General features: G+C 40.3%; 1 protein-coding gene across 2 annotated transcripts; it reads right to left on the bottom strand.

Annotated features, from left to right (window-relative positions):
• Positions 1-17,565: 17,565 nt before the first annotated feature.
• SH3RF1 (SH3 domain containing ring finger 1) lies at positions 17,566-59,812 on the bottom strand. Of its 2 annotated transcripts, none has more exons than XM_033160967.1 (12): positions 59,757-59,812; positions 57,018-57,499; positions 33,759-34,034; positions 32,397-32,492; positions 30,873-31,175; positions 29,951-30,061; positions 25,712-25,863; positions 24,984-25,154; positions 24,565-24,824; positions 23,819-24,165; positions 22,259-22,593; positions 17,566-17,902 (listed from the first exon to the last, which is right to left on the bottom strand). In XM_033160967.1, exons 2-12 carry the CDS (start codon positions 57,396-57,398, stop codon positions 17,734-17,736), a joined length of 2,601 nt encoding a protein of 866 aa, XP_033016858.1. In that variant the 5' UTR covers positions 57,399-57,499; positions 59,757-59,812; the 3' UTR covers positions 17,566-17,733. The 2 variants fall into 2 exon arrangements, with proteins under 2 accessions (XP_033016858.1, XP_033016859.1); XM_033160968.1 differs by having other exon boundaries at positions 57,141-57,499.
• Positions 59,813-63,596: the final 3,784 nt, after the last annotated feature.

Genomic DNA, 63,596 nt, shown 5'->3' with positions numbered 1-63,596 from the left:
TGGATACTTGAAGGACCACCTAGTGTACTATGCTGTCCACTCAATATCTGAGGTCCTAGTTCAGGTACTCTCACCAACAGACGTTCAGCAGAGCTGATTCTTTATCGTGGCACCAACTCTGTGGATACGTTGGAAGGTGAGAGGAGAGAGGTTAGTGAAGACAGGAAGGCAATGGATGGTGGTATATGTAAGGATGAGTTAAGCAGGAGTAAGCATCAGCACCAACATTAGCAGAACAAACAGCAGGTAAGGCCAACCAGGGTCCCATTGCAACTAGGATTTTAAATCAGATTTTGAAACTGTTTAGCTAAGAGAGGTTCCTAAGGAACAGTTAGCATCAGTGTCAGTGTAATGCTTAACCTCAGGTATAGTAAGAGACAAAAAGAGTGGGAATGCCTGCACTTGAAGTCTGCTCCTGTTGTCTTGGCTGTTGCTAAAGGCTCTACTGATGATGTACCTACATTGGCCCAATAACTGACTCTCCAGCTCATCTTTATCTATATCTAACCAGTCTCCCATCTAGGCACTGACCCTTTAGGTCAGCGGTCAGGTTACTAAGACGTAGCCTTTTGTCGATGAAACTTTGACTGCCATTGTTTTATTCTATTTTAAATTTCACAAATTCCATTGTGTCTTTACTGAGCTACTGTAATACCAAAATCCAAGTCCTTCTCCAGTGTTTCTCCTAAGCCCACACTGCTGCCACCATTCAGTGTCACTTATTCCCTCTGAACACTAAACTTACCAGCTGTGGGGTACAGGTATGGGACAAAACCAGTCAGATACAGATATTACATTAGCCAAATTGCCCTTCTATTCACTTTTGTTAAGTCTCGCCAACATTATGAGAACTCTACTGGAAACCTCCTTAGAACTGGAAAAGTTTCAGAAAAGGGCAACTAAAATCTTCAAGGGACTAGAGCAACTTCCCTATGCAAAAAAATTACAAAATTTGGTGCTATTCAGCTTAGAAAATAAGTTGAGTAAGGAAGGACATGATAGAGGTGAATCAGGTAATGCAAAGAGTGAAGAAAGTACCGTAGATAGAGGTAAGTATTTATCCTTCTCATGATACTAAAACCAAGGTCTCCAGAGTCACTTACGGACAACACTGTTGAGACCGTATTCATGGAAGACAATCTTACTTGGCTACGAGTGATTGCAAAAGAAGTAGTAGTGAAGTTGAATGTTGGAAGATCCAGGACAGAGAAAAAGTACTTCTTCACTCCCATAAGATGTAGTGGAGGTGGTATGTTCCTAAATACTGGAAACTACAGGAGGAGAGAGTGCTGTTGCGTGATGGTCGTTCTTGCAGACTTCCTCTAAGCATCTGGTTGGCCATTGTGAGAACAGGATGTTGAACTAAATAGGCCAGTGATGGCCAAACGTGGCCCTCCAGCTGTTTTGGGACTACAATTCCCATCATCCCTGACCACTTGACCTGTTAGCTAGGGAGTTGTAGTCCCAAAACAGCTGGAGGGCCAAGTTTGGCCATCATTGAAATAGGCCTTTGACCTGATTCTACAGGACTGCTCTTATCTGACTGAGGTATAATTAATATGTCACCTAGTCAACTATTGACCACCCAGTTCACAGAGATTAGTCAAAGAATTGAAATTCTGCTCTATTGTTCAGTAGACATCACAATCCTGTTTTAATCCCCTTAATCCTCGCCCAGTCATAGGAGAAGCCACAGTCCAAGTTGCACTTTCAGAATCAGCAGTTTGGAATGTGCCCCAAACACAAACACCCCCAACCTTTTCTTGGGTGGCAGGTGTTAGCAAGGGTGTGAGTATGATACTGCCTTTTGTTAAAATATCCAAATTATTTGATGTCTATATGCTTTAGGAGAATGGTGACTGCACAGACTGGTTCTCCAAGCAGCCCCAAGCAATCTTTAGTTATATTGTTTGCTGGAAAACACACACACTTACTCCAACCATGTTTGTCAGAAAACGACTGCCCATTGCCTACATGAGTCATGGATTAATTATGCTGGGGTTTGAAACAGAAAGCAATGGTTCATGGTGACATTGCTTAGTAAAGTGCATTCCACATAAATTAAATATGCTTTAAACAAAATACCAGATTAAATAGCAGATAATCCCTTTCCAATTATTTATCTCTTCCATTGCCCAGAAAGCTGAGGTGCGTAAGGCAAAGGAATATGGAATTTGCATATTTCTAGGCAGAGCTCAAACATTCAGTGCATGATCTAGAGTGCAGTCCTGGGTGTATCGTTCATGTACATGCACACACACACACACACGCACACTACAGGAAGCATAGTTAAAATAAACAACACCCTGACTATGTAAAGAGTATGTTTCCATTTCTTTTGAGTAATCTATATGCACCCCAATAAATTTAGGATTAAGACTGCAATCTATAGTATACACTCTTACTTGGGAATCCTGTTTAACTTAATAGGATTTACTTATTTCAAGATAGAGGATTGCACAGTAAATTACAGAGTGTTGCATGGGGCAGGAGTTGGGAGAAGAAAATCAGTTCTAAATAGGCTTGAGCCTCTTTTGGTTAACTTCTAGAACTGGCACAGAATGGCATAAAACCATACGCATTATCTAGTAGTCCATTAAAAAACGGTCACTAGATATTCCAAATCAACTCTACTCACAGGATAGTGCTTTTGAAAAACAGGTAAGAAAAAGTGCCAACCAATAATTTTCTTGTATTGAAATTATAAGAATGGAGCCGAGATTGCTTAGTATCAAGAGGGAAACTACATTTTAAACATCCTCCCCACTTTTGTTTAAGTAAACCTCTTGGTCTAAGGTCCTTCAGTTGCATCAACAATCCCAGCCAGCTGAAATAAACATTCTGACCCAGGGCACATCCCTTTTGGTACGGTTGATCACCACTTTAAAGTGATTCAGCTGCTGACTCATCTCCTGTCCCATGTGTGCACTGATAGGCCGTGAGAAAACCATGCAGCAGCTAACCACAAGAGAGCCTCTTCAAAAGGCTAAGTTGCACTCTGCAATTTGGAACCCATCAAATATATGGTTGGTATTCAAAAAGTGACCGAGTCTCTCATGAGCTCTTGGGCATTGCTGAATACAGTTATTTTAGGACAGACATCTTCCTCAGAGAACTGAATTTAAGTATTTCACCCACCCACCCCCAATTCTAGTGGCCTGGTTTGTTTGTTCCGATGCATTAATGTGCTCGTTCACACAGGATCAATTATGATGTGACCCAAAGCAGCCTGACTTTGACGTACATGTTGTGTGGATGGATTTGCTGCCAAGTAAGGCTGCCTATTAATATACAAATCACTCTCAAAGTGAACTCTGGAGATTAAGAGCCTATCATAAGGCGCATTCGCACTGTGCAATACTGTACATTCAGTGCTGGGTGTAGGAGCCTTTTTGGGGTGCTGTACACACAACATCATCCCCATGTCACCCCTGTTCAACATCAATTGTCAATCTAAAACACAATTCTGCTGGAATGGTTATAATCTAAAAATGCATTTCTCATATACCAGCTGCATATATGCATACACAGACAGTAGTACACTGCTCTGTCCCCTTTGCACACCAATATGTATCTTCTGTATATTGGTATATCAACATATCAGTTTCTAGCCTGTCCTGCAAAAGACTGCAAGATTATTCTCCCCCCCCCCTTTATAAAGGTCTGTGGAAACACTGATTGAAGGGAGGGGAAGAGAGAACGCTGCTGCACACCAGTTTGAAAACATGCCCACTTGTGTGTACAGACAACTGCATTCCTAATATTTGCCACAGAGCCTAGTTGTACAGAGCACTGATTGGCTAGCGCCAGTGACTCACAAATGCACCTCCTTGTTTCCTCTAAGAAGTTTTTAATAATAACTGGTTTGTCTTATTTTAAAAGGCATCAGGTAAATGTTAAGTCCTCAAATGTTCAAGCAGTGCTTTTAGCAAAAAAAAAAAAGGGGGGGGGGTCAACAGCTTATCCAAAGCACAGAAAAGAAGGGAAAAACTAAACATTCCACTGAACATTAAATCAGCATTTTACCGGGTGACAACTACATCTGTTTGAAGTATGAAGGTAAGGGCAAGCCAGTTTAACCAGGCAGAGACAAATGCTTCAACTCTTATTTAGATATACCTGTATGTAAGGTATATGCACATGTGTTTAGTACTAAAGGTGCATTCACCAAACAGTTTGGGGGCACAGTCTTAGCTCAGGTATGTCAGAGCTGCTTAAAAGTAAAAGAGTAAGTCAATGCTAAGAAAATGCCTGAGGGCAACATATTATTATTATCCCCCTCAACCTGAAGCAACATGTTCCTGATGAAAGCAAAATGGAACCCAAACCATATAAATATAAGTAATCCAAGTGTAAAGATGAATGATCCGCTCAAGTGTGCCTCCTTGGGAGCTAAGCAATGCTAGTCTTCATTCATAATCTGCACCACCTGTGGTTTTGAGAGCATTTTACTGATGGGGGCTGTGGAGCTGAATGGCAATTATCTTGCTACAGTGATCCAAGGAGTGCACAGCTAAACAGGGAAGAAACACCATGTCCCAACATCCTGGGCTTCATTGGTTTTCATGAGGATTCTTTCAAATGGGACTTGGGCATCATTTCCAGTGAGCCACATTCCATATCCAACCCTGGGGCAGCAAACCCACAGCAAAAAAAAACAAAAACATTTCAATATTATTCTAGAGTTCTCCAAATTGGTTGGGGCAGGCATTCCCTCAGGGTGCAGGGAAAGAGCCCCAAGACAATTGACTCTCATGCTCTTGCTCTCTCCTTCCACAAATCTACCGTAATCTGTGAGCATTACAACCAATGGTGTCACCAGGAAAGAAGCAGCAAGACTGACCTGGCATGAGATGTGGGGAGGTCAGAGAGGGGGGGAAAGTCAAGAGAGAGAGGGATAGCACCAGCTCCTCCAGATGGTCTGTCTCTTCAGAAATGATCTACATTTGCTTGCATAAAGCTGACACAGTGGTTAAGCTACATCTGGTCTTCAGTCATTCATTCAGATTTGCTTGTGAGGTGTCTACATATTGCCTCCTTAACTATTTGCTCATGCCACACCTTTCAGTGCATTTCCCTATCATTTCTACAGACTGTGGTTTTTTAAAAAATGTCTTTTAGTTTTAGTGGATTTGTTATGCTAGGGTGACAGAGTGCTTTAGTACACTTTGATTTACGAACCTAAAGCTCGCATGCCCCCTTTCCCTGCAAAATAGTGGCAGTCTCTGGAGGCACTCATGCAGAGCCCTTTTGGCTTTCTCTCCCCCCCCCGCACCTCTGGCCCCTGAAGCTTTGAACTACAGCAGCTGCCACTAATGTGCTTGGAATAAATGCATTGCTCTACATGGATGAGTTATCATCCTTGCCTGCAGCAGCAGGCTGTACCTATGCAGAGATGTGCAAGGATCACCTGCAGAACAGATGGTTGATCCTGGAAGAAGAAAGCAGAGCAGCTTTAAAAAAGAGAGAGCCCAGAGTTCAAGGCATTTGAGTAACACTGGCTATGATGAACGCATTATACATTGAAAGCATGTGCCTTTCACCCCAAAATCATGGGAACTGTAGTTTGTTAAGGGCAGTGCATAAACTACAGTTTCCAGGATGATTTGGGGGGAAGATGTGTGTTTCAATTGTATAGGCAGTTCACAAGTTTATGATTAGATTTATTTCTGTTTTAGTTATAGTAATTATTTCTAAATGTGCATCCATACATATAAATTAGAACATGCACAACTTATGCAAACCTATATCCTCTTTTTTTGGCAATGTGTAGCCATCCTAATTAGTTGGCTGCCTCAGGCAGCATCTGCTACCAGAGTATATGTGGGGTAAGAGGAAGCAAGTTGGCGCTGTGGTCTAAACCACTGAGCCTCTTGGGTGTGCTGATCAAAAGGTTGGCGGTTCGAATCCACATGACGGGATGAGCTCCTGTTGCTCTGTCCCAGCTTCTGCCAACCTAGCAGTTTGAAAGAATACCAGTGCAAGTAGATAAATAGGTACAGTGGTGGTGGTGGTGGGGAGTTAAACAGCATTTCCATGCACCCTGGCAATTGTCAGTCCTCTGTGCACCAGTAGCACAGCCACATGACCTGGAAAGCTGTCTGTGGACAAACACTGGCTTCCTCGGCCTGAAAAGCGAGAGGAGTGCTGCACCCCATAGTCAACTTTGACTGGACTTAACTGTCCAAGGGTCCTTTACATTACTTTACCTTTATATGTGAGGCAGCAGCAGCACCTCCGTCAGCCACTCCCCCGTTTGATGACAGATCTGCAGGTGCCATAAGGCCTACCCCCTTGCTCTCCCTATCTCAGTGGTGGGGAATCAATGGCCCTGCAGATATTGTTTGATTCCCATTGTCCCCAATTCCTTACCACTGCACTAAGCTAGTCTTCTGTCCCTCAGGTGAAGTAGTCCATCCCACTGCTAGTGCTAAATGCCAGCACGCTTTTGAAAACGAACTCTGATTTTTGTAGTTTTAACTTGTTTTTTGTCTTATCGTATTGGGTCTCCTGTAAGCCACTTAAGAGACGACTGTGATTAGGCGGTATACAAATCGTTTAAATAAAGATTTGGCCATTGGGTTGGCTTTTGGATGTAGAATGCTGCCCAGTGCCCACCCTGTTAGCTTTGCCACCGGTGGTGAAGTGGCACCAACATCGGTGCCGATTTCAGCAAGATCTCACCTGAAATTGGTGCCAATGCTGGTGCCACTTCTCTGCCGGTTGTGCAAGGCGTTGGGGTGCTTCCACCACCTGAGGCAATGGCCTCACTCCATCTAACGGCTGGGCCAGCCCTAGCAGGGGTGCCATTTTTTCTTTTGCCCCAGGCAGCAAAACGTCTCTAGCCCAACTCGAACTGTGGCACACAGAAGCCGTGCCACTTCTCTAGCACGGTCCCAGTTGGCTTCCCCACGGGGACAAAGGCAAACTTAGGAATTCACCCCTAAAGCTACTGCTTTCACCTGAAGGAACATCATGGACCACCAGATGCCACCCACCAGTTCCTGCCATGCGGCATGTGGTCGGAGTTCATACAGCGGTTCAAAAACCATCTTATTTCTGCCCCATTCTCAGTCAGAAACAGACTCTCTTTCTCTCATTCAGCCTGGAGTGGAGACAAGCCAGTATCATTGCAGCTTGCAGCTGCATCAAGGGCAGAAGTGGTGAGGCAGGTCCCCTGATGCCCCGGCGTAGGGCAGGTTAGAGAGGGGCAAAAGGACATAGAAGAAATAAGGATGGAAAGAAACAAATGCCAGTAAGCTGGAAGAAAAGCAAACCGCTTCAGCCTCTCAAAACTGCTCATTTCCTTAAGTGAGTCGTGCGCAGGCCGCTCTTATTGAGAGAACTAAGCACACCCCCATAATCTGCTGGTTACAGGGAGTACAAACCTCTTCCCTCCAGGTTGCACTGTTATTGCTAGAAACCTGTAATTCACACCTCAGTGGGAGGTCGCTGGTTAATTGCTAAGCTCCCTCCAGCAAGAGCCTCCATTTGCTGCATGTAAGGTGGGTTGTACAGAAGCTATCATTCAAAAGTGTGTCTCTGTGTGTGTGTGTGTGTCTCGTGCATGTGTGCACGCTATTTGTGTAAGAAAATGGCAGTCTCCCACAAAGCCTGTTTTCTGCAGACCATTTCAGAACATTTTTCTTTCATATATGCAATTTCCTTTTTCTTTTGAAGGATGTATGCTTCACCTTTAAATAGTTTACTCCCCCCCCCCCCCGCCCAGTCTCAAGACTCTGCCTGCCCCTAAAACTGGACCTGCTAACCATAATAGGGTTGCAGAACTGGGGCTAAGACACACTAGTGCGCGCGCACACACACACACACCACACACACACAGAGCCTGAGAAAACCTCCCATATACACTTCTCCTTAAAAGCCTTCCAATTAGTTGTGCCATGCAGGAGAAATTATACTCTAAAAGCAAACATTTGCTGGAGAAGATGGTGGCAAACGATCCACAACAGTGAATATTTTTTTTAAAAATAATAATTATGTTCTATACAAATTGATATGCCACCTTCCTTCTCACAGTGCATTAAGTAAGGTAACTAGATCTTCACACATGAATACATTTCCCTCTCCTTTTACTGAACCATATATGATAAAAACTCAAGCTGGTTTCAACACATTATTATCCATCTCTCCCCCATCATCTCCCATTTATACATTTCTCCAAATTAACATTTTATTTTGCATTGCCAGCAACTGCTCCTACTGTTTATCAGGGACAGTCCCTATTTACCAGTATCTGTCCCAGATAAATATCTGTCTCCGATACCCTCCTATTTTGCTTTTGGAGATTTTCCAGGGTACATTAGAAATGCTATTAGCATGCTCAATGGTGCACTGAGATTTATTGTATATATATTAAAAACACTACTGGTCAGGCTATTACCTGTTAATATTTAAGTTAATACCACAAATAACAAACAGGCAAGAGTGTCCAGTAGTGTGTAATAATAAGTAGGTGTTTAAAAAAAATATCCTTGATGTAAAAAAAAGAAATGAAAAAGCAATATTCCAGCTATGCAAATGCCCCTACTTCTGCCTGTGAAATGTTGAATGATCTGCACATTGAGACAGAGAATATCTGCATGTCAGAATATTTATTTAAAGCAAGAATTTATATAGCCCTTAACATTGTAGTCTGTAAGTGGTGTACAGTAGTTACAAAATATACAGAAAAGATAAGATCAGTTAAAATTGACCAACATTCCCCCCCCCCCCCGAAGAAACTTACTTCAAATGCCTGCTGAAATAAACAGGTCTTCATCAAGCATCTGAAGTTCAACAGTCTGTCTAACCTCCACCAGGAGTACCACAGCATTTGGCTGACAGTACTGAATGCATAGCTGCAGTCAGGCATCTGAGCCATGGGGGACTACGAATAGTGACTTCTGAGTTGTTAACAAAAGATGCTGAGCTGGTCTTCTAGTAGTTGATAAGGGCATGGGTGGGTATCCCAACAATTTAATCAGGTGCAATACAGGTGAATCAGTACAGCTGTATTTGCCATTTCTAGGGGAACTGTGTCAATCCCTGTGCGGACTGTTGATGTTCAGAAAAAGGTAGTGCATTAGTTGGTAGGTATCTATTCTGTAAGGTACTGCCCATCCTGTTTAAGGCTACCCACAGGCAGGGGGCAGCTTCCAGACATGCAACCATGCAAACAACAACAACAACAACATGATATTGTTATCACATTATGAAGTAGCCAACATAATTGTGAACAACAACAAGATTCATTGTGTAGCTCTTTTGAATTTGTCGATTTGGATTGGGACATTGATAACAAGGAGCTGATTTCACATCTTTTGACAATGGCCCAGGCCACAACTGCCAAGTTATGGAAGACTTTTGATCTAAGTAATGTAGATTCTTGGTTAAAAGCTATGCAAGTGTCTCAGTTTAGTAAAGTCGAAGCGCATCTTTTATCATTTTTTAAAACTAAAAATTAGTAATGGTTTTCATTTAGACCATTGGAACTCTTTGTAATGATAGATGACATATCCCTTTTTTAATCTTGGTATGTCCTGTTATTGACTCTGTAAATCACAAAGCTGCATCCTATACTTCTGTATTGGTGATTTTGAGCACTTTAATTTTTTTTACTTCCCCTGCCCCAAAAAATTGACAAAAAAGACAACCTAAGGGTGAGGCATTCTTGTTTTTTTTAATATAGTCTGCTAAGCATGTTGTGCAACTTTCAGGGTAGATAAGTGGTGAAGCTATCATGGCTGCAAGATACAACTGCCAACTACTAAGAAGGAAAGGAAGAAAACCACATCAGCTATGCTACCTGGGAGGAGTTAAGCCCATAACTACTTACAGTAGTCCTTACTTTCATAATTACCTTACAATATAGAATTGATCCTTCCCACCACAGAACTATTCCAAGTTCCCCCATCCCCTTATATAATAATTAGGCACATTATAAAAGGAAACAAGTTTGTTTCAACCTGGCATTTTGGTTTTATTTGGGGTGGGGAGAGAGATCAGAGTTTGAATTTTTAAGAAGCAATGAACCAGATGTGCTCCCTGCACAACATTACACAGTAGGGCTTTGTGTTTTGTTTTTAATGTATTATAAGGAACAAAAAACACCAATTTATATGCTTAATTTCATGTTTCATTTGGTAGAACAAGATAAGAACCCCCCCATTTATTTCCCTCCCTCTCTCTCAAAATCAGCAGTTGATTACAGCATACATGCCAAGTGAACCTTATTCTGTGCCTGCCTACTGCATGCCCCAATTAGTTTGGCTTATTCATCATTTGAACTAATGTAGTGTAGCATGCCGCTCGTGCTCAACGATTTGTCAAATACTCAGGGGGTGGGCAGGGGAAAAAGGAGGTGGGGATGATGAACAAAACAAGGATTTCTAAGAATGAGCAATTAGGAAAGGGGAGGGGGAAGCACAACCCTTTAATTAGTTTTGTTCCAATGCAAAGAAAACCGTATAATAAACATCTGACTTCTGTGCCTCTAACAGCTGTCATGCAGGTATGCTAGGTTTTTGTTATTCAAGAGGCCATTGCCACAAATTTTGGACTAGTATGCACATCTCTAAAGATCGGAAGAAGCATATTCAACCTAGTATCAGAGGGAGCGGCCAAACATTGGTCAGGAATACTGCCTGTCACCTTGAGACAGCCATGAATGGAAGAGAACTTGTAAGTCTTTGTATGAATACTTTGTATGAATAACACCTTAGAGACCAACTGAGTTTGTTCTTGGTATGAGCTTTCGTGTGCATGCACACTTCTTCAGATACGAAAGCTCATACCAAGAACAAACTCAGTTGGTCTCTAAGGTGCTACTGGAAAGAATTTCCTATTTTGTTTCGACTATGGCAGACCAACACGGCTACCCACCTGTAATTGTATGAATAAAACTGGAGTTATTTCTGCAGCGAGAAGTTGTGCAGGAAGTGTTAGAGGCATTCTGGGTGACTGAAAAGAGGGGTGGTGGTGGTGGTTTACATGTGGCTCTGCGATTTTCAATCAATGTGCAGGCCACTGTATATTTGCCTAGCTGTCCTGAATCCCCACACACTCTGAGCTAAGTCCCAATAGCACACAGAGTAAGCAGCATAGTCTAAGAAGAAAGTGCTACTGGCAACAGTCCCAAGGGCAATGCTAGAGAAGAGTCAGACAGTACAATGCAATGCAATGCAATGAGAAAGATTCAAATTCAAACCGTAAGGCCAGGTTCCAGTCTCTGAAGAAGATCCAGGGCTGGAGTCCAAGGTCAGTCCTGAAATCGCGGTCTGGTGGCGCTCCCAAAACAGTCAAGCCGTGATCCATCAATGTTGGAGGTTGAGCAGACACAGTCTCTGCCTTGCTGGTCTTTTTTATTCCTCCCAGTCTTGTTTGATGTACCTAAACTAGCTCCAGCTGAGTCGCTGTGCCTCTCCCCTTAATGAAGCATGCGGTCCTCACCTGACATGAGATTCATCCAGCTGAGTGACCACAAACCTCCTCCTGGACCTAGCAAGTCCCATGATCTTCACCTGTTCAACCAGTAAGCTGGGCTGTGTTCTCTCGCCTGCCTCAGTCTCTTAAAGTGTACTTCCCACTGTTCACGAGTTTTCAAAGGAGGGGGCACATCCGGTTCTGGTGATGTGACCACTCCCCCTGGCTCCCAGGAACTGCTGGCTGCCCCTTTGACATCCTCTAATGTCCATTGAGTACCTCCTAAGTCCCCAACCTCCCCTTCTCCCTCTTCAGCTTGTCCCAGAGTGTACCATTCATGGCTACGCTCCTCACTGGGCTCTTCTTCCCCTTCCCCGGTGTTCTTGACATCAACGTTCATTAGGCATTTGTATGCACTGTAAGTGAACACTGCACATGGAGGTTTGGGCACATAAATTGAGAACCTTTTAAAAGTGATGTCAGGCTGCATAGCATCCTGCAGAGGTACGTGCTTTCCACACAAACATCTCACATACAACAACAACAATGTTATATGTTTTCCAACTGACTGGGTTGCCCCAGCCACCCTGGATAGCTTTCAACAAATTATAAAACCACAGTAAAACATCCAAAATTAAAAACTTCCATTGTCAACAGAGCTGCAGGTATAGCAATGACATGCACATGCAACAAAACAGCACCTCCTCCTTGCATTATTATCCTTTACCGTTGTAGAATTGCCTCCTAAATGTTACCCTACCCTGCTTTTCGCCCAGCAAACTCAGCACATTAAATGTAAAGTTATTTATCCATAAATTCAACTACCTTACATTATGTTGCCATAAATCTATTCCCAAGCCCCACATATTCTATGAAGTTATTCCTGGGCTAGCATACATTTGTTTTTCTACTGCCTGATACCAGATGTTAAATTTTCTACAGCTACATTATAATCATTCCTTTATCCTCTCCTCCTCTATTGTTCTCTCAAACTATAATTGCTTTGGGCAGAAATTGTGTCATTTCTATATAGTGTATATGCTCGCTGCATAATAAAATGCTGAAACAGTGATAATTTCACCTTCCACCTAGTTGGTTAATTGCCCATTTGCATGATTAAGAGGCAATGATCTGTGATGTCCAGTCATGCAGTAAATATTGACAGCAGTTCACACATTAAGATAATCAATAATTGCAATTATCATGTTGAAAACATGTTATGTGACCTCATCCACAAATCTTTTATAGAAATTGCTTCAGTCCACTTATTTTACAGTATCTTGATGCTCCTCTGTCTTCTGTCATTATTAACTCCCCCTTCTTATTGAGTTAGAATAAAATTTGTTACATGCCTTGACTTTCATGGAGTGCTATGACTGGACAGGCAGCCAAGTCAAGAATGGAACTGCGTGTTTGAAAACATGCAGTATCTACACTGGTCTACTTGGCAGTATTCAGAAAGTGGAAGTTCTTTGCCTTGTCCCTCTTTCAAGGACTCCACTTAAGTTTCCTTTAACCATATGCTTTCCCTCTTCTCATTTCCTTGTTTCATTCCTTCACAGTCCCTGCAAAGATATTCAGCTTCTACAAGCATGTCAAACATTGGAGCAATAATACTTATAGAAAATAAAGCAGTTTCCTTGTTTAACAGTAAGCAATTTGTTTTGTGTTGCTTTTTGGAGCTTAATTTTTCTCTGCCTCTGTGCAAATTTTGAGATTATTTTAATTTCTTGGGGGTGGGGGTGGGGAGAACCATTCATTGGGTATAAATTTCATTTTACTGATCTTTGTATCCAAGGCACTTTTTCTTCAATATGATGAAATCATTATTTACAAAAATGTCCATTTTACATGGTTTCGTTTTTTGGGGGTGGGGGCAGCAAACTATAAAAAGTGTGTGTTTTCAATACCACCTATTGCAAAACCTCTGCAGTCAGAAGTCACATTTTGTGGTGGAAGCATCATGAGTACCCACTGCTGCATCACAGCTGATGGGCACAAGTGCCTGGCCTCCTGTTGGCAGCCTGCTCTTCTCCACTGAAAGTCTCTTGTCTTCTTGCATCTGGCTCTTCAAATCTTTAAGTGTATATATGCTCCCCCCCCAACAGATTACCACATTAAAATGATCTTAAAGGTAAAGGGACCCCTGACCATTAGGTCCAGTCATGGACAACTCTGGGGTTGCGATGCTCATCTTGCTTTATTGGCTGAGGGAGCCGGCGTACAGCTTCCAGGTCATGTGGCCAGCATGACTAAGCTGCTTCTGGCGAACCAGAGCAGCGTACGGAAACGCCGTTTACCTTCCCGCCAGAGTGGTAGCTATTTATCTACTTGCACTTTGACGTGCTTTCAAACTGCTAGATTGGCAGGAGCAGGGACCGAGCAACGGGAGCTCACCCCGTCGCGGGGATTCGAACCGGCAACCTTCTGATCAGCAGGCCCTAGGCTCTGTGGTTTAATCCACAGCACGACCCGCGTCCCTAAAATGATCTTACTGGCAACATATTCCCTGCGCTTCACATTTTCTCTAAAAACGAGTTCTTACAACATCCTTTGGGTTTCTTTAATGTCATTTTTATTTTTAAAAATCACCCAAGCATCTATGCTATTGGAAACTGAAGGATACCATCCAACTGTATCAGATTCTTCACCTCTACAGGGAATATTCTCTGTGCACAAACAGCTCTGAAGTACCTAATGGTATGCATATAGCAGATCTAGAGTGATTTAATAAAGCATGAGCAGCTTGGCATAGGAACTACCTCCTACAGATATTAATAGAATCAGACAGAGATGGAGAAGCTCATCAGCTAGGTCATCTCCATTTACCTTATAGCCATATTATGACATTTCTGCTTGTAATTCATCTTACATAGCTTAACTACATTGGGGGGGGGCTTTTATTGTTTGGTTTAATGAATAGATTAACAAAACATATATTATTTGACTATTAGCCTTAAGTAATTACAACTCTCTCTCTCTCTCTCTCCCACACACACACACACACACACACTGGGTTTAAGATGTTTGCTAAGAAAATATTTATTAGGAATGGAAATTTAACAGAGAAAAACACATAACATTCACTGGACTTTAAATATAGACACTAAATTTTTTCACAGAATCTCTTTTAAGGAAAAACACAAAATGAATGTAAAGGTTTTTTGTTCATACACTGGATTACACACAAGCAAAAAAACCCTAACCCAACTCCCACAACTTTATAAAGGTCACAAGGCATAGAAAACTGCATTTTTTGTCATTGTTGTACTGTTGTGTAACAAGCCCTTAAAAACAAAAAGTGGTTTCTTTTATTAAAAAGTCATTAGAAAATGTCTTATATCTAACAACACTATCATATTAATTTATATTTTGATAGACTTTACATAATAAAACCCTATGAATAGAGGTATCTGTGTCATACAGATATTCTACCTTATGGAGAAGAGAAAAATTATCTGTAGTAGTCTTTTTAATATATAAAACACTAATTTGTGAAAATAAGGTTTGACACATTAGTGTCAAGTTATGCTGAACTAAAGTTCATTTCATTAGCTTGTATATCACATGAATATTCAAGTAACTAATTTTTCTAAATTCCACAAGAATTGAGTTGTACAGTGTCTTGTATGGGTGTTAATTTAGGAATGATTTCAGTTCTAACAATAAAATTTATATGAAGACCATCATGAAACTACTTGATATTGCTAGAAAATCCTTCAGCTAATAATTTCCTCCCCATGTGTAAAGTAAAAAAAATCAGTTGTGTTTTGTATCAGCAAATCATTAGCCTACCATCAGCTAGAGTATATTTTTCTCCTTTATATTGCATATATCTCCCTTAATTATATTGTGCTGCAAGTTCAGTCCTGGAAAGGAATAAGAACTTTCCAAGTCCACCAATTCTGAAAGTAGGGGAAAAGGTGCCAGCTGCCTGCTTTTATTTATAAGTAACTTCTTAGCAGCTATATCATGGGCAGACAGCGTATTTCCAGCAAGATAATCTGCACTAACTAAAATTTTGCCTATTGCTAAAGAAGCAGGAGCCCTACCAGAATAAAGGGTGGTAACAGTTAGTTAAATCTCATGTAGGAATAGGTTCAGCTGAGCATGGCATAATGAGATTGCTGCAGTCAGGCAATGGTATAAAAGACAACCTTGTATGTATAGAATGGATCACCAGTGCCAAATAGCTTTTAAAAGCCCTGGAAATAGTAGAGGTTTTTTTTTTGTACAGGATCCATTTAGGGTTATCAACTTCCCAGGCATCTGGTCTGTCAGTTGCTAACTTGTTTCTCTTTAATTCCACATTTCGTGCTACTGTTGAGAGATATCAGAGGCCAAGACTAATGTACCTGAGGGTGACAAATCTCTCCAGTGTCGCCCTTTTGGCTTTCCCTGCTGGGAAGCTGTTTCAGAAGCCAAGAAACATTTTAAGGGAACTAGAAGACTGTGCAAGTGACAAAAAGGTCATCTCTAATCTGTCATCCACTCCTTTAGCTTCCCCGGTCACTTTAGTTAGAATGGAGAGGAAGAGGGAAGATTAACAGTTGGACATGGAAAGACTAGTTGTTGGACTGAGTATATTTAGACCCTTCTCACTCCCTTGAAAAGGTGGCTGTTAAAAAAAAAAAGCTCCAAGAACTTTATATTTTATCTGAAAGTGAATATATAACAAGAGTCACAAATAAAGCTAGAACACAATCTTCTATTTATCTCCCATGCGACTTCGAAGTATTTTTTTTTTGTCCCCATGCTTCAGTGTGGTGGCTAGAAAAAAGTGAGATGGGAATGTGCACCCCCATTTCCACCTCACCCCCATGGTTATAAAAAAGTTAATTTCTAATGTTTGATGAATAAGAGTGAAAAGGCAGCAAGGGGGGAAACTGAGAGGGAGTATGTTCTTGCTGAAATGTGCCACAGAACAAGCTCCCCAAATCTCTTATACTTCTAAATATTAATGGCTGGAATGATGTGAATATTTGGACTCTAGAGTACTCTTTACATAACTAGGACTCACTCACTCACTAGTCTTGGTCAGTGGCTTCCGTGATGCAAACAGCTGGTTGATTTAACATCTCCAAGTGGGCACTTCAAAAAAACCCACAACAGGAGACTGGAATGCAATCTATAAATCATGCAATGTTTTATATGCCTGTGATAATTTGGTAATACATGCAAGACAATGAGTAGTTAAGACATATGAAAGTAGCAATAGTTACAAAATTAGCAAAATTTTCACAGTGTTCTTACAGCCTTTACTTTAAAAACACAAGTGTATCACTTACCACCACTATTGCTCAAACATTGTAAAATTGTCTCTCAGCCATGCAAATCACTTTGAAAAGGTAAAAGAAGTAAATGACATTTCTTGGCATATTTAGACAGTGAATGCAACTTGAATTTAAATTTTGAATTCTACCAGCTTCTGCAGCTAATTACTATTTCTCATTTTTCAAATTGTTCTGCAGTTAACATCTTTAATCTCATTTATATTCTGTGAGTGCCAAAGAACTAGCCAGATCCACAAAGCAGAATCTTGACAGATGTCCCAAACTCTTGAATAAGCAGAAGCTAGAGGAAGTTGATTTCCCATTCCCTGGCATTTCCCCATTTTTTATTCTCACTCTGAGAACGTTAACTCTGTTGTACAGTTACAGCTTTGCCTTTCAGAAATATTACACTGTCTGGAGAATTTAGACTTGTCCATTGACAGATAGTTTCTCACCCAAAATAAGAAAAGCTCACGGTACCATTTTATCCCAGTTTGCAGGTTCAATTTGACACCACATCACCATCATTACAGCCAACATTACCCCATAAAACAAACTCACTTCACTGTCACGCACAGTGGGAGAAAGCAATCTGTCAGAAACTATGCCTTTGTATCTAAGGAGATAATCCAGCTTCTCCTTTTCTCATTTCATAAATTAATAAGTTGTTAATCATAATCACAAAGATTAAGCTATTAAACAGAATTCAAGTTTAGAAAATTAAGAATAAATTAGTTACAGCCTTGTAAACAATTGCTCTTTTGTGTTACATATTTGGAAGAAATCTTCCTGTGTAGTGTGAGATCAGACATTACAAGGCACACATTACACTTAAAAATTCAAAATAATAATAAAAAACACCCAGCAAGTCTCTCATCATATTTTTATGGCAAAATTGTGCTGTGGGATACTGGAAAACATAAATATAAATTTGTTTATATTACAGACATTTAAAAAGTCTTCAATGGCTGCACTATCTCTTGTAAAATATTTGTGCTATTTTATAGTGCTGTGCGATTTGAAATATTTGAAACAAATCTCAGATACTCTCCACAAAGCTGCCAGGGAAAAGGCCAGTTTTTCCATTTCGCTGCAATGTGCCTTTGAACCAACCATCTTCACGTTTTTTGTGTACAAAAACAACATCTCCTTCTTTAAGTTCAAGCTCAGCTTCACTCTGAGGAGGATATGATACCACAACTCTATATCTGCAGAGTAAGAAGAAAAAAGTTCAGGTTTTTATTACAGAGACTGCCATTGTTTGCAAACAAAAAACAACTTAACACTTGCCAGATACAACTTGCAACAGGAAGCTGCCTTGAACTGTTCACATCCTCTCAAAAATATGTGCATTTTCTAAACAGAAAGTGCGTTAACATGGCAATGTCAAGTAAATACATACAAGCCAGTTCCACTGAATTCTCTGGGAAGAAGTTAAGTGTTAGGAGATTTTAAAGACAATTTTAAAAAGCTGACATGTGGCTATTACACAATTTTGTTTAGCTAAACAAATTAAACTATAGTAAAGTTTCAAATTCAGTACCTGTGAACTGAAAAGCATATTTTTAGCAGGAGAGTAGCATACATGATGAAATAATGCTAATGGAATTCACCATAATTGGTAAAAATGTGGTCATATAAATACAGTGGTACCTCGGGTTAAGAACTTAATTCGTTCTGGAGGTCCGTTCTTAACCTGAAACTGTTCTTAACCAGAAGCACCACTTTAGCTAATGGGACCTCCTGCTGCCGCTGCGCCGCCAGAGCACAATTTCTGTTCTTATCTGAAGCAAAGTTCTTAACCTGAAGTGTTATTCCTGGGTTAGTGGAGTATGTAACCTGAAGCGTATGTAACCTGAGGTACCACTGTACACTGATGATAGTTAGGGACAGAAATACATGCCACGGGACAGTCAGAAGAAGGTTGGGAGCAATAGTGCCCTGCACTATTGCTCTCAGAGAAATCTTTGAGTGGCAGCGGTGTTGGGGCAGGATTGAAGACTGTAGTACTGCCCAGAGAGCCACGTTTGCTTGCTTAATGGTTCAGCAAAGCCCTATGGCTGCAACACACCCTGAGGGATGGGATGGTGCCATCATTATACATCTTTGGCCACCAGATGAAAATTTCCCTCTTGGCTGATTAATAGCCTATATACCATAAGTCAGCAATCTGCGGCCCATGGGCTGGATGCGGCCCACGAAGACCGTTTTACCGGTCCACGAGCCGCCCGCAAACTGAGCCACCCGCTCGGCAAGTCTTCCGCATGCTGCGCTAAACCAGCACAATGCGGCAACTTGCCAAATGGTGCCAGAAATGGCATCTGCACACACACAGATACCAGAAACCGCATCTGCGCATGTCCAGACGCCGAAAATTGCTTCTGCGTAGGCGTAATTTTTGGCATCTGGGCATGCGCAGGAGTGATTTCCGGCATCACGCTGTGCCAGTCCAACACACGGACAATCTCCGTGGAAGTGATCCAGCCCATGGCCGGTAAATCTTGCCGATCCCTGGTCTATAACCTTTTAAATGTGCTACTGGGAGGAAGGGAGGGGATTATCAATTTGCGAGGGTATTTTGTTCTTGTTTTTATTGTGTATTTAGTGTTTTTATCTTGTACATTTATTCTGTGAACCACCCTGAGATTTAATATAAAATAATAATAATAATAATAATAATAATAATACCACCACCACCTGCTTACAGCCTTTACCAAAGGTGTCATGGGCTTTGAAGACACTCAAACTCAGGACACAAGGGAGAAACGTGCTAGGAGGAAGGCACGCTTGGCAAATCCACACCGTGACCAACTCCCACCCGGAAACCAATGTCCCTACTGTGGAAGGACGTGTGGATCCAGAATTGGCCTCCACAGTCACTTACAGACTCATTGTTAAAACCATGTTTATGGAAGACAATCTTATTCAGCTACGAGTGATTGCCAAAGAAGACGACTGTTCAGCTATGTAGAAACCACCTCTCCTTCCACAGAATAATGAAACACTGATCTCTATATGTAGTGCATTTTTGAGAGAGGAAGAGGGGAAATGGAACATATCTCAGCAGTTCCTGTAAAAATAGTTTAGTTATGCTGGTCCATGGGGACACGAAGAGTCGGACACGACTGAACGACTGAACAACAACAATGCTTCTTTTTTGGCCAGAACATGGGATGTTAGAGAGGAACCAAAACAACCATGCTTTCCACCCAGACCATCCTTGTAACAATGGAGAAGTCTCTAGTCAACAAATTGCTGGTTACTGTCATGATCATTTCCTCTCCCTGAGTCCTCACAGCCCTCAGGCAATGTTGCTGTTGCAAATGGGGGTGGGAATGCTCTTTGCTTCTAAGCTAGACTAATTCCCTGCTCTTATGTACAGCACTGACTTCCCTGCTTTCTTCTGACATACTGGAGCTTGATAAAGAGGAGACTGGGTTTCAATATTATTATTAAGCATCTTTTCCAGCATCTCTTTTTCAAGAACTAGACGTCAAAGGAAAATTAATATTGCAAGGTTCTGAGTGCAATTCAACTACAGAACAAGCTCTACTGATCTACACAAGCACCATTCCCTAACTCAGAAAAAGAAAACAGACTCCGCCAACTGAGAAACTACAATATACCAATACTGAAATAAGAGAAAAATGCTACTATATGAGGAAACAGAAGCAAGGTTGAGAACTCAGGTGCCTGGCCTCCTTACGACAATTAAAAATATTGATGAGGGAATAGCTGTGCTAGAAATCAAATTTCAACAGATTTAATAGTATTTGAATTTTTCAACAGAGAATGTTAATATACACAGAATTATGAACCAGAAATATTAAGGTTGACTGAACACCTAGTTTTAATAAATGAAAGATACCTGCTCAATCAGACTGAAAGGGCTTTAGGAGTGGGTGAGAGGGTAGACCTGGTAATAGTTGCTGAAGAATAGCATAGTATTTAATAAAATAAAGTTCAGGACTGTTTCCATAAGTACATAACAAGAGTGCTGATAGATCAGGACACAGGCTATCCAGTTTAGCATCCTGTTTCCACAGTGGCAACTAGATGCTTATAGGAAGTCCATGATAGCTCTTTCCTGCATGTGTTCCCTCAGCAACTGCTATTCAGAAACAGAGTGTCCAGCCAACTAGGCTTTTTGGCTGGATCAACTTTCCACATCATTCCTACAACACAACTGTGCAGGAATCTATCGCGGAAAATCTATATTGGATATAAGCCAGAGATGTGGGGCCAGGGGCGTCGCTGGGGAGGGGCGGTGGGGGCGGTACGCCCCCAGTGACAGGGTGAGCAGCGGCGGGTGGGGGTGTCAAGCGGCGGCCCCTCCCGCCACTCCCACGCGCCGCCGCTCCCTCCGTCACCCCGGGAGCAGCAGCACACGGATGGGGTGCTTCTGCCGCTTTTTTCGGCGGGGGGGGGGACCAGCGAGGGGGGTTGTCACGCTTGTCACCCCCTCCTCGCTGGTCACCACCCCCCGCCGGAAAAACCGCGGGGGGGCGGGGAAAGCCTGGAAAGGAAGCAGAGCAGGCGCGTTTAAGCGCCGCTCTGCTTCTTTTTCCGCCGCTTTTTTCGGCGGGGGGGGCGACCAGCGAGGTGGGGGTCACCCTTGTCACCCCCTCCTCGCTGGTCACCACCCCCCCGCCGAAAAAACCGCGGGCGGGGGCGGGGAAAGCCTGGAAAGGAAGCAGAGCAGGCGCGTTTAAGCGCCGCTCTGCTTCTTTTTCCGCTTTCCGCCGCTTTTTTCGGCGGGGGGGGGGGGGCCGACCAGCGAGGTGGGGGTCACCCTTGTCACCCCCTCCTCGCTGGTCACCACCCCCCCGCCGAAAAAAACCGCGGGCGGGGGCGGGGAAAGCCTGGAAAGGAAGCAGAGCAGGCGCGTTTAAGCGCCGCTCTGCTTCTTTTTCCGCTTTCCGCCGCTTTTTTTCGGCGGGGGGGGGCGACCAGCGAGGTGGGGGTCACCCTTGTCACCCCCTCCTCGCTGGTCACCACACCCCCACCGAAAAAGCCGCGGGGGGGCGGGGAAAGCCTGGAAAGGAAGCAGAGCAGGCGCGTTTAAGCGCCGCTCTGCTTCTTTTTCCGCTTTCCGCCGCTTTTTTCGGCGGGGGGGGGGCGACCAGCGAGGTGGGGGTCACCCTTGTCACCCCCTCCTCGCTGGTCACCACCCCCCCGCCGAAAAAAAGCCTCGGAAAGGGGGAAATCCCCCCTTTCTGTATACACGTGCATCGTGCCCCTCCCCCAGGGGGTGCCTCTGCGCTGCCGCCGCCCCCAGCAGCGCAGAGGCTAGTGACGCCACTGTGTGGGGCTCTCTTACTGCCACAGCTAGCAATGGGAGTCATATGCATGCATGCAACTGTAGGTTGTAGCCACTGTCAAACTACTATTACGATTTCATTTCAGAAGCAACAGTACATTTCAAACCCAGGTTGGGTCAACAATGACTTTTTGGTCATCATAGGAACAATATCAGAATTCTATTTCTAGCATTTTTACTGATTAGCATTTCTAGGTCCAGTTTGTAGCCGTTATTACACTTTATTGACGAGAAAATGACTTACCGTTCACACACAACAGGCCTACATTCATTCAGGATTGGAGCTAATGAAGAGCAGGGCTGCCGTGGAGGTGGAGCTATAGGAATACTTGAATCCAAAGAACTTGCTTTCCGATGAGTAACATCTTGCATTGATGTAGATGTTTCATTGTCCGCAGAGCAGGACTCAGCTCTTCCATGACTAGAAGTCGATGGAACTTCTGGTCCTACAGCACCTTGTAGGGCCAGCTCCGCAGCTGCCTGCTCAACTTCCAGAGTTGGTGATGATGGTGGTGATGCTCGAGGTTTGCGCTTGGTAGACGCTCCTGAAAGTAACTTTAGCAAACCCTTTTTTTCTTTCTGGAAATAAATAAAAACATTTGTTTTGATGCATGAATATTCACTGTGGAGGAAAGCTACAAATTTGCAGGCAACATATAAATCCTAACCAAGCCTGCAAGTTCAGGGCTAAGCCCTGTTTGCCAAGCAAAAATCAGGAGTGCACTTTAATGTTTCATTGGATCCTTTGCTACTGCATCTTTACCTGTTCCATACCTGATGTCACATATGACATTAGGTGTGGAGTAGGTGGGCACGGTCTGACGAAAGCAGCCTTGCAGGCTATATTAGGACCTCTGCCACACCTTATTGGGCTCAAGAGCAGGAGGTTCCCCACTGCTGTCCAAATCAGCGATCCAACTGTACAATAAAACTGGTGGTACCTAGGATGTTCAAGTATACCTGAAATGTTATTTGCAAAATCCAATGAGAGAAGCAACATTAAAGTGTTCAATATTTTTGTTGCTTGCACGTTGAAAATATACATCTCTGCTTTAAATATCAGAAAGGCCCAGGATACTGGAAGTGAAGTGTGGCACATTACAGAAGCAATGGAACTGTTATATACACAAATTTCATCCATTTATTCAATCAAATTCTACTTCAGATATTTTAGTAACATCAGGAATTCCATTCCATTACAGTTGTTTTCCCTCCTAAAGGAACAAAAATCTGACCATACTTTACTTCTTATATAAAGAAGCCAAGCCTGGCACTAGCCTAATTTGCTGTCACATCAAATCATAAAAATATATGGTTTAATGTGAATGAACAGCATTCTGGTGTTTGTTGCTCAAAGGTTCCTGGGCAGTCCTCCCCTGCACTTGCTGTGCTGAAGACAAAGCAAGCTGGAGTTTGGGTTGTCATGCCATCTAAACCCATGCTCATAGTTTGTTTCTTTCGAACAAAACACAAGCGGAAGCCAAGAACAAACCTTTGTTAATACTCATGGTTTGCTTAAAGATTCAGATGACACAAGGCAGACTCCAGCTTGTTTCAGCTATGGTGCAACAGAAGGAACACTCTAGGAACTTTTGAAATTGTCTACCAGTCTGCTGCTCACTCACATTATTTTAAATTATGGTTTAATGTGATACACAAACCAAACCACTATCTGGCACTAATGGTGATAAGAATAAACTAAATGGCAAGCTTTGGAGTTACACCTAATAAAAAGTCCCCTCTATCTATTGGGTTATCTATTAAAGAAAAACATCCTGAGCGGCAACCAAAATGTCATGCTCACCTTGCCATCTCTATCTGATTTACTGACAGTAGTAATTCCTCCAGCTACTAATGTATTCTCTGGGGAAGCTGGAGCTCCAGGGTGAACAGTCACAGTTCTCCCATTTGCATCTCCATCCAGAGATGCAGAAGTGCCAGGAGATGCTGTTGTACAAGCTAATGGGAGATTTGTCCGGTTGATATTCACAGCAGTGATGTAAGCAGCAGCATTAGAAAGCTGAGGTTGGAGCTGTTGGGAGGCAACAGAATGGTGTGGAATAATTACAGCAGCAGGAATAAGGCATGCTGAACTTTGAGCCTGAATGGGCGTCACGGTGGCTGTGGGTCTTTCTTGGCTGTGTATTGCAACTGCAATGAGAGGGGGAAACGTATTATCATGAGACTGAAAACAATACAGCATCCACTTGTGCTATTTAAAAACTTCCCTCACACTATTAATTCCAGTTTCAAGCATTAAAAATGGCATGTGTGGGTATTTCAGTATAGCAACCTAGATCTCCAAACCATCTTTTATGGTATTAAAAATATCTGACCAGTACTTGATGCTATATTGAGTACTATTGTACAGAGATAAAATTTATATGTAACTATAAATACTTGTTATTCTCAGCAAATAATATTCATAGGCAGATTCTCTCAGACACTGGAGTTGGTCCATAGCCATCATGTACTACATTCCACCCATGACAAGATACATGGGGTCTCAGAGAAGTTCATCCTAAGCCAAGGAATAAAGCAATGTTTTACCTGTTCTAACTGCATTGCGAGCCTGGTTGACTGTCATTTGGCCAGTCATGTGCATAAGAACCTTGGTCTGTGGACTGGTTTGTATATGTGCAGCAGAGACCACAGCTGTTGGTACTGCACTGGCGTTCATTGTCACACCATTTCCCTGAAGTTTTTGCAATGTTCCTCCAGCAGTGGAAGTATTGACCATAGTCACCACCCTCCCTGTCTGACCAGCAGTAGATACAGGGACTTTTGCTTGGGAGGCACTTGTCACTGCCCTGTTAAAAGTAATGCAAATAGTTTATGCACACCTTATTAAACCAAATAAGGACTATTCTCCCAATCCCAACAAGCCACCACCACCACAGAAAATCTGGATATCCAAATGGAGTTGCTTCCCCTTTCTTTGTAAAAGATACTTCAACTGAAAGCCTCACCTTGTAACTGGTGCCACGTAATTGCCAGGGAACACACCAATTTTGCTTGTATGCATGGATGTTCCTTTGAACCAGCCATCCTGACAACGTTCAAACACCAAGAACATCTCTCCTTTCCTCAGTTCCAGTTCATCATCTTTTCTAGGAGTATATGGATAAATAGCGATATACCTAAAAACAAAACTGTTTATAATGGTCTGCAGGGAAAACTAGACAAAAAACCTGTTTCTAAGCAAGTCATGGCTTCCCTTTAAGAGTGACTGATGCTTGAAAATTGAGCCATGAGGGTTCATTAAGAATGGAAAGTAGCTCCTTAGGTAGTCACAGAAATTTCAATCACAGGAATAGCTGCACATACAAAGAGTTATCCAAGAATTCTGTCCCTAACTCCTTATCAAATGTCTAAATGTTGGTGACAGTTAAAGAAGAGTAACATGTCAATAGTTGAAAGAACCATTCTTGATTTTATCTGTCTTCCATCATTTGCATATATCCCTTGAGGGTCAATATTGGCTGGTCCAAGTTGTTCATGACCAGTCCTGACTGGTCATGGTAGCCAGTCTAGATCTTGGTGTAATGAGAACCTTGATATCCCCTTCACATGCACCAGGCATTTTTCACCCCAGATGACAAGTCAAACATTCCTTGTCTATCCAGAATTTTTTTTTCCTTTGGCAATTCTGCTCTTTGATACCATTTCAAGTTCAACAAGCTTTTATTTCACTTACACACTTGGTCTTGTCTGTGGGCGCAAATGTGCTATTTGCTCAGTTGATCCTGCTACAGATTTTTGAGCTGCTCCTGAAGGCAGACCAGCAGAGGTTGGAGCAATTATTGTAGCAGATAAGAGAGGTGGAGGTGGTAGAGGGGGATTCAGTGTCTAGAAATAAAGTATTTAGAAATTTAATGTCATTTTGGCGCCAATATTCAGCAGAAAAAGGTATTGATACACACACATACACACTCCCAAATTGACCTGGATCCAGAAATACACCAATTTTTCCATTTTCTGATACAATGTAACAGGACAATCCCTTGTATTTCTATTTTGTTTTTTAAGAAACAAAATTTTAAGCAACAAAGAAACAAGCTCAAAGCATTGCATCGAAATACACATTTCTTTTTTAATGACAATTTTATTGAATTTTTAAAACCATATTTAACTCTAAAACTAAAACTCATTTATAAGAAAATACAAAACATAAGATTTATGTCATACATATCATATCATTTATCCACACATTTCAATGCAAATTTATGGCATAAATCCCAAAGTTTTTCAAACATAGTTCCAATATTCAGTGGTCTGAAAAGGACTGCAATCCATGGCTGCTTTGAAACCAGAAGCTGTAACGCAGTAAGCAACAAATTTCAACAACAAGCCACCCAAACATTACTTTTTTCTCTCTATGTTTTTAGCTGTTCTTATTTTTATGTGAACTACTACCTTGAGTCCCTCTCAGGGAGAAAAGGTATGGTATAGATAGATAGATGGATAGATAGATAGAGTAGTTAAATAAAGTAATAGAATAAAATAGGGGACAAAGTTCCCTTTTACAGCTGGGGTACAAAAGGTACCTCTTACTGTTTTATTTTAAGTGCCATCATTCAAAATTTAGGATTGAAAATTATGAGATAAGCAATGGAAAAACAGAGCTCTTTTAACTGGCAGTTTCTAATGGGGCTCTATTCTACAGATCCCTTAGTTACTCTTTTCATTTGTAAAACTTCAGACTATTCTCTATGTTGTTGTTGATACTTCACATTATGTCAGAACCAGAGATACCCAGCCACTACATATTATGAGTGTTCAAACCAGGACAGGGGGAAAACACACAACCAGAAAATTCAATTACTGTTTAAAAATTATGGGCATGCGCACAGCATCCTGAAAACACTGCTACAGCCTACCAATCAGTAACTATACAGCAACAACTTCCACACACTATATTGACACAAAAAGCAGCCAACCCACACAGGCTGACCTGCAGACAGTTTCATCACATTGCCATGCCCGCAACATGACAGCTGGGCAGCAGCAACAGAGATCCATTGGGCATGTCTGTTAAAGCAGGAAAAAATACATTTATGAGGTTGCTTGTTCCAATCCCCCTCCAAATGGAGTAAAGAGGCAACCACAACAAACAAGGGAGATCCACATATGCAAAGCAGAAATAAAAGTTCTCGGGAGGCAGGTGGTTCTAATTCTACCTGATTTATGTACTTCCTCTTTCCTTTTAAAGGGTTGTTTATTGAAAAGAGGCTGATCAGAGTAGTAGTGGCAACATGCAAATGAAGTCACACACAGTCACTGGGACCCTGGTTCAAATACACTCAGGTATTTGGGTGGCTGATATACATCATATCCTGTGCTGTACCATAGTCAGGGGTTAGCATTAGCATTTTGGCATCCTTGGGCAAACTGCAAGGCGCCTCATAACTATCATATGGGAATGTGCTTGTTTCTGGTCTCAGAGAATATGGTTAAACCTAGTGGTTACTGTCCTTCTAAAGCACTTAGGAACCAGGAAGTAAGAAATAGAGGAGTGGGATCAATGGTCTTATTTATAGAGTTGAAAGCTATACTACTCAATATAGAAAATAATCATTATATAGTTCCCTGACACCTGCCTGAATGCATATTACATATTTTTAATCAGGTGCCATGACTGGTTTGTTCATGCATATAGATAAATACCCAGGGAAGTACTTTGCCCTTGATTAAGAGCTGTAAACACTTTCTAGCTCTTATCAGATTAGCAAGCATTAAATCAAGCTAACGAAGTTCAATAACTTGACTAAACAGGATTATTTATTCTGTCAATGCAAATTGAAACAGCTCAGAAACAATTAACCACTCACTACAGCCAAACATACATTTTGTCAGAAAATAGAAGCTCACATACATCACTCAGCAGCAAATACATGGCAGTGTATGTGTAATAAAAGGTTTTATTACTTCTTACAGGTTTCTACTCCACTTAACAGCCCAAGGACCTTCTGTACGACTTTCCTACATGTTCTTCACAAGAATGATTTTCTTCATAAGACAATTCAAGTCATTTTCAAAAAGTGAATACAAAATGTGACTAATATCAATCCTACAAGAAGCAACCTAACATTTCAGAAAATACGCATTGCAACACATTCTAGGAAACATGCTACTTTAAAATTGTGAAATTAGTCCCATGAACCTGTAAAACCTCAAATTGTTTTTGAGTAGCAGCAACTAAAGCTGTGTGGCAAACTATGCTTCAAAAACTCAAGCCACCTCCTAACAATTCTATAATTAACTATATATCCAACCGTTTGTATAAAATTTTCTTTAAAAAATAAAAAATACCAGTTTCACTTATGCACTCATGCCTACCATGTGCAGATTCCCTGCTATCACAGAGAACTGAACATTCATATTGTCTGGATTTCATTACAGTGCCAATAACAACAACAGAGTTAATCTATTATGGTATATCAATGAACTTTCATTATTTTACAACAAAACTTTACAGGCAATGCACCAAAATGCTGACCAGATTCCATTCAACTCAACCTGATTCTGTATTGATGGTTTAACAAATAACTTTTCCTAGACAAAGGGTGGGAGGTGAAGACAGACAGACAGACAGAGGGAGAATGTACTTCTCACAACTGTAAGAAATTACTGGCTGAAATCCAACCACAATATAGATCTAGGAGTGGGAAAAGACTATGTACAGTTTCTCCATGTCTTCTCATTTCTAAGTAGAAATGAAGGTGGGAAATTAAGAAGAAAATAATGAGCAGGCTCACTGCCCCCTTCTTTTTTCCTTCTTGAATGAATGAAAAAATTGGGATGAAGCCAATATTCCATCCATTCAAAAGCACTCTTTCACAGGCAAATTGTGCCCCCCTTCTCCTGGCTGTCAAATTAAAATGGGCCCACGCTAGGAAGGCCAGGTGCTCTGCAGAAATAAAAAGGGATGTAGAACTGGAGAGATGAAAGACTCATCCGAATGACTGCAAGCAGCAACAGCAGCTCCTTCTTCTCCCTCTTCTCCTGACACACCATAGCACGCAGCTGTGGGGTTTTTTTGGGTTTTTTTTTGGCTTTCTCTGCCAGCCACCTATGCTATGCATTGACTTGTCCAAGGTATCAGTGCTAAAGAGAAGAGGCATGAAAGCAGTTGGGAAAATCCAACCGGAGGGAAGAACAGAGTTACTCTTGTCCTGAATGGGTAGTATCTCTGAAGGTGGGCTGCACCCTGTGCAAGGATGGGTTGGGCTCCCTGCATGAAGTAAGGGTGAACAAAGAGGTGCTGATGGGTGGCAGCACTCAGAGCACATCAGATGAAGGACAACAACTAGTTGAGTGCTCTGCCTTATTGGCATCCCAGCCCTTCTCTCCCAGCTTCAAACTCCAGCCAACCACCTAAAGGATTTGCTGTACTGTGCCATTGCTGCTGACAATAGCTTCAAAGACCCTTTGAGGTTAATCCACAGCCTTCAAGGGATCCATGGCCCACTTGTTCAGAATCACTGCTTTAGACCACATCCTGTTTCTATATAGTCAACTGTCCTCAATATTCTGTAAGGTCAGATGTTCCTACCAGACAGTTTTGTTTTAATTCATGAACTTGCATATTTCTGCATATCTAGGGTGTCTCTCAAGCATGCAGAAGTCATGATCTGATTTTTGGATGGCCTCATTTCCCTTCTTGGTTACTGTGATTTGCTATTAAAGGGAATAATTCAACATAGCACTTCATAGTAGATTCTGGGTTTGAAATAGTTTGGAAGCCACAGGAGTCTTTCAGTCCTACCATCAGAGCATCTATTATTTTCCAAAGGGGCAAAATTCATTATATAGAAATCAAATGTTCCCCCACAATACACCTCAAAGCAGCTTGCAAAAACTGTAGCTTCTAGATTTATGTAAAAACAAAGGGCAATTCAGATAAAACTACAACATAATGTCAAACAATACTTACACCAAGAGCAGCTTGGTAGGTTGCTTCAGGTGGAAAGGTAAATGAAGGCCCTGTTGTCACTGGGCTACTGGGTGGTGGGGTCACAATTAGCCCCGTAGTACTAATATGAACCTATCAAAACGTTTAAAAAAGTTAAACTCATTATGGTCCTATCAGCAGATAAAATAACTACTGTTATGAATGGAGCATATGAACCAGTGGGGTTTTCCTAAACAGTGTAAGTCTTGTTTTGAACCACAAACCTTCAAACAAAATAAAATAAAATGAACTACAAGTATTTGTAATAGTGATAGTGTAAGTGGTGGGCTAATGTATTCAGCCCAAGTGTTTTCATTACTTTCAGATTGTGAGGTGAACACCCCCCCCCCCGGGAAGACTAGACTTTTCCCGCTTCATATGATGGCTAACTTTAGCAGTGCAGCAACATTCCCTTTGTAATTCAGAATATCCCACAGTAATGACACCACTCCTCCACAACCCCTCTCCAGTCAAGGTAAAATCACACCCTCCCATAAGTTCATATTTACCCACCCCAAAATACATTAGTATTCCCCATGACCATCTTCAGCCAGCCTAGTAACAGATATTTTTACACTCCATTTTGTTCAAGAAATCAAAATGTCATATACTTTAGTAGTTCATGCAAAATATTTAAAAAATAATTTGTTCCATGCATGTTTTTAAACAAAAAGCTATTCATATTGAAATAAACCTTTCAGTTACTTAAAGAGCAATAACAGCTCTCTTCAGCTTATAATATTTTGGGAGTGCATGAAAATTGTCCCTTTATGTGTAATTAATGACTGCTTGCACAAACTCAAAAAGTCAGCCACAATTATCTTCCACTTATTTTGACAACCTTTTAAATTGTTCATCTAAAAAAAGCTATGATATGCTTTCTATTCTGCTGCCAGAAAATTACCTGAGAAGGTGCACTGCAGGAAAGGCCTGTAAGTTCACTGATGCGGGCTGCAGCAGTAGGGTTGCTAGAGCTGATGAGGACAGGAGGACTGATTTCCATTGAATGACGATTCTGAGAAGCCTGTGAAGCCTTGTTGGACATGGTAAGAGAGGTAAAGGAGTGGCGTTTTTTGGTGTTCTTCTTGGTATCCGTGTGCTTTTGAACTGGATTGGTGTGGGATGCACCAGATGTGCCTTCCCCAGAGTCTCCTGCTGAACCTGAGGGCTTGTCCAGTTCTATCAGTTGCTTTGCTGTTGTGTTAAACTGCAAAACAATGACACACAGAATTTAAAAAATGAATAATCAGTTGTGCTTGCACATGAAGGAAGCTGATGTTTCAAATGGAAAATAGCTTTTTTAAAGACATTTTTTTTCAAGAAAGGAAAACACGAAGCTGTTTGTTGGGGCACTTCAGCAACTGACAAAATGAAAGGGGGACAGAGAGGAAGAAAGAATATACATTTGGCTGTCATTTCAAAAACAAGTTTTTGAAAGTTTCCTATTTGGAAATTTTGGGTTAAGCTATCTGCTGATTCTCCATTTCTATGTGTATATTGTCTGAGTGATCTCTTAAAATGTATCATTTATTCATAATTGTCAGTACTTTGATCACAAGCCTGTTAAGAGATTGACAGCAGGGACGCAATGTTTCAGAAAGATGATCAAGGAGACTCAACTCACACTCCATCTCATGGTTATCTTGTGAATAAATAAATGAAATATTTTGGAAAGTTGTTCATTTGCTATGTATTTGGACACCTCTTAAGATATCATAACCAAGATGGTACCTGAGACTGAGGCATAGCTGTCAACCCTCCCTGCTGTTTCCCAATGCTATAATAAGGGAATTTCCCGCAAAAAAAGGGAAAGGTTGACAGCTATGGGCTGAGGAGCAGATTTTTATCCATCTGTAGATATGGTTGGATGCCATTTTAAATCAAGATGGCAGTGACAGACCTAATGTTCAAAACTACAGCAATTTTAACCTCCAATTTTAAAACTGAACTGATTTTTTTTGGTTTCTTGGAATTCCTCAATTCAGTTTCTGTTTCCTGAATTTTGTTTCTTAAAATTCCAACACTAGTATGCCGTAAATGTAAAAGTGATGTTTTACATAAGTGTTGAGAGAATAAACACAAACTCAAGCACTTTTTTAAAGGACACCTTTGCTCCCTATCCCACAATATGTCCACACTGCCAGTTCTGAATGAATTAATTTCAACATACACAATGAACAAATACCAATTTGTTTGCCCTGCAATTGCACCCATGGATTCTGTGACAAGTTCAGCTCACAATAAAAGGGTGTATATATTACATAACTGAATTTATTGGAACTCTAATTTGTCCCTACATTTCAAAGCACAGAAAATAGTGAGGCTGGCAACCAAGATTATCTAGGACGCCACAAGATTTTTCCAAGTATATATTACATTTTCTACCATTATTATATTGTATATTAAAATATTTTTATGGTTCTCTCACCTCAACATATGAAATAGGAAATATTCCTATTTTGTCAGCCAACATTCCTTCAGCCCAGTTTTCATCTACTCGGCGAATCACAGTCAGAATGTCATCCTACATTAAAAAGAAATACGCAATTAAGCAACTCATTTCTTTAAAGAACACATGCATTTCCTGATCAAGAATAGCACTGTTTCGCAAACTTGGGTCCCCAGCTGTTGTTGGAATACAACCACCATCATCCCTGACCACTGGTCCTACAAGCAAGAGAGGATGGAAGTTGTAGTCCAGCTACAGCTGGGGACCCAAGTTTGAGAATTAATTAAAATAGAAGCAATCAATAACACCATTATTCCCATGGCTCCTTCCCAGGGCAACCCATTGGAGTTCTATAAAAGTTAAAGCCAAGCTCTTCAATTTATATATAAATTAAAATGCATATAATAATTTAATATACTTAGCTTGTGGGGGGGGGATCAGATTGAGGAACAGAAAAACTGAAATAAACTTCATACAGTTCTAAACAGTCTTAAAGAGAGCCAATTTAGTATAACATATAATGTGTTAAGATATGAACAGGGAAGATAAGTTCAAATCCTTAGTATACCATGGGGCTTACTAGGTGACATTGAGCCTGTCACTATCTCTTAGCAGGCTACCTCACAATGTTGTTTTGAGAGAAAAATGGTGGTGGGGAGGGAGTGAAACCATATATACAACCCTGAATTCTTTGAGAGAAAGAGCTGGTGGCAGGGGAAATCTAACTAATTCCATCATGTGCCATTTAATTTAATCCCTTGTGCCATTAAATTGTTAAATCCATAGTTGTATAGCTGAAGGGGAGGTAAATTATGGGTGGGGTTTCTTTGCTTCTTTGTATTGTGAGAGGAACAATGTCTGTATGTTTACATTGCAATGTAGCTGAAACAAATTCAAAGTATGTTGGAAAATGTACTTGGCCAATAATAAATTATTCCTATTCCTATTATAGTTAAAAGTTAAAACATTGTCCTTAGAGGAAATTAAAGTATTAATTCTCAAAATTTAAAAACCCAACAAAAAAAGCTTCCAATAATAAGGGAACAAGTAAATATCTGTAGGTAGGAAAGGAAAGAATTAGAAAAAGTAAGTATAAACTTGCTCATATATGTCTGCTACTAAGGATTCAGCTACAGGCTGCAAATAAAATGTTTTAAATGTGTTGTAAAGTGCAATATACAAATGTGACACTAGATGGTGACAGTGAGCTATGCAAAATTCAATGTATTTTTCAAAACATTTTTTAGAAAAGCATTTTTATTCCACCTAACTTTCTACATGGACATTAATAAATGTTTCAATGTTCTTACAACACTCAGTAATATAAGAATTGTGTTTTACCTTTGAGAAGGGTAAACAATCCTTGTCTGCTTCCTTGTCTTTAACTTCAAAGTCATAAAGTGCTTTGCACTGAGGTGGAGGTTGAGGTAAAGGTTTAATAATCTGGACAAAATTGGTCGGGAAAAATCCATGGACACCATTAACTTCTCCATGATACCAATTTTCATCAACTTGCCGACGTAATATGATAATGTCTCCTTTGCTGAATTTAAGATCTCCAGGCTCTTTCCCCTCATAGTTATATAATGCTTTGGCACAAGGTAACTGAGGTACACCCTACAGGGGGGGTGGGGGGAAACCACATTTTATAGTCACAGAACGTAAAAGAAGTTTACACACAAAACAATCCATTGCATTAGAAAGTAAGCCATCTGGCCAAACTCTGTCACTGACTTTTCATATGACTTTCATTCACATATCAGATATTTGAAAAGTTTTGAAGTTTTAAACTAAGGCTGTGTATGTGTTGTTGTGATGTGATTTTGAAAAATGATAGTATTAACCATAAGGAAGGATAATATATGAAATTGCCCAGAATGCTAACTACCTTCTTCAAAAAGAAGAGTTGCTGCCATTCATAAATGAGACCATGATCCAGGCAACGATCGCACTTCCTTCCTCTTGAGCCACCTTTCAAGCTGCTTCAGAGAGTCCCCTAGCCCTTTAAACAGTATTTTTGGCATCATAAGCGGCTGCAATGAAAAATCACCCACAGTTGCCTTTTCCAGCCCCTTTTCACTGCAGAGAGTGTCACAAGAGTAGACTTCTGTTCAGTGGGCACTCCTGCCATTGAGAACAAACTCAGGATCATAGCCATGGAACATTCCTACTTTTTCCTAATTAAAAATATATGCATTTTACAGCAAACTCTGAAAATCTCTATTTAGAATTCATGATGTCCTGTGAAAGTCATGTCAGTATAATACAAATAAGGATGAAGCCATTTTTAAATTTGCCAGTAAAATTCCATCTATGCCCTTGTATGATTCCTGTCTCTTCACAATGATGAGATTCCCCTTTACAGAGTCTGGGAAACTGAGCACTTGTTATGTGGGAACTGGGAGACAAGGATAATTTTCTGCAAACCACAATTTCCCCTGCATCACACTACTCTAATCAAAATTTAAAGACTATCTCAAATTTCCAGGATTACTCTTTTTGCATTCTCTGCAGACATGACTTTTATCCATCTCTTATTCATATGGCTTTCTGCAAACCACAATTTGTCTACAATAAAAGAGTTCTTTCTATAAAAATAAGAGGACTGCAGACTTGTTTTGTGCTCCATGATTGGAAAAAATTAGGCTCTCTCTCCAAATATACATCTCCCAAAAATGAATTGCTTGCAAACTGTTCTTCAGTACAACATTCCAGTGTTTTGTTGAGATAAAACAGCAAGAAAAGACTGAAAGGACTTTGTGAATTATTACCTATTATATAGTCTCACACTTTGATATTTCATCCCATTCTTCCAGCTTTTCCTGTGATAACTCCTGCCTAGTTCTCACTGAAGCAGTACTTTAATACAAACTGCATCACTTCATATTGCATGTTTAAATGCTGGATCAGGTCACTGGCCCATGCAGTGCAACATCCTGTTCTCACAATGGCCAATCAGATGCCTATGCAAGTCAGAAAACAGGACCTGAGCTGAACAGCACCCACCCCACCTGCAATTCCCAGCAACTAGCATGCAGAAGCATACATATCTTCCAACAGTGGACTTAGAAAGTAGCCATCGTGGCTAGTAGTCATTGTTTGTGCAGGGCTGTTGTTTTTGTATGGAAGAATGCAATTCTATCAACTGCAGGCGGTAAAACGAAAACACCCATTGTTACAGGTCTGGATGATAAAGGTGCAATTGGAGCAATTGCACCAAGGCTTATGCCAGGTCTCGGGGCCCACTTCTGACACTGAGCTCAACCCTTTAGTGACAAAGTATCTACAGGAAGAGTCCTTGCTCCATACACACCCTGACTGTCAATGATGGAAAATCTCTTAGTAAGTTACAAGTCTCACAAATCATGTTTAATATGAGAATATAAATACAAATTTGATTACAGTTCTGATAAGTGCTGAAATCCTGTTTCAGTGACTGCACTACACTGATTTACCTTATTAATGGCTGGCTGTAATAATATTAGAATAAATCAATCATACAAAGCAACCATAATCAAACATTTGAACAGATGGTTACTGTATTTCCCCCCTTTATAATTCCAGTTAAAGTATGGCTGATATGAATGCTGTAATCTTTAAAAGTGACATGCATTAAATACAATTGGTTTTACAGTGTAATTTTCAGTAGAACTAAGCTCCACCCCAGCCACAAATAACAAGAAGAAATGGTTAAATTATACAGAAGTGAAATAAAGGAAATACTTCTTCACTCCAGTACATGTAAGCTGAAACCAGAGCAATTGGTTTAGATTATTCTTTTGGGTGCAATATATCCAGAGGCCACCAGGACACTGTCTTCACATGGTTCTCAGATTCTCTGGGTGAGAGCAAGATCACAGCTGGGGATCTTTGGCCTTTTGAACCAGCTTCCAGTGTGGTGTAGTGGTTAAGAGTGATAGACTTGTAATCTGGGGAACTGGGTTCGTGTCTCCGCTCCTCCACATGCAGCTGCTGGGCTAGTCACACTTCTTTGAAGTCTCTCAGCCCCACTCACCTCACAGAGTGTTTGTTGTGGGGGAGGAAGGGAAAGGAGAATGTTAGCCACTTTGAGATTTCTTAGGGTAGTAATTAAGCGGGATATCAAATCCAAACTCTTCTTCTCTTCTTGACACCTCCCCCCACCCCCAATACTCAGCAGCTTTTGGTTACTTTACAGGTCCTTGAAAATTTGCTGAGTTAGTGATTACATTTCATTCTGTCTCTGTTTCATTTGACTAGCCATGAAAGGATGGCTAAAGGTATTGTAGAGCAGTGAGAGGGATGCACCAATGTGTAGCTATAGTTTTACCCCATGAGTTATTTCTAAGGAAAAGCAATTTAATACATGACAATATTATCCAAACTATATGTACAGATCTATGTAAACAAGACTGCTTTGACTGAGTTTTATTTTTGAAGTAAATTCCAATGCAGCTCTTTTGCTGAAAAAGCCACAAACTATCACCAACAATTTATCCCCAGATCAGTCTACCACTTAAGAGTTCCACCAAGACTAAGAGGTCTGGGGTGGGGGAAAAGGAAACCAGTAATTCAGTGTTTATAGCAGCTGCATGTTCTCCACTTTCCTTTGATGTTCTTTAAACTCTTACTGTGCACATCACCCTTGCTACCAAAAGCGCCTCTAATAATTTTAATATCTATAGCTTGTGTGCATAACACCACACTTCAGGTTTTCAGTGAAATTATCTGTTGTTATTCCATATCTCATTTTATTGCTTCAAGAATTGCAGGTAGTATTTCTGTTTATGTATTATATGTAAGAATGTGATTACTCTTCAGCTTGTCATTCAGCATCTCAAAACTCTAGTAAATTTCCCACCCTAAATCTTTTATGCTCCTTTTCTATGCTTTCCTCTGCACTTTTTAGATCTTGGCTCCTCACTTCGCATGGTAGAGAGCTCATTAAAATGCCCCTGTTTATTGTGCTTTACCCTTTACCTTTTCAGATGGACCAATGGTCTGAGCCAGTATAAAGGCAGCTTCATATATTTGATGTGTAATCTATAAAGCATTTTAAATTATTTAGAAATTCAGTTATTTGACATGTGCTGGTACTTAATGGGGGCTGGTACAGTACTTTCAAAGTGTGGGTACTGCAAGTCCTCCCCTCTCACCACAAATTTCTTCAATTCCACCCATGCAAAGCTCCCCCTAACTGCTCCACTTAACCAAGCCCTCCATATGACCCAGGATCTAAATAGAAGAGACTGTATACTTCTGAATATCAGATGCTGAAAACAATCTGGCTCTGTTGCCCTCACACTAGACTATATTAGGTGAAGACTTGCACAAGGCCATAGATCGTATACATGGCAGAAATGTAGGATGAGCCCAAAACCCAACATGGCATATCCCTCAGCCATACTGTAATTCTCCAAAATATGACTCAATAGACAGAACACCCCTCCCTCTCCACTTTCTTTTGGCCAAAATAAAGTTCCATTTCCCAACCTATGTGGCTTACTTCTAATGCATGCTAAGGATTATGGCCTATAGCTCTGATCTTCAAAAATATTAAAAAGGTCAGTAGGATTAGGTGTAGGAAAAACAGCTACCAATTAGTTTTCACCAATACAGTGAATAAAATACAATTACAATGTCCTTTCATTTTATAGAAAGTTTTACAGAACCAGAAAGTGTGCTAATTTGAACTACCTTATATGCACATGTAATAATCCACATGCATACTGCAGCTGGAAAGCTGCATTCATTATTTGCTTTTATTTGAATTTCCATGCTGCATGGAACACAGTCCCCGAAATAAAGCTCTTTTAAAAGATTGGTTATGAAATTATTCTTGAAAACACCTGGTTGGCCTCTTAAAGCAACTATTTTTAACTAAAATATGAACTTGTCTATTATTAAATAAGAGCACAAAAGGATGAATAATCATGGCAGAAAATGAAAATGCTTGTGCCTTATGCAGAGCATAGGTTAGAGGTTTTTCATTATGTAAAACTATCACACACAATATATTTTAACAACTGTGGCTAACCAATTCAGTTGTAAACTCACAAATCTTTTATGACAATTTGTTAACATGTCATGCTGGCACAAGGAGTTTTGGCTTATGTCCACCACAACCAACTACAGAATGGAACACTGTGGTAAATGCATGGTAAGTTCTCTATCTAGCAGAACTGAAGACATCCAAAACATAGATTCAAAATGTTTGGGAGACCAGCATGGGAATTCCTAATCCTTCATACCTTTTTTTTCTATACGGAAGCAGAGGGTTGCACCCATCTCTAATAAAAATGTAATAAATTAATATATAAGAAAAATATAATGAATTGCTATGTCACTTATTTAGAGAGCTAATGGAAATCAAAGTACTATGTAGCTTTATAAAAGGTAAAGGGACCCCTGATTACTGGCCGAGGGAGCCGGCGCACAGCTTCTGGGTCATGTGAATGACTAAGCATGACTAAGCCACTTCTGGTGAACCAGAGCAGCGCACGGAAACGGCGTTTACCTTCCTGCTGGAGCGGTACCTATTTATCTACTTGCACTTTGATGCGCTTTCGAACAGCTAGGTGGGCAGGAGCTGGGACTGAGCAATGGAAGCTTACCCCATAGCAGGGATTCGAACCGCTGACCTTCTGGTCAGCAAGCCCTAGGCTCTGTGGTTTAACCCACAATACAGTTTGGAAAAATTTATCGCTTGTGCTTTTTTAACACAAATATTATGTTTCATACTACCGGTATATCATACTATATCCGCTGGTCCAACTTCTACAGTTTTATCAGCAAAAACTTAGAAAGCACCCTTAGTTTGTCCTGCTAAAAAGAACAGATGGAAATATCTGGTTTAAAACCAACAACAAAAAGTACGCAATGCTCATCTGCTGAAACCTAGAATATTTTATATTTTAAAAGCAAACAATGTCTCTGGATCGTATCCACCTATCGTAATTACTCGAATGTAATATGCACATTTTTTGGTGAAATTATGTCACGAAAATTAGGGTGTGCATTAGATTTGATGGCGCATTAGATACTTTTTTTTGTTTCAAAGTTTTGAAAAATCATCCATGGTAATAAATATTGAGGTGCACACATTTAATTTGATGGCACATTAGATTTGAGTAAATATGGTAGCAGAATAAATCCATTGGCCCTACTAAACATCTTCCAAGATAATAATGCCCACACACATTATAAAGATCTCAAAACCCACCTACTCTCAGCAGCCAGAAAGATCATAGCCAGACACTGGAGAGACCTGTCAGGAGTAAACACGGACCAATGGTATCAAAGTATATGGGAAACAGACTTATTACAAAAATTAACCAATAAACTGAAACTGACACAGGGACAAATAGAAGAAGACGGCTTCACTCAAGTATGGCTCCCCTTTTTCATATACAAAGCCCAACAAGACAAGAACCTACCAACAGCATTTGAATCAATATGGGCTGAACTTACCCAACAATCCCCCTCATGAACAAACCTCACTGCAGCCAAGTAAAGATAACCAACCACGCCCTGGGGGCCCCAACCTCTCTCACTAAAATGTATGTGTGTGTATGCCTATATATACATACATACATACATACATACATACATAAATACATACAAACAAACATATGTATGTGTGTATATACACATAATATAAAATGAATGAATAGAGAACCTACTCAAGTGACACTGGCATAACTCCTCACAAACATACTAAATATTACCACCCCAATCCCCTCTCCCCCTTCTCTCTCCCACTCTTCTTCCACCCCCACCTTATTCTGTATAATGTTTCACATCAAATGTAAAAAAGGACTATACAACCTGAAAAAAGACAATGCACATTTTTGTGAACCATGAAAATCTTTAATAAAAATTATTTTTTTTAAAAAATGAAACAAGATATGGTACCTCATCCCCACTCTCCACTGAAGAGCAGGCAAGACGTACAAGACCCAAATTTATTGAGTAGCCAAAAGAGACTTCATCCTGAATACAAAGCTGCAATTTATAAGCTCTTAGCCCTCTTTCAATTTGATTTTATCATTTTTACTCCATGGTTTTAAACTGGAGAGTATATATTGTTTAAGACTATAAATACCAGCCAGCAATGTTAACTTACATTTTTATCCCTTGCTCTCCAGGAGCCAATGAAAATAATACTTCAGCAAATGACCTTGAAGCATTGCTTGAACCACATAAAAGAGTGAAATGCCTAATAAGAAGTCATACTTTATACTTGCTAGGGTAAGTTTATAGTGTCATGGCCAGTGTGGGACATATGTAGCAATAGCTTGTCAAGATTGTATTAAAATTTAAAATCACTCTCAAACAACATTTGATGCCCAGGAATTCATAGATTAGCATGTTTGACCATGACTAGTTTTTAACACAATGATTCAGTATCAAAATTGAAAGGAAACTTTCCTAGATACTGGAAGTGATATAGGAACATACATATGAAATAATCCCACTAAAAGTTCACTAGATTTAGGTAGGAAAATATTTATGCAGGTCAAAGGTAAGGCCCTCACAAGCATAACAGAGAAAGGCTGAACAGAAGAAAGCAATGAAAAGAATGGGTAATTACCGTAACTTCCTCTATTTGAATGACAATTCTAAGATCAAAGCAAAAGGAGAACTAAGAGCGTGTAAACTACAACATTGCATCCAGCTTTGTTCCTGGATATTGTATATTCAGAATGAAGTTTGCTTGGCTATTGGACAAAAGAACTAACTGGTATAATAAATAAAAAAAATAAAAAAATTGTCCAGTCTCCAGCTAAGTCTATAAGGTGCTACTGGACAATATTTTTATTTATTTTGACTGTGTCAGACCAAGACGGCTACCTACCTAAATCTAGTAACTGGTATAATGTTCCAGCTAGTCTTAAAATATCTGGTAATCCCACAGTCAAGTTCACTTCAGTCTGAAACTACTAGCAGGATAAAAGTAGTGAGATAAAATTATTACACCCTTGTTATGCAGTTAATCAAGCTTTGATCCTATGATAGTCTTGTTGGGTATTATGGACCAGGAATAAATACCATGGACTAGACTGCCCTTCTAACAGTGGTACAATTCCAAACTGCAGCAAAATGAGGGGGGAAATAAAAGTCCTCCTACTATCCAAGAATAGAATTTTAAGATTTGGGAAACATTGTCTATGGTTAAGATCTCAACTCAATTAAAGGGTGCAAGATGACATCATAGCTACAACATTAAACCTAATACTCTTGTTTTTCCTAATCTCATTGACTCCTGCTTTAACATTTTGCCTGATTAAGAGTTCCAGATTGCATTATTTTGTAACACTTTGGTTGGTCCAAATAAGCATATCACCCAACTGTGGATTATGGAGGGTTTATTTTTCTTACAGACACAAACAACTACCTTTGCTTTTTTCTTTTGAAATGAAAAATAACCCAGATTCTCTTCATAAGTATTTTCCTGCAATCCTATATACACTTACCCAGGAGTAAGTATCACTTTACTCAGAGATATGCATAGGGCTTCTTTTTAAAGTACTGTATATATTTGTTACCAAATTATTTTATGCATGTATTCAAGCAAACCTTTGTTTTGCATTTTCCTTGATGTTTTTGTTAATTCATAAACTTTGCTATTCCCAAGAGGAGTTGTGTTATTCAGTCAAACTGTAAACAAAAAAAAATCTAAATGTTTAAGAGCTAATTAAATTTCCACTGTAAATGATGCAAAGGAAAAGGCAGCCAGAAGTTCCATAGCCTCTTTTACCATTGTGAAGTTACTAGTTTCCTCCATATGTTTCTGAGTGTTGCTGGCAAAAAATGGATACAATGTGGCATCCAGATGTTGAAACAAACAGAATATGAACTTGTCAATTTATCATAGCTCTAGGAAGAAAACATTAAAGTTCAATGAAAGAAATATATATTGCTGGCAGAAAAAGAATATTTTCAGCATGCTTTGCCTTTTAAAAAATATCTAAGGCACCTTATAACACTAAAACCTACAGCCAATAAAAAGTTACAACGTTACAGCAATATTAAAATAATAATCCCCTAAAAAACTAAACAGCAGCAGCACAACACTCAAATAAAAATTTACCGAAGTTGGTTGATGTTCATTCTTGTTATGTTGAGCATTTCTGAGGCTCAGACTGAGTTTGGGGAGATTCTACTGCCTTTCTCTCAATCTTAGAGAACACTCTAAATACTTTAAGTTATGCAACTTTAATTATATTAGCCACAGTAAAACAAGTGGTGCACACAATAGTTTGTGCATGCCTGAAAATCATTTGTTACCTTCAGCAGAGTCTACACACTTCTTTTAAAGCTCATTGAGTTTGAAAAGTGATCTGATAGAGGAAATGCTATATGCAGAGATGGATGGTCCAACTTTTCATACCAAGTGGGCGGCAAGAGTACTTTGACACAGAATCCATGGGACACACAATGAATTAAATTTCTGTATCATAAATTAAAGTGCTTGTAATATATTCAGTATTATTTAATATATACAACATAGTTAATTAAATATATATAATTGAATACACAATAAATAGATCTAATAGATTTAAGTTTTAAACAAATTTAATACACAAACAGAAGTATGTAATTTCATTAGCTACACCTGACACGCTTTGAAAAAGCATTAAATCAGGTGAGAAGAAGTAGATCAGGATCTACTGATAGATCTCTCTAAGTAGATTCAGCAAAGATTTCGACTCCCATTTGTGATTAGCAAGAACTTCTAACTTCTTGCAAAATGACATGCACACATCTCAATTATAATGTAATAAGCTGGGAAGGACAGATCCTGAAGTTGAGGCTCCAGTACTTTGGCCACCTCATGAGAAGAGAAGAATCCCTAGAAAAGACCCTGATGTTGGGAAAGATGGAGGGCACAAGGAGAAGGGGACGACAGAGGATGAGATGGTTGGACAGTGTTCTTGAAGCTACTAACATGAGTTTGGCCAAACTGCGAGAGGCAGTGAAGGATAGGCGTGCCTGGCGTACTCTGGTCCATGGGGTCACGAAGAGTCGGACACGACTGAACGACTGAACAACAACAAAGCTGGGAAGGCACGTTGTGAAAGGATTCTGAGCTCAGTTGAGTTCTGGTACTGAAAACAAATATTACATACTGCCTGCATATTAACATTTGAAAGATTAGTAGTGAATAGGAAATCAAGTCTCCATTGGAAAATGTAACTGAGCTGCCATTAGTTATAAAGATGAAATATACAACAAATTATAGCTTTTTCTGATCACTTGATATACATATCAAAACCACCCATTATATGGCTTTAAAGATAGAAATTGTATGCATTCCCTTTTTTAATTTAGAAGTGACTTGAGTAGTTTTTGTTGTCTTTTAAGGGAAATTTATTAAATGACAAGAAGGTACTGTGTTGTTGTTTTTTTGTTTTTGTTTTTTAGAATACAAGCAAATTTTCTCTCACTGGCCTTTACTATTCTACAGACAATAACTGCTACTGTCCAGAGTTGAAATGACCTTTGCACCTCCACCTACTTTGTTTCCTTTTGAAATGCCATTCATTCTTTCTAAACACAATTCAACTAATTATTGCCTTATTTTTTCCTGCTGCATTTTTCTACTTTTCAGGAAGTGGGAACTGTACAAGCAAATGAGTTTTCATCTTCTTTTGGCAGGACAATCAAGGACAAATAGTGTTAGATGTCATACATTGTTGCCTGCAGTATCTGCAGGGTGGGGCAAGAATATCAACTAGTCAGTATTTGACTTGCCCAACTAGGAAAACTACTGTGTATTTTGCTAATACACTTGTGAAAACTTCAAAACAGCACTTACAGATGTTTCTTAAGGTACCACATGTACAGAATCTTAAATATTCTATATACACACAAGAAATGGTATCCAACAATTTCTGTCTACTAATGGAAAGGAGAAAAACCAAACCTAGAGAATATAACCCCTGACCAATTAATAGATGCAAAATAATAAATATAGCCTAGTCAAGGTACTAAATAAACACCATGTATTCTGTAACATGGACATGAAAAGATTAAAAAAACTTTACAAATAAGTCTATGACCAATAGAATATACAATAATAACAAACAATATTATGTAACTTCACAACACTGAAATGCAGACTGTATATAATATCCCATCAATGTTTTCTGAAATATCTAGCTGTACTGAGCTGCTATATTTTTGAAATACACCACAGCAATGAAATACAAACATATGGTAACCCAAAACCTTGATAACCTGGAGATGAAGAGTGTTTATATTTTTCAAAAAAAATACACCAGACATATTTTGAGTTATAAGGCCTTCAGTTACCTACAGTTGAAAAGGGACATCTCCTCGTGTATGAGTTCAGAGATCAAATTATTAAAAATATGCAACTTTTTAGTAGCATATATATGTATCATATTCTAAAAAGAAAAAAAATCTAAATCCTTTAAATTCTCAATAAAACTTTGGCTCACTGCTTGAAAGATAGTAACTGGAAAGAGATGGTTCTAGGTCTTGAGAAGGCCCACCTGGATTCCTCAGTATTATCATTTAGGCACCAAGCAGAAATAGTTCTATGTCCTTAGGCTTTTAACATGAATATGACTGTCTATATGGAAATTGCATCCAGCTAGTGTTAGGTGACACCTTCAAAAGGTCTCACTGTCAGCTGATTAGTACTAACACAAAAACCCACTGCATCTGTTTGCAGATACACTGTGAATCAAAACCAAACCTACAAACTGCTTGGTACTGTCAGCGAGCCCTGCTTGCCAAACAACAATCAGTGGTATATGTTAAACTCTCAATTCTTTCTTTGCAACTGTGTATATGACACAAAGTGTGGGGCAGGTAGAGATGTAAAATTTCTGGAAATTTTGAAGCTTGGGGGGGAAAACCCAGTTTTTTCCCGGGTTTTTTCGGGGGGGCGCGGAAATTTTTGGAAAAATTGAAAAAAATGCTACATTAGCGCTTCTTTTTTCTTTTCCAGACTGAAAGTCATTCTGTTACTTTAGAAACATAAAATATAACAATGGACAATTTTAATGGGCATAAAATTATCACAACTAGCATATTAAAAATATAGTGTATCCAAACAATTATTACAAACAGAATTTACTTTAAAAATAATATTTATTTGTATTTGCAACAAATGGAGCAACAATCTCCTGAACTGTTTATTAGTTTATGTGGAAGAAAAAAACTCCACAAAACAATTTTTTAAAATCCAGAAGTAACAATTATTCATATTTCCTCTCCACAGTATTTTAAAAAAACATTCTTATAAAAAGAACTGAAGAAGGAAGTGGGACTAAATTTCAATGAATGGGCATGAAATTTAATCAGAAACATTTTCTGAGCTGTATTGATCAGTATCAGTTTCAGTCTCTGCTTCTGCATCTACTCTGTTGTCAGTGTCTGTCATTATCACAGTTATTATGGACTTCTAAAAACTGAAGGTTTGCTGGGATTGAAACAAGCTTCTCTACCCTTTCACATGTCATCTTATTTCTTGATTTAGTGTGAGTGTTTCCAAACCTCTTTCTTTTCTGGTGACAACAACACCTCCTAAAGGAAGAAATGTACAGTATCTTGTTCTTGCACTGGAGAGTTCAGTTTGTAACCTAGGACTTGCTTGTCCTCACAGAAATTAGATTAATCTGATACCATACATATTTTTAAGAAATGATTTATAAAATATTTGAACCCCTTATCTTAAAATATTGTATTCATCATGTTAAAATAAAACATTCCATAATCTATTTTTTCTTTTTCAATTTTTTGGAAAAAAACAAAAAAAGGCTTCAGGGAAAAAACAGAAAAAACAGGGTTTTTTTCCAATTTTTTTCTGGGCCTTCACATCTCTAGGGGTAGGTGAGCATGTTTTGAGGGAAATTGCCTTATGTGCCAAATTAGGAGCCCTGCTGAGACTAATTAGGCCTTTGAAATTGAGGTTTGCCACTACTGGTCTATATGAATGAGATGTTGCTGCTTCGGTTTGTTGTTCTAAATTGAAGTATTAGTTTACATACTAGACTTTAGAATTATTGTTCCACTGTATTTTTTTTCCTTACTAGTCTGTGTGCGGCCCTGGGATCATAAACTTATATTGAAGGTATGAGATATAAACATTTTTTCCAAACAAACCCCAAAACCAAGGCTCTATGATTCTATGAGTTGGAATGTTATCAGAAGCTGAATTATCAGTATCTGGAAGTTCATTCAGATCTCCATCTGCTCAGAATATATGACCTGAAAGAGCAGCCCTGTCCTTCCTGATAACCTAATGTAGTAGAAATAAATTCCAATAGCCATCCAGTATTTAATGAACTTTGCTCTCCTTTCTGGGGTGGTCACATATGGGTCAGAAGGAATAAAGGGAAAGCCCTAGCATCTATTAAAGTAAATTGTCATTTCATTAAATTTGATACTGGGACTAGTCTATCTGCAAAACATTGACATAATTTATAAACTATAAAGCACCCAATTCTAAGAACTTCAGTCCAAATAAATATATTTCTGTATAATATAATATAATTACCTATACTTGCTTTAAAAGTTTTACTAATTTCATCTGTGTTTTAATGCTAAATATTTTAATGTGTACTTGTTTTAATAGTTTTTCAAATGTTATATGTTTTATTGAGTTTTATTATGTATTACAGAGCTTTTTGATTAAGCTGTTTTAAATATAAACTCGTATGTAGTCTATAACAACTAAAGCTGTTGGTTAAGGCAGCTCCCTTAAGCCAGCTCCCTTAGGGTTTTAGACTTTGGAGAAAACCTGCTGCCTTGGGAGATGCCAGAATGCAAAGTTTGGTAATGAAAAGATAATGTGTGATAGCCAATATGGTAAAAGATGTTTCTTAATTAGCCCAAATGTTGCTGTTCCACCTGCTAGCAAAATCTATTAGGCTTCATCATAATCCAAATTAAACAATTAAAACTATCATGTAAAGGGAATATTTAATTTAAGAACCTGCTCATTCATGACTGCAATATTTCTGAGAAACTACAAGAGGCTCTGTAAAAAAATCTTTTCATACCCAACAAAAGAGAATTCAAGTTAGCTCTTAATGGCAATTTTCTTGGCACACAAATGGTTTGGTAAATTATTGAATTACATACAATGCACACAAAAAAGGGTATACAGACCATGTATTTCTTTGCCTGTGCAGCTTTAAGTTATGGTTAATTTATATATGCTTATTTCCTACTAAAGTCTGATTTCATTTTCCAGACAGTTACAAGTTAAGGAATGGGCAGCCAGCAGATATAGCTAAAGACTTGTTATAGAGCTATTTCCTTCAAGGAATTTTAAAAAACTTTATCAAGTTAAAGGCTGTAAATGTCTGTAGTGACATCTTTAAAACAGAGCAATCTTTACAGTATCTAAAAAAAATGTTCTGTAACAATCTGCCTGGCCGTGTGAATCAATGATGTCCTGAATATACCTTCTCATCTCTGCCCTCACTATTTAATTTTCTGTCATCAGTGCATGAAGATATACAGTCAAAAGAAAGTAACAGGGATGCAGAAGCTGAACAACAGGTTTGCAGTGATGCACATGTGCATAGTCTCACATGCTTTGGACACATGCATACAGTCAAAAGAAAGTAGCAGGGATGCAGAAGCTGAACAACAGGTTTGCAGTGATGCACATGTGCATAGTCTCACATGCTTTGGACACATGCATACAGTCAAAAGAAAGTAGCAGGGATGCAGAAGCTGAACAACAGGTTTGCAGTGATGCACATGTTCATAGTCTCACATGCTTTGAACGCATGCAAAATGGTTGTTGTGTGTATGTAAACTTTTTTAAAAAAATGCTCTGTTAATGTAAGTGCAAATAAAAGCCATCACTAGTATATCCATATTGCAGTGGGGAAGTATTGTGTTTGAGAAAGTTGGGTCATATCACCTCCACAAAGTAGCCCTGTGTAGTTCAGTTGCATTCCAGTTCCTTGGTATATTTTTTATTTTTACTTTTTTGAAGGGGGCTGTTGATTGTAGAAGCAATGTGAAATAACAATGCCTCTTTCACTGAATGAAGTATTGCCAGTCTAAGATCAATTTATGAAAGAGCTAAAGTAATATAACTGGCTTAAAACTTATGAAACTTGAGTTTTTTGAATGGTTTAGGATTGGACTGGAGAAAGATCAGGGCTCTTGACTTTTTGCAGCTCTGAGACAGGGAGAAGTAAGTTTGAGTATTTTCTAATAGAGAAATACAATTATGGAAAAAGCTTCACCTCCTAACATTCTGTCTATCAAACAACTTACTTGTGTGTGATTAATTGGGAGATTTTTTTGTACCTTCTACTTCATCTGCAAAAGAATATATAAATTTGCAAATCACCCAAGTCATAGGCAAATTTTATGCAAATTTGTACCTCTTTTGTGAATGGTAGAGGGCCCAATAGACATATTGTACTAGGCCCAGAAAATCCCAGTATCTCAGAAAATCATAGACTCAGTATGCTTATCTGTGTTGCAAATATCTCTCCGGCGCCCACCCCTCCCCCCATTTCCCAGAGTTGTCAACCTTTTTTGGGGGGGCGACTTCAGTCCGGCTCGTTTACATTGCGTGGTCCGACACGCGCTCGGTGCTGCAGGTAAGTAAGAGGTGCCCGGATCGCAGCCCAGATGGCCTCCTGCGAAGCCTCCCTCTAAGTGCCCGCTGCCCCTTACCTGCCCCCATCCAGAGAAGTCTGCACCACAGGAGGGCCAGCAAGCAGATCAGGTGGCTTGCCACCTGTGCCATCCTCGCTCGGCGCCAGGATCGCACAGGGCGCTTCCCTGTTCCACTCGCAGACTCTGCAGGGAGGCGCGCAGGCAACAACGCGGTCAGAGAGGAGCGCCCCACGTCCACCCCTGATCTCTCCCGTCAGGCACCCAGGCAGCCTTGGTGGTAGGGGACACACAGGGGCTTCCCTGAGCCAGACGCAGCACACTCTGATGGGTGGCTGAGAGGAGAGGAGCAGGCTGCCCCAGAGCAGGGAAGGGGGCGTGCTCTGACTCTCCTTCCCGGACACTCAGCCTGTGGCGCCCTCCAAAATCTGGCGCCCTGGTGCCCCACGCCACTAACCTCTATGGGTAAGATGCCCCTGTCAGTATGCACCAGCCATGAGTCTTTAGTAGCATATTATTGACCAGGCAGGTCCCAGAGTTAGCTGAAAAGCATTGAAGTGTATGGAGTGATTATTCAATTATCAGCAAGTGAAGTTATTGCTTTTCTGAACCACACTAGTGTTTTCATAATGCCCCTTTCCTTAACACAGATAACACAACTGTCCTTTTTTATAAACAAAAAACAACAACAAAACTGTAATTACAACCATGGACTGAAGTTTAGAAACGTAGCAGATAAGAAATACTGAAGACACCCAGTACTTGAATGACCAAATACAGCCTAGATCTTTGAAATGGTCTGTCTAGCTCAGGCATTCCCAAACTTGGCCCTCTAGATGTTTTGGGACTACAACTCCCATCATCCCTAGCTAACAGAACCAGTGGTCAGGGATGATGGGAATTGTAGTTCCAAAACAGCTGGAGGGCTGAGTTTGGGGATGCCTGGTCTAGCTAGACAAAGCAAGTCATTTATCTAAACTTCCCACTATAGGAGTTACATTAATTTCCAAAGTTTTAAGCAAATATTAATTATTTGTGCAGTGCTTGTACAATAAATGCATTCTCACAAATATATAAAAAAAATCTAGAAACCTACTTTCAATTCATTTTACTTGTTTAAATTTAAATATGCATTAGACATGCTCTTCCTTCTAATTTTCTGGAGAGCAAAGAGATTTGTTGCCAATTTAGAAAGAAATTGGAACAGGCTCATGCTCCTACACAAAATAAAGGAGCTTTGTGACATCTTAAAGACTACCAAATGCATTATGGCCACAGCGCAGAGTATGTTGGGCAAGCTTTGCACCAGCCTGGAATCCTTATGAGGAAGAGCTGCTCCCTAGCAGGCATTGCTATAGGTGAGAGACTACCGGAATGAACCATGGGGGGGGGGAGAGAGAGCTTCTCCACTTGCCTTGCCCCCTGCCCACAATACCTTATAAGGTGAAGGTGCTGCTTACGTATTATTGTCTTCCCTAAATGTTTTTGCAGGCTATGCTTTTTGGCAGGAGCACATCACTTGCATGGATTTTAAATCACAAGTTCAGATACAAAATAAATAGAATCTATACTGTTCAGACATGGACTCAAAGAGATGCCAATGCTATTGTGGCATTGCTACAGAGAGTGTCCCAATTAAAATACAGTATAATCAAATCTGGTTTCAACTTAACTTGCAATATCTGTTCCTGTTGGTAATATAATTAAATACTGCACATTCAAAAACTGGCTTTACATCTCATACTTGATGTGGGCAACAAGATTAAAATGGGCTAAACATAGTATTTCTTGAGCAAAAATTTAAAAACAAGCGTTCACATTTTACTTAATTTTTTATTCCATCATGCTCTGGCTTTTCCAAATACAACTATCTACTCTTTATCCAACTTTTATTTAATGTGTTTTTCTAAAACTGCTTGAAAAGCTGAGAGGACTAGACAGCTGTAAATAAAAACACTTTAGTACAATACTCTACTAATAAAACTTCATGCAAGAGTATCAGTCTTTTATTTAAGTGACTAATCCTTTTAAAAGTAGTATTCACTGTTTAAAGAGGTCTTCAGAAGAGCTGTATATCTCATTCATGATTCACAAAATTATAAATTTGGCTACTATCCTTAAAAAAGCTGCTGCTGCTGCTGCTATACAAGTATTATTTAAAAGCTTGCTTTAAGGAACTATGTGAAACAGAATGTGCAGGGAGTGTCTTATATATATCCTCACAAGAATGAGCTCACCTGGAAGAAACCAAGAATACAGAACAAAGTTTATTTCCTTGAAAAGAACATATTAACCACCGGGAAATTGTTTCCGTGTTCTAAGTACTTCAGCAAGATGCAATCATCTTAAAACTTTTCATGTTTGGAATTAGAGAACTCGCACAAAAAGCTTCTCTCTAAGAATATACCTGCATTTCCAGTAATGAATATAGCAACATATATTTCCTAGTAGATTAGAATAGCCTCCTTTCTGCTTCTGTCTGTCTCTAGTAAACTACTCAAGCTTTTTGCAAGCCCAAGGAAAACAATAGTTACTAACTTAGGATACTGTATAAGTTAGTAACTATTGTTTCCCTTGGGCTAACTATTGTTTCATCCTGATTCCAGGGTCAGATCCTACTTTACTCTGTATTAATCTTCCCTGGAAAGCTGTATAAAACACAGAGATGTAACTCTAAATACACCTATAGCAAAACCCGGTGTTCTCAAAAATTCCACTGATTTCAATAGGATTTATTCTCTGGTAAGTATTCTTAGGACTGTAGCCTTAATTTTGTAAAAATTGGTATGGTATGTTTTCAGGTCAACCATGTTAAGGACTGATGTACTAATCTCACCCAAACAGACATTATTCTGTTTCCTCTGGCCTATCTCTTCATTGGCTTAGAAAAGCAAAAAGAGTACAGATGAGCCTCTACACAAAGAGAAAGAAGTAGTCTTTTGGCAGTCTCAGCTCAAATTAAGCCCTGAAGCTCTAAGTCCAAACCACAATAGAAGGTTTCATGATCATTATGTCACTCATGGGTGATCCACAGCACTGAGAAAATGCTGTTTAGCCTGCAGTCTAGAAACTATTGATAACATAGTGAAAACCTATTTCAAATCAATCTAGTGAACCATTCCAGTTAAAGAATAAATCACAGCTATTTTTTATGAACATTACTAATACTTCAGCAAGGTAATATCAGTTCTTTTCAAGTTGCCATCTTTTTTAGGTTTAAAAAGAGGTTTAGTTTTAGGATTGTATTCTATTAGCACAATCTTATACATGTTTACACTGAAGTAAACTCCACTGAGTTCAGAGGTTTACTTGCACACAAGTAGGTTTCTGATGGATAATATTAAGTAAAAGCTAATCAGAACTTAAATTACAGCTTTTTAAAAAACTCATACTAAAATCTGTGTTTGTACTACGTAAATAATGGACTCAGGCAGAAAAAAAATGGTAACATGTCTTCCATAAAAAGCTTATCAGTCCACTCATGCGTCCTTGACATCTGCAGGACCTTACAAATTCATACAAAACTCCTGCTCAAACTTCTTCACAGAATTGGATGTTGATACTAACATGAGTTTGGCCAAACTGCGAGAGGCAGTGAAGGATAGGCGTGCCTGGCGTGCTCTGGTCCATGGGGTCACGAAGAGTCGGACACGACTGAATGACTGAACAACAACAACAATATATGATACATTATGTAAAGGCAGTGTGGAACATCTTGATCTTGTAGCAGCATCAAGGATGCACTGGAGCACACAGCGGGTTCAAGAAACAGGGAGATATATATCTAGCTAAGATATGTACATAAAACTAAAATTCCAATTTTAAAAATCTAGGTAGATTATTGAATACATTGATCCAATCAGTACAGGGTTTTGCTCCCACAAAACAATATTATTAAGGTTTATATATGGTACTGCTGACAAACGTTTCAACAAGACCAAATCTGTAACTGCAGTTAATGACAGTAGCAACAAACAAAGCTACTCTGCATTATGTGGCTTTTCTGCATCCATGTGGTTATGGATGCCAATACACAAAAAATCAAATACATAACCCATTACAACAAAGTTAAAAGTTAAAAGATAGCCACATAGCACAACTTGAAAAGCCACAAAATTATATCACAAGACATTAATAAATCATAAAAAGAAGTCACAACATCTTCTAAAAAGGGCACTTAATGGTTTAGTATTTCCTTAGAGTATAAAGCAGATTGTATGATTCAATAGCACTCATCTAAATTCATTTAAATCAACATAACAGCAGCTGTCACTAGTTTTCCCTGTAGCTGATTTCCAAAGTCTCAGAAATCTTATGCTCAGTGAAAAAGACTACAGTACTGAAATTCTAACACCCAGTGTTTGGAGGGTCAAAGTGGTTGACAGTGAGCTATGGTAGAAGTGTAACAGATCAGTAGTAGAGCATCTGCTTTGTAAGCAGAAGGTCCCAGATTCAGTCTCCAGGTAGGGATGGGAGATACCTGCTTTCCAGCTCATCATCAGGAGAGAGAAATAGCTTCCTAGTGTTATTTGTCAACAAAAAGAAATCATTTCCTTGAACTTTGAGGGTGGAAGCTTTCAGCAGACAGATCATGACCCTCCAATAGTCAAAGGATTATAGGAAGCTGCCTTTATGCCACATTAGACCATGGTCCGTCTAGCTGAGTATTGTCTACAATGACTGGCTCCACAGGATTTAAACCAAGCACCTTTCCTAGTTCTATCTGATGCCAGGAATTGAACCAGGAACCTTCTGCATGCAAGCCATGAGTTCTGCTGAGCTACAGCCCTTCTGGACATACAAAGAGCTGAGGAACAAAGACTTGGCCCATCTCACAAGAGACTAGGACATGCTCAGCAAAACAAAATTAGCATGGCTTCAAGTGCTTTTAAGAACCAGTGTGAGGTAAGTGAACAAGTCTGCTGTACCCTAAGGAAAGGAATCACTCTCTCACTTTGTGCCATGTTTTAGAAGCATTCAGAAATAACCGGAGATGTTATAGCCTAGAACAAGGTAAGATATTTATTCCCTTCTTCCCCTAGTCCTCTTGATGAATAGGGTGATTCACTCATGCCATACTGGGTGGTACAGCACACGGAAGCTGCAAGAAACCTCCCACCATTTCAAAATATGTCCTACCCTATTAAAGTTGAATTCATGGCACTGTGATAAGGGATCAGCTTCACCCCATGCCAGTTGCAGAGACAGAGTGTCTTCTGTGCCCCCATCCAGTCAAGTGTGGGGCAACCCCCCCCCTACCACTCTGTTCTGCATGAGAAACCTTTTTTGGGGGGGATGGCGGCTTGAAGCTAGCTAGGAAACCGTGTGTTGGCTACCAAGGACAGACAAATTGTGAAATAATCTCAATCTGTTCATTTGTTAATATTATCTCAACCCATTGTTGTTACTTTTTCTTGCAGTCCTAATCCAGGAGTCACCAACATGGTGTCCACATGCACCATGACAACTGCAAAAACTACCAAAAACCTTCACTTGAACCACAGGCTCTGAGTTTCCTTTTTAAAAAAAAAAAAAAAAAAAGGTGGTCTCTAGGCCTCCTAGAAACAAAGTTATAAAACAAAAGAAATTGCTTAAAACATACCCTTCTAAGCAATTTCTATTAAATGAACCATCCTAGATGCTCCTGCCTGTCATTGTTTTTAGACAATGAGTGAAATCAGAAAAACATTTTTGAAAAACTGATTAAAACTTCAGGAAACATACTAAATGCTATGAAAGCACACTATGTGCTGGCATATCACATGTATGATCAGGATGAGGCTCAAAGAAATAGCACACTGTCTGTGCATAGATGTATTGGGAGCAATGTGCCTGTTAAAATTCAATCTCACTTTTGAAAAAAGATAAATTATGTTAGCCTTCATACTTGTGGAGACAAGCCTGAAAATGTGTGCACACATGCCTATATGTTTAAAAGACTCAAAGAGAGCAGATAAGAACCTTCCACTTGCTTTATCCTCAATTTCTGAACTTGGCTGATAAGTTCACATATTTTTAAAAAGGCAGATTCCCCCCCCCCACACACACACAAAATATCAAATGTAGTGAAAAATAGAATGAAAAGGGGATTGCAGAACAGTACATAACTACCAGCTTTGGTCTGGCATATTCTATTATTCTGAAATAAATAAAAGGTGCTGCGCTTATAGATCATAGAAGACCACACCCCTCTATCAGCAATTGGTTGCATATCCATAGGGAGTCCATCCCAACTAGTAATTTGGCTATAGATTATTCTCGTGTTTGTTCTGAATATCATAAAGTCAAGTAACAAAATGAAAAAAATACTTTAAATGCTTAGATGCCTTAAGGCCTCTGTTCTCTCCCTGCACTGCTTGAACTATTACTCTGTCTAAATACAATGCATTCTTCAGAACTGATGAAGCACTTAATCACTGCACAACAAATTCAAACCATACCCAGAGGCTCTCTATGTACAAGCATCACTGGATGAGAAATAAAGACTTTTAGAAAATCTGATATGGCCTGCCACTGGGCTAAAGCAAAATTAGGTGAATCATCTTATAAAATTGTATTTCCAATTACAGGTTCTAGGTTAAATTGTAATAAATCCAATTCCTAAGGTTAGCAGCTAACACATTCAACAACATAAATAAATACCAAGAAAACAAGTGAAAAGACAGAAATGCTTTAAAAATGCTTACAAATTCATTTGGCAACACTAGGGAAGATTCTGAAAACCTCTAAATCCAGAAAATTATTACCAGAGAACATGAATCAGCAAATACTTAAATCAGATTGTAAATAACTGAAAACTTGAAAGCCTTAAATGGAAAAATGTAAACTAACCCTTTATAAAAGGAGCTTCTAAGACATCATATTGATCACAATCAGTTTCCAATCTTTTTGCAAATGTGTCACCACCCTCTTGTAAGCAGCTACCTTTCCTCTCAGTTTTGAAACTGAAGAAGTTGGTTGTACAATTATCTCTTCTACTCCCCAGCTCCAGTATCAGGAGGAAAGCTAGGGGTTTGGATACTGTTTGGTCACGACACCTGGAGAAATTTAACTGTGTAGGGCCAAAATTGCAAGCCTACCATCAACCGTTTCCTCCTTCAGAAGAGACTAGGCAGACAGCAAATTTCACTTGCCTTGCTCAGCAGAGACGCTGCAGTGCTTCCTCTGAGCAATGCCGAAGCTGACATACACCCCACCTCTCCTTTCTGCAGGATGGTGAGGGTTTTCCTTAGCACTGCTCAGCAGACTCACCTGAAGTGTCTCAGCTACACAGGTCAAATAAACAAGCAATGAGGAGGTGGAAGAAACCCATCAACTTCAATTTCTGGACTGGTCAGAAAGATCAGACAAAAACTGCAGAATCTTGATCATAACTAATCAACAAAGTATAATATTAGGAATTGATGTCAGATGTAATTAGTATGCAAATTTTATACTTTCAATTCAATCTTATTCTTAACCCTATTCAACAGATGAAATCAACTTTAGGACTATAGCCTAAAAATAAGTTTGTTCATTCTCTCCCTCTCTCACACACACAAATTACAAGGCTGTAAGGTTTCCAGAGAGGCCTCTATTCCATATCTGTCACTAATAACAGCATTAATTATAGTCATTCACATTTAATAATTCTAGAAGACTGTAAAAGCACTCTCAAGGGACAAAGTACTTTCTCATTTGTTTGGTGGTAGAAGGCAGACATGAGTGATAATAGGCAGGAGAAAGATTCCAGTGGTATAAAAAATTCCGTCTCTTCATCTTCTTCAGCTACAGTGAGGAATGGACTAACAGGCTGGGTTTTCCAACTAAGCCATTTGCATGATCTTCTGTTGACTCATCACGTTTCTATGAGTCTTATGTTGAGATTCCTACATTGCAGGGGGTTGGACTGGATGACCCTTGGGGTCCCTAATTATCTTTTATTGTAAAAGCAAATCAACAGCTATCACCAAAATGAATATGTGTGTCTCTTGCATTAATTACATATTGGACACTTACCCTAACAGGAGGACTCCGTGCTTGTACTCTCTGCTGCTGGTTACTCTGAGAACTCTGCAGGTCTTTTGGAATGCAGTTAGCAACAGTGCTAGTCTGGACCCTTAATGAATTTGTGCAACTCACCACACCACCAGGTTTCCGGGGCCTCTGCTTGATGCCATCCAGTAGTCGAACCAGCAAAATATTACTGGGAAGTTCATCAACACTGCAGTCTACTAACGTCCTGCATTCTGGACATCGAAGCTCATTTCTGGAGCTCACAATGCCCAACAGACACCGCTTACAAAATGTATGTTGACAAGGCAATACTTTTGCAGAAGCATCAAGGCGTTCTAAGCAGACAGGACACTCCAACAAATCCAGTAAGGCTGACTCATCCATCTTTTATCTAGTTCACCAAGGAATAAGCTTTTGCAAAATTCATATCCTTTCTGAACATGTTAGGGAACTCATGTTATATCCATGCCTCTTCACTCTTCTCTCTGAAATTGTTTGCAAAGAAAGAAAAAGAACCAATATTAATAATAATGGGAAATGGAGGATGTTTCAATACCAGTAATCTTGCTTTGTGTGTGTGTTTTTACAAACCAGTAACATTAAAAACCATGAAACATTTCTCTAAACAAGGATCACTTAGAAGTATTTGTGTTCAATGTGTAATCTAGCCCCCCTCCCACTTTGATATGTTAAGGAACACATGGGTCAGGAATAGAAGGATGGTTTTTAAATATTAGCTGGTCTCACCAAAGAATTATTGCAATAGTTTATACAGTGGACTACATGTGCTGTGTAAACAAAGGTACCAAGTTTAGTGATATTCAGATATTGGTTGTTATTATTACTGAATTTCAGCATTGACAGGCAATAAACAGAGAGCAATTTGTCCCAGTGATCAGTACACTTCAGTTAAGTAGTTCACTAATAAGATTGTCTCTTTAGATAAGGGATGAGGAACCCAATCTCCAGATACTGTTAGACTCCAGCTACCCTTGCCAATGGTCAGGATGACAGGAGTTGCACCCCAGCAACACCTGGAGGGTCACAGGTTTCCCGCTCCTGCTTTAGACCCACTTGTGGAAAACAATATATTTCATTGTTATAGAAACTACTTTAACCCTCTGCACATTTTCATGCTACTTCATTCATTCTAGACATTTTTCTTTCCTTGATAGATCAAATATTTACAAGAAACCTAGATACATTAAAAACTGCATAGCTTTAACTTTAGCACTGGTAGTAATCTAACTTAATTAGGAGATATAAGTCTTAGAAGTAAATACCTTGATAACCAAAGTTTAGAACTAAAACAAAAAGGGTCCAATTATTTTTTTTATAAACGTTACTATCAGATCACAATTATATGTTAAAATCCAAATGCCACAGTAAAAAGACACAATGGATAGGGCCAGAAAATGGTGCAGCTTGTTCACATGTCCTTAAGTTTCTAAGGCTTGTGTTTCACAAATTGAACCCCACCCCCAGCAAATCACTCTTGAAAATTAGGGAACTTTTAAAAACAGATTGCAGTTATGGTTAAGTAAAATCAAAAATCTCATTGGGTCTATCCAAGCCTTTTGGGTGCATCTAAAGTAGCTCTTTGGATCACAGCCAGCAGGATCTTTTAAGATCTCAAGTTCTTGAAAACACCCATTGTCATCAAACTTTTAAACTGCTTAGAAAAAAGGGGAAATAACTACATCAAATGGAATGCCACATGTATTTGTCAGCCATACATTGGCCATGCATCCAACTACAGCAGCTATCAAAAATCCACCAAGAAGAGCAAACTCAGTATAGTACTGTATTTAAATAATTTAGTTTTTCCAGCAGCCTGGTGAAAAATGAAGATGAAAATTATTCTCATAAGCGAGACTACCCTTTTAAGAAACAAACAATTAATGACTATTCATTACACAGGCTTATTATTACATAAGCATTTTCATAGGTAGAGATTTGGGAATAAGCATGCTTAAGACGATTTGAGTAAACAAGCTAGTAGCAGGAAGCTACTAATATAGGATAATTGTAAGGCATAGCAAATGTACAGACAGAAATCAAGAAGACGCCTACTAGGAGGTTTGATTATGAACGTGAGACTTCCTTAAAAGTTCACTTCAGGGGCAGATTAAAAAGACGCAAGGAGAAAGCCCAAACAGCTTGTTCCCAAGGCGCACAAGGAAAAGGATTTTGTAAGGCAGAATGAAATAATAACCAAGCCGAACTTGACAGACAGAGCGCCTTCCTTTTGAGATCCGGAGAGCTGTAAATTAAACATTATGGCTTCCAGTACGTGCATAGGATACGTTATAGGAGACGCAACACCTCGACACACAAGGCAGGCGGAGAAGCCCATTTACAAACACACAAACGCAAAAAAAGAGGCGGGGGGGGGGAGGAAGCGAGTAAAGGCGCTCGCTGGTCTTGGGAAAGAAAACACGCATTAAAAACACACACAAGGCACCGGCTTCCCATAACCGGGAGACCGCTGGAGGGCGAGTGCTGTCTCTATGGAGATTCAACTGGCGGCGGTGTCTCGTTACCAAAGGTGGACTCGCACACAGCCCTCTCCTCACAAGAGAGAGGAGGCGCGGAGGGAGGGAGGGAGGGAAGGCTCCGTCTCCAGAGAACTCTCAACCCCCCTCCTGGCCCCGGGAAGGCAGCGCGGCACCGCCGGGGGGACAAGGGGCGCCACAGCGCCTCCCTCGCCCCTTCTCAACCCCCCACCTCCGTTAAACTCACCATCTCCGCAGTGGCCGTTGGGGAGAGAGGAGGGAGAGAAAGCAAAGGAGCCCGCCTTCCTTCCTTCCTTCCTTCTTCCCGCCCCCCCTTCCCCCTCAGCCTTAGCTTTCGCGCCTCTTTGTTCCCGTGAGAAGCCGCCGCCGCCGCCGCCGCCGCCGCGCTCCGTCTCTCTCAGTCTCGCAACGCGGCACAAGCTCTTTTCTACGCTGCTTCTCCTCCTCCTCTTCTTCGCTGCCTCCCCGCCCAGAAAGGGGTCTGACGCGAGAAGCCGCCCCGCCTTGAGGAAGGAGCCAAGCCTCCGAGGTGGGGAGCGAGGAGTCTCTCGGCGCGCAAGCAAGCGAGGGAAATCGCCTGCTGCCTCCCTGCCTGCCTGCCGGGCTCTTCCTGGAACTCCTGCCTCCCTGGGCGGGCGGAGCTCCGGGTGCGTGTCTGCCCCTCTCCCTCCCCGTCTCCCTGAGGGGAATTGTGTGGGAGAGGGAGAGAGCAGCCCTTCGGAGGAGCTCCCTCCCTCCCTCGCCAACCGCCGCTCCCTCCCCTCGGAACATCCCCGCTCCCGCCCGCCCATAAGGAGCCCTCTCTCTCCCGCCTAATGCCTGCCTGGATCTAGCCCCAGCCGCCCGCCCACTCTTTTCCCTCAGGCAGCCTTCTCTCTCTCCTGCCAACCTCCGCAGAATCCCTTCAGGGGGCAATCTCAACCTGCCGCCGCCGCCACCGCCGCCTCCTTTTCTGGCTACTTCACCCTCCACGCCGCAGGCAGGGCAAGGAGGTGAACCAGCCGGGCAAGCTGACGCGGGCCGGGCTGGGAGAGAGGGCTGGAAGTCAACGCCGGCGACGCACACACCTCCCTTCCCTCAGACTCTCTCTCACGGTGCTTGGCGGTGACTGTTGCCCGCCCTTTTCTTTCAGTGAAGGGGAAAAAAGGGGAGAGAGATATGGTTCATTACGAACGAAATAAGGCCGAGGAGGTGGTCATAATAAAGTGGGGTGGGGGAATGAACGCAGGTGTAGCAGGAAAAGTCACTTAAAAATAATAATAAATAAGTGCAGCGAAAGGATCATTGGTCGCATCCGAGTGGCTCGCAGGAATGGTGACCTTTCTGCCACCCCCAACCCGGGAAATACTTAATAATCTCTGCCCATATCTTCCTGGAATTGCCCATGCGGTTCCATACTGCAAAGACTTGACTCCAGGGCAGGAATGGTTCTTGCTCTGGTTATCTCTGCCCATCATCTACTGCTGCGTCAAGCAAGGACTTGCACGTCTGAAGGAAAGCAATTGAAGATTTAGCACTGCAGCCAGAACTCAAGCGCAGTGCTTCCCCCACCCCCAGGAGGCAGGACACTGCTTTGACTTGAAAGCAGTTCAGGATTTAGGGTAGTGTAGATGGTTCCCCCCCCCTTGCACAGGGTGCTATGCTCTGAGTGGGGTGCAAAATGGAGAAGATCCGTTTGGGGTGCCAGATTTTGGCCTTGCGCAGGGCACCGTATTACGAAATATTACCAAAGTCCGCCCCTGGTGAAAGGCACCAAGGGATGAGATATGGTTAAATGCTTTCAGGTGTAGATCCGCCTTGAGGTGAGGGGTAGTAGAAGGGCTAGAGCCTTGCCTAAGGTCAGATACAAAGGAGAGAAACAGCCCGTTTTTTAGGACCGGGGTGCCAACTTGAATAAAATATTGTGGCCCCCAGGTAAGCCCTGCCCCGCATAATTGACCACACACCATTTGAATGGCAGTGTCCATCAACTTTGGGGGGGGACAGCACCCTCAAATATTTTATTGGGGGGTCCAAAGGGACCTTGGCCCCTAGGAGTGGACTCCTATGTCCAGGAACCAACCAAGCCAACTTGCTTCCTGTGTCTTGGGAGCAGAGCTTTGCTGTACAGGAAGGAAGTGAGCCGAGGGCTTACATGAGCAAAGCAGACTGCTCAGTTCAGACCTTTTCCTCCCAATATGTGGAGTGGGGTGGTCTGATCAATGGAGATGCAGTGAGAGGTGAGCACAGCCCAACTCTTCTCACACAATTCTAATTATTTGAGTCTTCAAATGGCTGCATAGGGCATAGTGTTTCTACCATTCTTCAATACAGTGGTACCTCGGGTTACATACGCTTCAGGTTACATACTTTGCTAACCCAGAAGAAATAATGCTTCAGGTTAAGAGCTTTGCTTCAGGATAAGAACAGAAATCGTGCTCTGGCAGCACAGCGGCAGCAGGAGGTCCCATTAGCTAAAGTGGTGCTTCAGGTTAAGAACAGTTTTAGGTTAAGAACGGACCTCCAAAACGAATTAAATACGTAACCAGAGGTACCACTGTATTCATTATTTAATCTCATTAATTCATGAATTGTACCAAACATAATGTTTCAGTATGGTGATTTGAAGTAGAAGAAGAAGAGTTTGGATTTGATATCCCGCTTTATCACTACCCGAAGGAGTCTTAAAGCAGCTAACATTCTCTTTTCCCTGCCTCCCCCACAACAAACACTCTGTGAGTGGGGCTGAGAGACTTCAAAGAAGTGTGACTAGCCCAAGGTCACCCAGCAGCTGCATGTGGAGGAATGGAGACACGAACCCGGTTCACCAGATTATGAGTCTACCACTCTTAACCACTACACTATACTGGCTCACTAACAAAACACTATATTCATTCATATAAGTCTCAAAAAGAGTTTGATGATAGAACATTAACAACTGAATCACATGTTTACTAATGAATGAGCCCCACTGATTTGGTGTGAAATCCTAGCACAGCAATTAACCAGTGAGGCTCCCGATTCAATCTCTAACACCTTGTTAAAAAGATCTTGGGTAATAAGGGAGTTAATAGACAGTACTGATGCAGTATTTTTTATTATGTAGTGGAATATAGGCTATTCGTAATGGTGTAATAAAGATGTAAGCTATTGTTTGCTGGGGGTAATTTGTTATTTGAAACTTTAAAGTATAGAGATACCTTGTAACAATGTAACAAAGTTGTGATATTAAGTTGTGATGTTTTTCTTTTCTTTTTATTTTGTGTGATATATTAATAAGAAACAGTACTGAGCTACATGGACCAATGGTTCATATGTTGTCAATGATCTTGATTTAAGAAGTCATGGGTGAAGAGAAGATTTGGTTCTGGAAGCAAGGTTTGCTAGGCAGAAGGCTGAATACGCAGGCCTTCAATATAGATTTTTTCAGAAATTCCACATATTCCATGTGCAAAACTCCTAAATTCCAATACAAACTAATGGGGTCTGAACTGGTGGTGACTGATGAGGAAAGAAATCTTGGAGTCATCGTGGAAAGCTCAATTAAGACATAGACTAAGTGTGTCAGGCTGTTGTCAACAACTAGGAAAAGAAGAAAAAACAAACCTGCCAATTTTGTAATTGCTTTATACAAGTCTATGATGTGACCACAGCTGGTATACTGCATACATGGAAAGGCACAGCAAAGGTCAACAAAAAGGATCAAAAAGTTGGAGCAACTCCCCTATGAGGAAAGTTTACAATGTTTGGGATGTTTCAATGAGAAAAAATGATTAAAGGAGCATGTGATAGAAGTGTAGAATTTGTATAGTGTGGATAGACAGAGGTTTTTCCCTTCTAACATATTACTAGAACTCATATGGCCGAAGAATCTGTCAAACAATAGGAATTGCTCTTCAAAACTGAAATTCTCTACCACACTATGTTGTAATAGGTATTAGCTTAAATCTCTCTTAAGGGATCAGACAATTCATGGAAGATAAGGTTATCAATGGCTTCTAGTCATTATGGCTATTTCCTGTCTCCAGGATCAGAAGCAACATGATTCTAAATATTTGCCATCCGGGAACAATAGTGGCAGAGAGCT

The sequence above is a fragment of the Lacerta agilis genome, chromosome 9, assembly GCF_009819535.1.
Source record: "Lacerta agilis isolate rLacAgi1 chromosome 9, rLacAgi1.pri, whole genome shotgun sequence".
Taxonomy (NCBI): Eukaryota; Metazoa; Chordata; class Lepidosauria; order Squamata; family Lacertidae; genus Lacerta; species Lacerta agilis.
Note: the sequence above shows the minus strand (reverse complement) of the source record. Positions and strands in the feature narration are given on the sequence as shown.

Excerpts from the sequence above, each read along its gene's own strand:
- SH3RF1 (XM_033160967.1), bottom strand. The coding sequence starts at position 57,398 with ATGGATGAGTCAGCCTTACTGGATTTGTTGGAGTGTCCTGTCTGCTTA. Across the intron at positions 34,035-57,017 it reads CACGGAGTCCTCCTGTTAGG|GGTGTACCTCAGTTACCTTG; the intron begins GTAAGTGTCCAA and ends CCCCCCCTGTAG. Across the intron at positions 17,903-22,258 it reads AGGCCTGTTGTGTGTGAACG|ATATAGAGTTGTGGTATCAT; the intron begins GTAAGTCATTTT and ends CTTACTCTGCAG.